General features: G+C 41.9%; 5 protein-coding genes and 1 long non-coding RNA gene across 8 annotated transcripts in view; 1 reads left to right on the top strand and 5 right to left on the bottom strand.

Moving 5' to 3' along the window:
• Positions 1-231: 231 nt before the first annotated feature.
• On the bottom strand, positions 232-6,888 carry MALSU1 (mitochondrial assembly of ribosomal large subunit 1). Its single transcript, XM_040087194.1, has 4 exons — positions 6,709-6,888; positions 5,017-5,195; positions 2,206-2,287; positions 232-1,028 (listed from the first exon to the last, which is right to left on the bottom strand). The coding sequence occupies exons 1-4, from the start codon at positions 6,884-6,886 to the stop codon at positions 850-852; spliced, it is 618 nt and encodes a 205-aa protein (XP_039943128.1). The 5' UTR covers positions 6,887-6,888; the 3' UTR covers positions 232-849.
• Positions 6,889-10,986: 4,098 nt separating this feature from the next.
• On the bottom strand, positions 10,987-26,816 carry GPNMB (glycoprotein nmb). The gene is made up of 11 exons (XM_040075624.2): positions 26,747-26,816; positions 21,670-21,816; positions 20,812-20,955; positions 19,346-19,525; positions 18,110-18,268; positions 17,333-17,641; positions 16,025-16,147; positions 15,257-15,359; positions 14,203-14,408; positions 12,614-12,701; positions 10,987-11,859 (listed from the first exon to the last, which is right to left on the bottom strand). The coding sequence occupies exons 1-11, from the start codon at positions 26,814-26,816 to the stop codon at positions 11,706-11,708; spliced, it is 1,683 nt and encodes a 560-aa protein (XP_039931558.1). The 3' UTR covers positions 10,987-11,705.
• A 10,909-nt stretch (positions 26,817-37,725) lies between these two features.
• On the top strand, positions 37,726-39,904 carry LOC120759696 (uncharacterized). The gene is made up of 3 exons (XR_005703220.2): positions 37,726-37,950; positions 38,503-38,640; positions 38,733-39,904. It is a non-coding gene; the product is annotated as an uncharacterized LOC120759696 (long non-coding RNA).
• Positions 39,905-46,061: 6,157 nt separating this feature from the next.
• LOC120760537 (nucleoporin NUP42-like) lies at positions 46,062-52,968 on the bottom strand. The gene is made up of 7 exons (XM_040080954.2): positions 52,845-52,968; positions 51,265-51,517; positions 50,510-50,604; positions 50,116-50,192; positions 48,149-48,235; positions 46,983-47,067; positions 46,062-46,831 (listed from the first exon to the last, which is right to left on the bottom strand). The coding sequence occupies exons 1-7, from the start codon at positions 52,951-52,953 to the stop codon at positions 46,221-46,223; spliced, it is 1,317 nt and encodes a 438-aa protein (XP_039936888.1). The 5' UTR covers positions 52,954-52,968; the 3' UTR covers positions 46,062-46,220.
• A 3,565-nt stretch (positions 52,969-56,533) lies between these two features.
• Positions 56,534-60,182, bottom strand: LOC120760539 (nucleoporin NUP42-like). 3 transcript variants are annotated; one of them, XM_058421810.1, is made up of 5 exons: positions 60,057-60,182; positions 59,097-59,168; positions 58,518-58,604; positions 57,352-57,436; positions 56,534-57,200 (listed from the first exon to the last, which is right to left on the bottom strand). In XM_058421810.1, the coding sequence occupies exons 2-5, from the start codon at positions 59,157-59,159 to the stop codon at positions 56,605-56,607; spliced, it is 831 nt and encodes a 276-aa protein (XP_058277793.1). In that variant the 5' UTR covers positions 59,160-59,168; positions 60,057-60,182; the 3' UTR covers positions 56,534-56,604. The 3 variants fall into 3 exon arrangements, with proteins under 3 accessions (XP_058277793.1, XP_058277812.1, XP_058277783.1); XM_058421829.1 differs by lacking the exon at positions 60,057-60,182 and adding an exon at positions 59,264-59,591; XM_058421800.1 differs by lacking the exon at positions 60,057-60,182 and having other exon boundaries at positions 58,518-58,600; positions 59,097-59,591.
• Positions 60,183-60,574: 392 nt separating this feature from the next.
• Positions 60,575-69,883, bottom strand: part of KLHL7 (kelch like family member 7) — a 24,043-nt gene continuing 14,734 nt past the window's right edge. The window contains exons 8-11 of the mRNA XM_040080940.2: positions 67,029-67,269; positions 63,786-63,987; positions 63,418-63,515; positions 60,575-61,839 (exon numbers count right to left, since the gene is read on the bottom strand). Coding sequence (XP_039936874.1) covers positions 61,556-61,839; positions 63,418-63,515; positions 63,786-63,987; positions 67,029-67,269 — 825 coding nt within the window. The 3' untranslated portion in view covers positions 60,575-61,555. The remainder of the gene's footprint in view (positions 61,840-63,417; positions 63,516-63,785; positions 63,988-67,028; positions 67,270-69,883) is intronic.

Below are 69,883 nucleotides of genomic sequence, written 5' to 3' on the forward strand. Positions count from 1 at the left end.
GTGACTTCTGAAAGTGCTGAACACTCCATCAGCAGCAAGTAATACCCAGTGACCAAGGGCTTCCAACAGAACTTTTTTCCTCACTTCAAAGGATTGAAGGTTTTCACTTCCATAGTGTGTTGCCTCAGTGTCCCTTTTCAGACAGTATGTGAGAGAAAAACTAGGAGAGGAGTCAACTGCACATGCAGAATGAGCTGAATCCTTTCACATGAAAACAAGTAATTGAAACACTTCAGTTTGGGACTTTTTTATTATTAAAACCAGGTTTGCCTTGGCTGGAAAACTGATTTACTGTTCTGATAACTCAAAGCACATTTATTTGTCACTGTTTGTCTTGGCTTTTATGTTCTCAGTAACACCAGTCTGTCTTCAGTCCCCCCATCAGACCATGACTTGCTTTATTGTGACCAGAAGCAAATGGCTGAACACAAGCGTCATCTCAGCTGTACTATTCCAGAGTTCTTCCTTGCAGCGCTCCAATCTGTTTTGCACTGCCACTACAGGGTGTCTTTCAAAGATATTAGAAAAACAATTACTCTAGAGGCTGAGCATGAGTTCCAGCTTAAGCAGCTGTCTTTGCCCAGCTCTTCTCACTGCAAACTCGACTAAGACAGTGGCTCCCCTGGGAAGCTCAGATAGGATTCCTTCTTTGACATTTCATGGTTGGACTCTTAAGGGGTTTTTCCAATCTTAATGATTCTATGACTCTGCTCATTTTAGTTTGTTTGGAACTCTATCTAGGCACATCCAATAAAACCACTGGTTTCTACTGATCAACTGTACTAATTACTCAGTTCTCAAGGCTGTATAACTCAGGCACACTCATTCTCTTTCCATGCAGTAGCTGCTTTATGTTCTTGTCTCAAGATGATCACTGCTGTTAGGAGTCAGTCCAAATATAAAGTCTTTTGGCAGGGACTGTGGAGTCATCTGTGCTAACTGGTCATCGTAGGGACCAAGAGTCCACAGCTTCTCCAATTCATAAACTTCTCGTGTCTCTGGCAGCATGAAATGCACCACTATGCTACCTGCACAGAACAGAAATTCACAGTGAATTATGGGAACAGTAAAGCACTACTACACCTTCAGCTGAGCGGAGTTCAAGTCTTCCACCCCCTTTCTGTCTAGATACAACATGTCAGCTGATAAAGGTCCCTTCCTAAGCAGCTGCTTCCAGTTCTCAAGCAGTGTTAGGAATCGTCAGTCCTTCTAAAAATTCCAAGACTACACTAACAATACAAAACACAACACTTTAAAATAAGAAACCGTCACAAAACTCCAAACCAAAGAAATTATGACTTCTATGGGACAGAAAAAAATACAAAAGTAATTTTACTTGAAAGAGACCCCCAAGGTGATAGATGGATTATCAATATTCTGCTAAAGCCAAGTAATTTTTCCTAGGTGTGTTGCTCACACTTCTCAGGTGGTTTTTACAATGAAATAGGTTCAAACTTTGATGGAGTAAGTTCTTCTGGTTTCATTAATTCTGTGCAAACAACAGCAGAGAATGTTAATTCCAGTGTTCATCTAATGCACTTTTCTGTAGTTATGCCCTTAAATTCCAATTGATTTTCACTTATTACTGTCAATAATTATTATAGTTAAGTAACCAAGGCTTAACACAATGGCTGCAGTGTTCCTTACTCATCCATAAGTGAAGTTTTAATCTTTTAGGTCAAAACACCAAGCCAGGAGGTGAGATTCTAAAAGTAGCACTGAAGGAGAACTGCTTTTTGAATGCAGTCATATATTTGTGTAGAGTTTCACACTTGTAGAATAAAGAACTAAACTCAATTTCTTAGGACTAAGGTTTTACCCCACGTGATGGTATGATCTGGACAGTGAAAAAGTCTGTTCAATAGTTCACTAGAAAGGCAGGGTACAATGAGCCCCCATTTACCCAAACACGGATTACAGAAACCTGAGGAAACCGACTGAAGTAGCGCTTTTTTCCCCACTATTGTTACCTTCAATTTATTAGGATCTGTTTTAGCCACTGAAGAGTAGTTACTGTTTTATCTCAGTGCCAAAGATACTTAATGGAAAATAATTTATTATCTCAATGAGTTCAAGCAACAATTGTAATTCCCAAACAGCAGAGTACCGTGAACTTTCTGCTGCAACCAGGGTTCATGGTGAGATGCTTCTGTCGACAAAGAGCTCATGCAGAACTTTATTTTTCTCAGATTCACAAATATTTACCAAAATCAATGCACAGCCAGTCATCTGTCTCTCTTCCTTCAATCCGAGTATGAGGACCACCTTCTTCTTTGAGATGCTTGTACTGAGAAAAAAAAGGAATGGCAGAAAACTAAGCCTTTTCCATTTATTTAAAAAGCACTCAAACTCAACAGAGAAGCTTGACTTTGCTGAGTTGTTTTAAAGCTTAAATGGGTTAGATTACTTCATGCTGGTCCTGGGGTCTGCACAAAAGGAAAAGGTTAATATATACTTGCAGTACTGGAAAATATGTACAGATTCCTCAAATCTGAAATCCTAATGCTCTGGCTTCCCATACCATTGTCCAAGAATTTTGCAGATACCCTTTATCAAGATGAATACTAAATACAACTGCTTACAGTAGTCTTTCAGTTACTGGGTCCCTATAGCTGCCACCATCACCAGGTTTTATTTCTGATACCTTTCCCTGGTGGTTTACACTGGCAGGTTGAGGATGCAGAAATGGAGATGCTGAGCTTATTGTCTTCTCAGATGGAAGGGAGTGTGGTGAAAACACGTTCTGTCCCCCACCATGGCAAAGGAATTCAAACCAGCCTCCTGCCTCTTGAGGGCACATGCCCATCACCCGCTGCAAACTGGGGGAAGCAGGACCAGCACAGACTTCCATCTGGGAGAGGGGAGGGGGCAGCTCATAGCAGGACAGCACAAGGTCAGCCAGGGAAAGTGGGTAGCTCCCCATGCAGCACATGGTGGCTTTTGTAGATGCCAGCTTGAGAGGCTCAGCTCTCCCCAGCTGAGAAGAACCCAAGCACCCACCAGAGCTGGAGAAATTTGACAGCTCAAGGCTGAAGTATGGTCACTTTCAGATCTGGCCATAACCTATTTGTTCCCCTACAAGGAATTTAGATAGAAATGGCTCCAACAGTCCATTCTGCCATGGAAGACAGAACATAAAAATCCAACATGTATTAGCATGGCAGGCTGGCAAATGAGACCCACTTCACTGGGAATGCAATTATCACAAAATGCAGCTTTTCCTGGTTGTTCCAAACAGTGTTAGCTGCTGGGTAATGACACTAGTTTGCAAACCAGCTTGGAAAACTTTAAAATATTAACTCAGAACCAGTTCTACCTTCCTTTCTTTAAGGTGGCTTGAGAAGTATCTTCAAAAGACTACAACAGTCTGCTCAAAATGCTAAAAAGCCCTGTGTGAACTGCCATCAGCTATCATCAGGTTGCAGAGGCTGATCCCTGCTACAAGTTTCCAAGTATCATCTTTAGAGGCTATCTAAGGTGAACAGATTACAATACAGCCAAGTGTTAGCTTCTTCCTCCAGCCTGAACCAGGTAGGGACGTGGGCCTTTGCCATTCACAAGCTCCTGGAAGCAGAACAGGAAGGTCTCACGCTACACCTGAGCACCTTTGTTTTACTGTGAGTAAATCATAAGGGTTTAGGAATGACAGAATTTAGGCTTGCCAACTGCCTGGTAGCACTCTGGAGCACCTGCTCCGCTTTACATCTTAAGCTTCAGCTACCTTTTACCTAGAAAAACTTTCAATGTTAGATGAACTCAGCCACTGCCAAGTATTTGACCAGGCTTCCCAGTCTCTCAGGATGCCCAGGAAGACAGCAGGTCTCCCAAGAGGCTCTGTCCTTGTAAAACTGCTGCTTTTAGAGCCACCAGAGGGTGCAGCATGGAGCCCAGACGTTTTTCTAGGGCAGGTGGTACTCACTGATCTCTCCTGGTCTGGGGAAATGAAAAACTGTTAAGACTAGCAAGTTGTATGAGCAATAGCGTTTAAGCATTTTGATTTAGCATACTCAAATCACATTAATGCAACTTCCAGCTTAAGGCAAAATTTTGTTTTGCGAAGATGCACCAGTTGCTGCAGAAAACACAAACTCCCCAAACCTGCTGAGAAAGGCCCTGAAAAGGTAAACCATCTCCCCCACTCTCCTTTCCTCCCATGAGTCTCACAGATGAAACCAATGGGACTGGAAGGAAGAAAGCAAAACCACGGAGTGAAAGGAAAAACAGGGTCAGGAAGGGAAAGAAAGTGAGTGGTGAGAAGCCAACTCTAGGCTGAGTACAGACAGCTGATTGAGATGGGGGCTGGTCATATTCCCCATGCTGTGCTTTTTAACAGTTGCATGGCTCTTCTCAGGCAAGAAAGTTTCTCCCTCCCTGAGTTTGGTTCTCATCTCTAAGCTCTGCCTGTAATTTTATTCTGACCTCCATTTCTGTACTGAAAAGTTCTCTTTCTCCCAAAGCTAAACAGCAGAGGATTTCCGTGCAAGGAGGGCTGCTGCTGCTTCTCCTCTCCTGTGGTACGTGCACAGCAGGGTGACAATTAACTACCAATGAGCTTAAAGCTCATGCTCCTGTGCCTCTTAAGAGGTCAACTTCTTTTCCAGCCTTACAATATACCTGAGAAAGTGGAAATTTTAAGGATCAGGGTTTGAGAACAGTCAGATAAAGCTATTTTGAATGTTTGGGAATAGCAATGGTGCTTGCTGGACAAAAATAAAGGTAGACACGGGTCGTCATCACCATCTCACATTATTCATGTTCTAGTCACCCAACTGTGATGTTCTCAGTGCTCTACACACAGAGAAGTCTGTTTTTAAAACATAATACCTATATTTTGTGTAGAACTGCTAAAGTAAAGAACCCACAGTTACTTCCTAGATGTATTCAGGACTAAATGACATAGTGTCATCAGTTTCATCTCACCTGCTACACCCCTACACATGCAATCCTGGGGAAATTCCTTTCACAACATTTAAAACCATTCCCAAAACTCAGAGAGAGCAGCAAGAACTGTCTTACCATCTTCAGCATGTAATTTGCCATTGCATGAAGATGCCGTGTTGAAAATCCGCTCACAATTATAAAATAATCACAGTATTTTATTTCTGGAGATAGCTGGATGACACAGATGTCTTTAGCATTTTCTTGTCTCAGCAGTGCTACAACCAAGTCAATGTTGAACTTTGGAAGAACAGTATCTAGAACACATGGAAAAAATAGTACAGTGGCAAATTTTATTTTTAATTGCAAAATAAATCATTCAAAGCCATAAAACAACAATTAACTGAATTATAGCCTAAGCTAGTCACTCACTGTGGAGTTTGGTTTGATACTGACAATGGAACATGAACTGCAGATTTTTCAAAATCATTTTTACAGCCACTCTTCCAGTAAACAGCACTATCACTAGATTTAACAGTTACCTAAATGAAATTGTGGTTTTCACTAACTTACTTATTTCTTGTTGCTGCCATTTAAAAGTCAGTAATATTATCACACTCGCCAACGTGAATGACTTAAACCTAAGTACTCCAACAGACATTACTAAAACAACAGACAAAATTGAAAATATTTCAGAACAGTGCTTTTCAACAATCTGTGATAATACACTGTGATGAAACTGCTCTAGAATCTTAAGCAGAAGCAACCAATATCTTGAAAATGGAGCTGACATGATGTAGAGTGAAGACATTTTTTTATCTGCAGGCTGAGTAACGCCACTTTTTTTTCTTTTTCCCTAGCCTGACCTGGTGCAGAGCACTATGATATTGTAGACAAAGCTTTGGTCCTTCAACCAAAGGAAGCCAGCTTGCAAAACAGTAAATCAGTGAAACTATGTTCTGTTCAAACCATGAAATCAGTTTATTTCTAATTTGTTCTAGTAAGGTAGGTGCAACTTGTATGCACATTTTAGGCATAATTTGAAGCTGACAGCAATGCAGGTCTGCCACTATAAAATGAACGTTAGTGCAGACTGAGCACCAGCACAAAGCCAAGCTTCACACTCCCCAATAAAAAGAAAAAGCCAAACAAGGGAACAAGAGCTACAATTATATGCATGAATGGGGATATGAAATTGGATCAGATATCTGTAAATGTAAGGCTTTCAGCTCAGGGGACTCTTTCAACTTTTTGCTGTGGTCACACATCTTGACAATTAGCAGCGGCCACAGCTCCTCCAGGCACAGCAGTTACAGAAGTCAAGTATTTGCCTGGTAGCCACGTGAGAAGCCTCCAGAGCCTGCTTGGAGAACGGACGGCGCAAACATAACCAGGCACTAATGGTCACGGTGAGATCCAGGCCGGAGGAGCTCTGCAGAACAGCCAGAGTCACAAAGCAGCCCTGCGCTCACAAGGCTTGTACCTGCAGGGAGCCCTCGTGTTTCCGAGGCTGTTACCTACGGGGGCCATTGCGAGCGCACGGCACCGCAGGCGCTCCGGTACGCACGGATCTCCACACGGGCCCCCTCACCACCGCCCCGACTCCTCACTTCCCAGCAGCTCTGCGGAGCCCGTGCCGGCCCAGCGCTGGCGCCGTGACCGCGGGGCCCGCGGGCTCGGCCGATCCCACCGCGCTGGGCACGGCGCGGATCCTCCGCCGCTGCAGGCGCCGTTCCACGCGTGCCGGGCGGCCCCTTCTCCGCGGGCGTCTCACTCCGCTCGAGGTCCCGCTGGGACATCCCGGCAGCGCGGCCCCGGGCCGGGCCCTACCTGCCGGCTGGCGCCGCTCCGCCGCCCCCAGCGCCCCGGGCCCGGCTCCGCCTCCCGCCGCCGCGCAGCCCCGACCCGGCGCGGCCCGGGGTGGCGGCGGCTCCGCCCGCGGGGCGCCCCCGGCCGCGGCCCCGATCGGCCGCAGGAGCCGCCGCGCCCCCGCCAGCGCCCGCCACATGCCGGCCCGCGCCTCGCCCCTCCCGGAACGCCGCTTCGCCATTGGCCGGCGGCGGGGCCGCCCCCTCATCTCATTGGCGCATCCGGCTGCCGGTCGGACCACTGCACCAATGGGACGCTGCCAGGGGCTGGCCCCCACCCGCCCCTGGGCCGGCCTCGCCCGGCGCGCGGCTCCGCGGCGGGGAGCGGCCTCTCGCTCCGGGGAGTGGGGCTCGGTAGGATCGCAGAGCCGTAGAAAGGCTTGGCTTGGAAAGGACCTTAACGATCACCCAGTTCCGACCTGCCTGGCCTGGGCAAGGACCTTCCGCTAGACGGTGGCTCAGAGCCCCATCCAACCTGGCCTTGAACACTTCTCAGGGATGAGGCATCCGCAACTTCTCTGTGCGACCTGTTTCATTGCCTCACCACCCTCACAGTAAAAAATTTTTTCCTAAAATCTAAACCTACTATCCTTCAGTTTTAAGCCATTTCCCCTTGTTCTGTTGCTCCTCAACCTTGCGGTCTCCCTTGTCCTCCCAGGCAGGTGCAACTCATCTGTTGGATCAGCTGCTTCTGTGCTGTGGGATTCTGGAGCTGGAAAACAGATGCTGGTTAACTTGGAGATACATCCTGAAGGTGGCTCTTTGGTACCATGGCTTGGTAACGTGGGCCAGAGGATAGCTGAAGAAGCATCCGTTTTAAAGATGGTTTGACTTTTCTGGATTTGAGAGGAAAGATCGCTCCTGCTCTGTAGACACCACCGTGTTGTGCTGGGTTGTTGGGCAGCTGGAAAGGGGCAGATAGAGTACATGGGCACTGCCATATAAACCCGAACCACGTATCCCAGCTCAAGCCTTTTGCCCCCTTATATAGGCTATAGTTTTGCCTAAAAAACCTGCACCTGGTTTGAAATTTAACATGTTTTTCTTGGGAAAAGTGTGTTTTCTGTTTGTGTAATTCCTGCATGGTGCTAATGAGCAAAGGTTAGTCGTCTTGCTATGCTTGGTTTGCTATGGAGAAAGTTGTCAAGGGTTGAGAAATTATGACCTCTAAGTATTTGTATTTAATGTGGGTGAAACATATTTCCCTCTAGCCCCTTCCCTTGGAAATCCTGGCATTTACAGGGACAGTAAAATAGGAGAATGGCCATTCAGAATGTTTATCCCACTCTCACCAAGTATGATCGTCAAACAATGATATTAAGGTTTGAAAGACATAGTTGTAGATGGTGCCAAACTGTTTCTGGTGGTGCACAGCAACAAGATGAGGACCAGTGGCCATAAACTAAAACCAAAAAGTTTCACCTAAACATGAGAAAGAACTTCATTACATTGAGAGTGGCAGAGGACTGGAACAGGCTGCACTGGGAGGTCGTGGAGTCTCCCTCTTTGGGCACATTCCAAGCCCACCTGGACACACTCTTGTGTAATTTGCTGTAGTTGGCCCTGCCTTGGCTGGGGATCTGGACTAGATTATCTCAAGAGGTCCCTTCCAGCCTAGCAAATCTGGTGTTATGGCATTCTGTGTGAATTATAGAGACCTGTAGTGATAAAAGCTTTATCGTTAAAGAAAATTCAACTGTGCTGCATGAGGCTGGAGGTGAGTGTATTAATAAACCACAGATGGCTCTTGCAAAGTTTTGTTTCATTCCTCTACAATTCCCTCAGGGACTGGTGATTTTTAGCCTTGGTTTCAGCTTAAAAATACTTTAGGTGAGAAGAAAATGCCACATCTGATGAGCCTTGATTGTGTGCTATAATAAAAAATATTCAAGAAAAAAAGGGGCGGGGGTGGGGGGGAGAACATATCAAGTGGTTTGAAATAACAGCTTAATTTTAAAAGTAATTCTTAACAAAATTACTACCCAGCTGATGTTTCTGTTCCTCTTGAAGACATGATTGAAAAGATGTTCTTTCTATGAAGACAATGCACATTTATGTTTGATGTCATTCTTGATGTTATTTCTCCAAAGGGAATGCCTGAAACCTGTCTTGTAACATTTGCTGACATTCACAAATCTGTTGTTTGTCAGTTATTCTTGCCTTTGAAGGACATGAAGTTCATTTGTATCCTGATCTGTTCTGAAATTGTGTCATCTGGGTGTTAAGAAAGTCTCCCTGCTTCTCAGGTTTGTGGTGCCATTGCTCTGAGTACACTTGAAGGGAGACTGCAAAATCAGCTTGATAACCCATGGTAGAGCCTGGTGTGAACTGAGGGTAAGGCAAATCCTGTGTTTTGTGGAGGTAGACACTCTTTTGATCAATAATTGGATAACTCATCATTGCTAATTTCGCAGTTTCTTGTTCTGAGACAAAGCAGCAAACTCTTTAAAATCATTACATGGTTTATTTGTCAGTGCAGCAGTTAAATTCCATTGTATAAAAAGTAAAGATGTATGAAATAGAAGTTACAGCTGAAAAGGCAAAATTGCAATATAAAAATGTAGTATTCTGACATGACACTTAAAGGAAGATAGTGCAAGATATTCCTAATACTTAGGTTAAAGTATAAAAAAGTTCGTAATGTATGCCTGAAAGCTGTTTTCTATGCAAAAGCTTAAGATGTCTCTGAGCATCTAAGATTCAACATTTTGCAGAAACAAGATGTTTTCTGCGTGTAGCCCAGGTGGTAGCCTGCATCTTCACTGATCCTAAGCTGCGACAGATTTTATATTTTCATGCTTCATTACAGGTCATCTTAAGCTTTCCCCTGAATCCCTGTCCTGACTCAAGCTAGAGCAACAAATACAAATTACAGTCCTGCCTGACTGATAACAGAGGACATAACACTTAGACAGTAATTTTTGCAGAAAACGTGTTTCTTGTTTAAGTCAGAAAATAATTTGAGATGCTAGTTCTTAGACAATAGGATGTTACGTATAAGGAAGACGAAACAATAGCAAATACACTGCTTTTAATAATATAACTGAAATAGCCACAGAAGAATTAAAAAATTGTGAGAACCTGGAAACAAAAGAAGAGGCTGTTGAATTTTAGAGCTAAAGAACTAATCTCACAGGTATGTTGGAATCTGCTATTTTTTAATATCCTTAAGTCATTGAAAGGTGCTTGTGCACACTGGGAAGGGACAGTGAAGACTAGATTCAGATTACAAATGATAAGCATTTGGAAGATCTGCTAAAATAGTAGGAAAGTGTGTTTATAATTATATATTGCCACAGGAACAGAAAACAGTGCGTATCAGAGATGTTTCAAGACATGGTAAATAAGCTAATTATATTGAAATACAGATCTTCAAAGAATTCGGTGTTTAGAAATGGATTGTATAAGGTCATTTTCCCAGCCTCCATTTTGGCTATAGCCTTTACTAACAGCAGGAGTTTTATGAAACATGAACTATAAAGAATTTTTGGTCTGTTTGCTCATCTCCGTGAACCTTTATGGCAACCTCTTCCCTTTCTGCAAATAAGATGCTCTCCTTTTCTCATCAACCAGTGAGCCAGCCTTCAGCGGTTTGCGCTGGTCTCACACTGTGAACTGCCCTGATGCTGAGTGATGAGCATGTGAGGCTATGAGGCCAGATCACTTGTGGAAGGCCTCAGAACGAGTTCTTTTAACAGAATTGCAGCTAGAGTGAACAAGTGAAGGCACACTGATTTTGTGTAAGTTTACATTTTCTAAGGTGTGTCATGTAAAAGCAGAAACTGGAGCAGAGTGTTTTATTTATCTTGGGGTTTTCATTTATTTTATTTAGTGGTCAGAGGGATGGAGGAGCAAGCAGAAATTAATGTCTCTTTACAGCAGGAAAGACTGAAATGAAGAGACAAGAGGAAAAAGCAGTTGAATGTTACCCCTTCCTGCTAGACCCCTTGTTCTGCTGACCCTTCATTGGACATGGACCATATCTGCTCTCTTGGGAGCAGTGGTGCCAGTCCGGTGTCTCAAGACCAATGGAAGCAAAGGCGGCAAAGGCAGCATCAGCAGTTGCAACTCAGAATTTTATATGGGACTCAAAGTTTGAACAGGGAGAGCCAAGCCGATGGGCCTCATCTTGTTGCTCGGGTGCTTGTGGTCTAGTTTATAGTGAGACTCATGCACTGGTGGCCATGTCCAGTGGGAAGCTAAGTGTGTCCAGCCCTGTTTTCTGGCCCTGAGGCCAGCTGGCATTTAATGAACTGCACCCATGCTATTGAACCCTGAAAAACAGGGTGGCTGCTGCCAAACTTCCCAGTGGGGAGCTGTGCCTCTGATGGTTCCCAGAATTTAGGGTTTGCTTGGTGGGGAGCTGGCCCGCCTGGGGCAAGTCTGTGCTAGGACCTCCTGAACAGTGTAACAGTGGCAGCAGTTCAATGCCAATGCCTGGGAATAGGCCATGGCACGTTTCATTCCACAGACATAACACGTGCCTGCCCCCCGTGTCTCTCTTTACAGTAAAGACATGAATCCTGCTAAAGCAGTAAGTAGCAATAAAAACTAAGTGTTTACAAGTTGGTTGGTTGTTGGGGATTTTTGTATTTTTTTTTTTTTAATTAACCTTTTTCCCCCCCTTTCAGATTATGGATGTGATTATTTTTGCAGGTTGTTAACCTAGAAATAAGAAAAGCCATATAAGGGTGTGGGGGTGGGGGGTATTAGTAATTCAGAAGAGTGTATCCTAGTCTTGAGCAAGAGCAGCAAGTGCTTAAAACTACCTCCTTGTTTTTCTACAAAGGACTACTTTAACGTTGCTAATTGCACCAAGCCCCCAAAGTTACCATCCCATCTATATGTGCTTTCACCTTACTCCCTGGGGTTTTTTAATAACAACAAGAAAGCCCCATTAAAGTACAGTTCAGATGCAACTCCTGTACTTAATCTAATAGTCAGTGTTACACTAAAAGTTTACACAATGCCTGGTTTACTCTTCAGCAGAGGATTTCTCTCAGTGCTATTAGGGAAGAAAATGGCTTTGAAAGTGCTGAAGTAAGCAGTAAATCCCTCCTGCTTCTCTGTTTGTTCTGCACTCTTCTCAATAGGCTTGTATTCCTTGTATCTCCTGCAAGGAATGTGCACAGTTAGTTGCTGAAAGACTTTTAAAGGAGGGTCCGCATTTAGCATGGGACCAGTGCATAAAAGCACTAATCGTGTGTTCATCATGCATTCTCTCTCCTCCTTCCCTGTTCAATCCCATCTGATGTCTGGCAGCAGTATAGGTGTAGGTCAGTAGTGGTGGCAGGGGCATGGTTAGGGAGAAGGAGTACTGCTGCTCCATGGAAGTGTGTGTTTCTCAACACTCACTGGGAAGGGTGAGCATGCACTTGACTCAGGAGTCTTCATGCAGTCTCAAAGTTTCATGAGAAACTTCCAAACTAATAATGCAGCAACATGTGCTTCTGTTAATTACTGGCCTGCATGTAGTTTTTTTCCAAAAACTTTTCCCCAAAGAATTTATTAATCAGTTATTTAATGAAGAATTTGTTTGGTTTCGCTGCATATATAAATCATATTATGCAGTTTGAGTTTCCTTTCTGTTTACATGAAATTCCCAGGCCTGCTAATATTATTGTTTGTGCTTATGGGCACAGAATGTAATTTTTTTCTGAAAGTCCTTAACATCTACATGTTTTTCAGTGGTTTTGTGGCCTAAACCAGTAATCTAATTTTCTTGAATATTTGCCAGAATATTTGTGAGCTGCAATAGTAAAGACAAAAATGTAGCTAAAGCAAATTTAAATTGTTTAGTTCATTAATTTAAAGAATATTTTGACAGTTCTTTGAATTATTTTTAATCATAGAAAGTAGCAACTTACTTGTAAAGGACAAATGCCCCGATGGTAGCAAACACTGCCAACAAGCCAAGGAAGATAAAGACACCTTCTGTTGTTCCAGATGATGCTCCTATAGTTCAAAAAGCAGATTGATTGAAAGTTAGCTACTATTTTACAGTGAGATAGACTTTCCAAAGAAAATGACATTTTTACTTATTGCTGTACGAATTGAAGCACAGTTAGTAATTCTTATATGCTAAGCATTGGAGGTCAGTGACGGGCAGGAGGTGATGCTTTCACATCCCAATCCACATAATTCTCAATTCCACCAGAGTGTGAATTGTGCTTTGCCAATTTTCTCATAGGAGCCCTGCTCCTCAGACACATGGCTACCTTTCCAGCATGGAGGGGAATGAAGGGCTCTGTTGGCATCCCACACGTGAAGCTAATTTGATCCTTGCCATTTCTTATGCTGGGGAAATGTTTACACTGACTATAGGATAACTGTTTGACAAAATTAGATAGACTCACCCAGAAGGTGACTTAAAGCAGCAGCCTCTCTTAGATCCTAATTCTGCTTTGATTACAGCAGAAGCTCCAAAGTACAACTCAGCTTTGCTCTCTGGAGGAAACCTAGACAGACCAGCCTTATTGGGCTAGAGCTAGTTTCTGTGAATACAAAGAAAAACCCTTCTGCATGCTTAGTTTCACCTTTAGGAGCCAGAATGCACTTACAGATCAGGCATTGTGCCTTATTCATAATGGACTGATTTCAGTAGACATAACCTTACACCTAGATTAAATAAAATCATCAAAAAATACTATGGAAAATGACTGCAAAGGGTCAGTTTCTTGGTTGATAGTAATAAAGAGTTTGGAAGAGTCACTAGGACGCTGTAATAGGAAGTCAGGAGGGCAATGAATTGGGAGCAGAGAGGCAGCACGATCTTTTAGACTTCTGACTGAGGCTGAATTTAATAGCTGGCTCTATCAAAGACTGCTTTGATAGCTATGAGATAGACACAGTGATACTTGTCCAACCAAAGGTAAAGCTCCTCTTCGGAAACAATTACCCTGGGCAGACTCTGTAGTCACTGGATGTTACACAGATCATTCCAGAACATGATTCATCTTATCCTCATGTAGAAATAGAAACCATGTCAAGGCCCATGGGCAGTTAAGAGAGCCCAGGGCAGCCAAATGTATTGCAAACTTTGATTCTGTCTCAAGTGAGCTGAATTCCCCTCTGTTTTTGCTATCTCTCCGTGTGTGGAGTGGGCTGGCTGGCATGTCCCCCACCTGCTTTTCTGCCGAACATTTTTCTGTGGAAAATTACATTATGGCTTAAGAACTGTTCATATTCTGTGATACTGAATAGTTTGTATAATTGCTGTACTCATTGGATCATAAAGAGAAGTCAAACCAAGGTCTAACAGCTAAAATTCCCCCAGGGAAATAATCATAATTTTATCTTTGCATGGACTCTTAGACAAGCTGGTGCAGTCTCAACTGAGGCTCCCAGGCATAATGAGAACCCCCCTGTGTATTCCTGTGCTCTTTCCCCCTGCAGGGAAATGACCACAGGGAGAAGCTTTTCACCAACGACCCACGTCTGCTCTTTGTGGACTCACCCCCATTTACAGAAATCAGGGCACTGGCAAGGGCTTGACTCGTGTCATCACCCAGGGTGATGTTTATACAGTATGTCCCAGGTTCCTCAAAAGCTCTCCTGATGGTGAGTAAACATTCATCCGTGACGACGATGGGGTCACACACCACGCTCTTGGACACCTGGCACGTGGGGTCAGAAACTACCGTGCAGACATCTGTGGGGAGACTGGCATGGGGAGAGAGAGCACATTGCATCTGTGGAGTCCTGCCAGCACAGTTAGCCCAGTTCATAGACACATCACACCGGTGCACCAGTTTTATGCTGGTGCCCGTTGAAATCAGTGGCACTATAGTTAAGTGTGTTTTATATGTGAATTCTACATAGAACACATGTGTACAATCTGTATAATTATCTGCTTGTTTTGCTTATCATTAAACAATCTATGGTTATCACAGGATTACCTGCTTCAAATCAACTTATAAAGTCCATTACCTTTAATTAACATCTTTAAGAAAGGAATGCTGATTCTTTTAAGTAGTATCATATGCTGGAAAAGAAAACACTCCCTTAAGAGAGGTTAATTGTATTCCAGTTGTATTACCACGGTGTTTCTTGTATTTCTTAGTCTTCTCAACTCTAACCTCCTAAGACCTAGAAATATTAGTCCAATGTTTTTGCATCCAAGAATTTGCTTGGACTCACCCATTTATTCCAAGTGTCAAAATCTCATGGCCAAAAAGAAAGGATTTCCTTACAATTTCAGTAACTTCTTCACATTTTACTGTAAGTCCTGAAATCCTGTCTTGGCCAGGAGACTGTAAATTGTTTCTTCCCACAATCAGTTCCTTATTTTTACTGAGGCTGGATGTTTGTTCTGAATCCTAAGTCCCTGGCAGTAGCCTCTGTTGGCATAGTTTAAAAATGAGACTTGCATTATCTTTAGTTCCCATCAAGAAATAGAAACACTGCAGTTCCCAAATTTTGTTCATACATCTGCATCTAAGTACATAGATCATTCCACCACCTAATTAGTTTTAAACAGGGAAGATTGACAGCTTCATTCACACACTTACCTCCCTTGGCAGGTAACAACAAAGTCAATCAGTGAGTTTTCAGCTTGACTTCCTGTCATCTGGATGCTTGTCATCTGAATAATATTTACCTCAAGGATTCCCTCTGGGAGATGAAACACATATCAACTGTAGGATACATGACAAGCTTTGAAGTCTATGTGTACTGAACCTCAAGTGTTTGGCTAATGTTCAGTTCAGGTCTTGTTTTCCATAACTTCCTCCCTCCCTTAGCACTCCTCTTGAAGGCTTTGAAAGCTGAGAAATTTTCCAGTGAGGCTGCTCCTTTCTGGTCTGCCTTTCCCCCCCTCATTATTGTTATTTACTTCCTTATTTTGCTAAATTACTTACCACTACATGAGATTTCTCTGCATTCAAAGGTCACTTCAGCCTTATGTAAACCTCCTCCCCAGCCCACGTGCTCCTGCTGTGGCATGTTCAGAAGCTGGTGGTATGGAAAGGAGTGACACAATGCACATCCCCACCAGCACGTGGGGTCAGCCATCGGCAGGCATCCAGACCAAGGTCCAGCCTCACGTGTCTGAAAGCAAGGGGCCATAACCTCTGCAACTAGCCCCTGGCAGAGTGCAGGCAGAAAACAAAGTCAGCCAATTAGATGTCTTAAAACTCTCAGCTATGGCCATGAGAAGGATCTTTTTGTGGATCTCATGTAATTGGTAAAAACATATCTAAATAAACATTATTTCTACCATACATTGTTGTTCATTGTTAACACCACTTCTCTGTTCAGGTATTGACCCACATCCTTACCTACAACACCAATACTACTTTCATAGTATCCATTTCTGTAAATATGGCAACCTCCATCAGGATTATCCTCCACTGACTCGACACTGGGAGAAGAGTCAGAATCAGAAGATGGCCCGGTTGTAACTGTTTGAGGGAGAAGAAACAGATAATGCAATTTTAGAACAAACTCTGCTTAGGGATATTCTGAACTCAGCCACATGTTCCAGCTGCCTTCATTCCATGGGCTGCCAGTGACTTTGGTTTGCAGCTGTGCAGTCACGTATGCATCTGTGTTATGAGCTCATGGCAATAATCCCTAAAGAAAACACATGTGCCCAGCTTTAGAACCCTGGAGTGGCCTGGGGAGCTTCACTCCAAAAGCCACAGGCCTAGCCACCCATCTCTGTGAAATAAAAGGGAGACTACGAAGTATAATACAATTAAATACTTCTTTCAAATCCCCAAATCAATTATATAAGAAATCCAAAGGCCAATAAAACATTTAAAATGCTTTTTTAAAAGCTGGTATTTTCCCACTGCTCTACATTACAGCTAGTGGAAAAATGAAGAGGGGAAGTGGTGAAAATTATATCTTTCCCTTCATTTTTCATTCTCACTCCATATTTTGGTAAGAGCACATATTAAAAATATGAAATTTAAAAAATATAGCCACATTTACAATTTTACAGTGGTAGTATTATAGCTGAAACTGCAGGCCTTTTGCAAACCTTAAAACCCTCTGAGATGATAAACCAATGCTGAACATAATGAAAGTTATTCTGAAATATGTTAGTCAATAAATTTAAAGCGGAAAAGCTCTTCTGAGTTAATGCCATGTGGAAATCCCATATTTTTGAATATGACTAGGTTTTTCTAGTTCAATCCAATCTCATGTAATTTTGTATGGAAGTTAATGCAATCCAGAAAGGAATTTGCTATAAGAGTGTTCTGAAATTCCTTTTTCTCACTTGAAATTTGCATCTTGCTTCAGAAGATGACCCTGAGTAGACAAGGCTAAAATCTCCTGACCAGGTGTGGCAGAGATAATGCAAACTTACATTTATGTTCACCTGAAGACCTTTGTATGCTGTAAATGTGGTGGTAGAACTGGATGTATAAGGAGTTAAATGTGTAACTGATCACTACCATAATATCCTAGAAAAGTTTATGCTTCTTGATTCTGTCTCTAAGCCAATTTTATAGAGGGTTTTCAGAGGCTTGCAGCTCTTTCATGATGACAGTAAAACTACTAAAGATATTAACTTTAAACGTCAGAATACAGAGTTTTAGCACAGCTCCTAATGCCAGAGCTGTTTGATGAATGCTTACCTGCTGAGGTGGGCGGTGGTGCGGTGGGTGTTACTGGCCTACAAGGTACAGGTATAATGGCTTGGACAGTTAAATTCAGAGTGAAGTTTCCTTGCAGAGTGAAGGTGTGAGATGTACTAGAACCGCTGGCTACAAATACGCCACTTCCATCTCCGAAGTTCCACTTGTAGGAGATGGCGGAATTATTCAGGTAGTGGCTGGGATCATGGATCTTGACATCAAATGTAATTGGTGAGTCTTTGATGAAAATAGAGTCTGAGATGTTGCGGTCATGTTTTTGGAACATACTCACAAATAATGGAATTTTGTCTGGAGAGGGGAAAAAAAGAAGTAAATATATAAAGCAGAGATACCTGGCTGCAAACAATAAACAGTTCCAAAGCCCCTGAACAGCAACAGCCAGAACGTGAGGTGTAAACATGGTATCTTTAACACAGGTTTCTACTTTAATTTGATTTATGACCTGAGGAGTGAATGTCAGTAGGGAATAGCCAGGACAATATGGGAACAAATGAGGAGTCACAGACATCTGTGGAAGATTGCATTATCTCTCATAAATCGTTTTCCATTACAAAGTAGAGGGATCACTACTGAGCTAGACAAAAAGGTTACTTAAGCTACTCAAGGCAATTTACCAGAGATTCCACTTCCATGCTAAAAACCTTTCTCAAGCCAATGTCTTCTTTTCATGCCAGATGATATTTGTGCTGATTTTTTTTCACAGCTAAGCACCAAACCGCCCCAGTGTTTCATTACAGTAGGTTCCAGCACACTCACCTGTTACAGAGTAGGCGGTTTTTGCTCTTGCAATCGGAACGAATCCCGAGTGCCCTCTCCTGTAAATGGACACTGCCATCCCGTGTTCGCCAAGAGTGATATTTGTTGTGTTGACTGAAAACTTTGCTGAAGATCGTCCCGTTGTTTGGTAATACTGACCTGAAACAGAACATGAACTTAACATTTCCCCCCTCAGCCTCATTACAAGCTGGTTTAGCAGAAGCAAAGTCTCTGAGAATCTTAGATTGTCAAAATCAAAATTAATTGTTTAGAAATGTCTTCCAATAATCTGACAGAAGTTTTCAAAGGACTGGATACTTTTACAATGTGTTTACTCACATAAATTCTGGTTTTTCAAATTTTTCAAAAAGATGTCCCAAATTTCCAAGAACAGTACAAGAAAAAATTTCCATGACATCTACATCTTTCCAAAGCAGTTGCATTAAGTCATTAGGATTATGTAGTGGATGGTGTGAGGCATTTTAAGTGATCTTGTGTTTGCTTTCAGCTTAGCCAGAAGATACACTACCTCTTGCTTCATACTCTAGAACCATTTTTATCTATTCAATTATTTGTCTTTTTAACAGCTGAGGTAGGTAAATAGTATCATCTCTGCATAAAATTTGGAATATTATTATTATTATTACTCATACTGACACTGACAATAATACTGATTTAGCCAGACAAACTGAAGGCACTAAGATTTAGTATGTAGCCAATGGCAGGAATAGCCCAACCCTTACATAATCAGGAGCAGGAAACACTGAAAATCAGTTATCTGTGACCAGAGCTGCAGCACAGCCAGTGGCAGTTCTCACCTCCCTAGAGACAAGAAGTGCTGCACTGTTAAACTGGTGATACACAGCACTGTGTTCTCTCTTGAATCTAAAAGTCTTAAGTGTCAGTGAGCTGTCAATAAATCGTCTCACTGACTTGCTCAGACTCTGTTTTTCCTACAAAAAGGTCTTGAGTACTACGGAAAGGAAATTAATTTTCTTCGGGGGTAGTATTGTGAATGCAGGTTTAAAGAGAATCTTCTGGTAATCCATGATTTCTAGGCCAAACACCTGATGACCTCACTGGAAAAGTGGGGAATTAATTCAGTATTTCCACTCAAGAGTGTGGAATCATTTTTAAAGCACTTTTAGTAAAACATACTTGACGAATGAGTTGTGTACAAAGAGAATATAAGGTTTGCAGCATCACCCCAACCAAGGCATGCGTTGCAGTACTAACCAAAAGTGTGAAACACGTAGACAAAGTTCCTTCTCCTCCAGCCAGGGTAATGAGGGAAAGGACGGCCATCTGGGAATACATTATGGCTGTGGTTGCTTGTGCAGTTTTCCCAGCCACAGTTGTCAGTCCATTCAGTCCAGTTGTAGACGTAGACTTGCTGATCCAGGGGAGCTGGAGGATCTAAGGATAGAAATAGGACATGTTCTGGTCAACTGAGAAATGTGCAGAGTCAGGAAACAGGAGGCAAGCACTGCAGGTTTTAGCAGTTACTGCATTTAAACAACAGGTGAAGCGGGGTGTTTTTACACTACATTAATTCTTTTCTTCTGAAGTTGTGCTTTGTTTGGTTTTAATGTAGACTCAAAATGGTTCTGTCTTGGTGCTATTTTATTAAGAAGTTAAAAAAAAACCCTTTACTTTCTCATGGGCCGGACACAATTTAGAAGCGCTTGCCCCAAAACTACACAGAATGCTGCTGTTTCACCAAGGATAACGGGGCTACCTAAATATTTGGTGGGCAGAATCTAATATTTTAAGTACAAAGAGCAGCTGTGAAAGCACTGTAAGGAAGTTGACTTTGTTTGTTTTGTCAGAAAAGTTTTCAACGGCACCTTTAAATAACTTTGACATGAATTTCTGTCATTTTCCAAATAGTAAATAGGAAGTTTCCTCCCGCAAACCCCACGGCAGATATTAAGTAGAATATGGATATAAGTGCTAACAAAAGGTTAGAGTGGAACTTAGGCTGACAAGAAACTTGCTGATATGCCTTGAAATGAAAATTACTTTGATCAGTAAAAAAATTTGTTGAACATTTATGCATTCAGAGGATGAAAGGTACAACAGCATGTGTCGTTCTAGATCCAGCAGCTTAAAACACTGGAATTATGATAGGCTTTTTTCTCCATGTTGTAGTAAATAAGATGAAAAAGGGTGATTTTTCTGAGGAAAATATTGCTTGATTTTTAAATATTTGTTGTTGTTGTTTTTAATTTGTAAAATGTGGAAGTGCAGATATGGTTACTGAATTCTACAATTCGTACTTGAAAGAAACACACCAATTTTATAAATTGACCGCTTTATAAGTTTGAAAGAAAACAGTGTGACTGTGCAACATTGTGCCTGAGCTGAAAAGCAGTAACAGTTCTGCTGGGAAGTCAGATTATGTGTTTTGGGAAGCCAAGTTTATAACGATGATCAATCTCAAATTACCTGGTCAGGGTATATACAGTGGGGCAGAGCACTAAAATACCACAGCTATCTTCTTAGGAAAGAAACTGGTGTGGCAGAGGCTGGGTATGCACAGGTAAGTGTTATCAGCTATCAGTTATCAGTTATCAGTTATCAGTTAAGTCCAGCATGGCTAGTGTTCATTGGGCATGCCTGTGATGCTTTCAAAGCTCAGTGACATTCACAGCAGCACCAGGCAGGCGTGAGCGTGGCGCAGGGAAATTGCCATTACCTACCTTGGCTGCAGTTTCTCCTGTAAACTATGTTGCCATCAATATCTTCTGTCTGGCACTTGGGAAACTGGAGAGCCACGACAAAGGTCACGTTGGATCCTACCAGTGCTGGGCTGTCACTGTCCAATTTGGCTGTCACCCTTCCGCCTGTAGAAAAGAAAATTGATCTTCACTGCAGTAGAGGGTGCATTGGAGCAGAAGCTGCCATCAACGGTGCACTGTTTACATTAGAAATGCTTTATTGGTTACTCTGTTTCTAAGGGCTTTGGTGCTCCTCAGTCACTTGTGCTCTTATCAAAACCCCAGCTTCAAACAACGAGAGGGACTCAGCGTATCCCCCCAGATCACTTACTGGTCTGCTGTTAATTTTCTACCTAGAGCTAAGAATATAGTTTTCTACCTGTGGGGGTCAATACATTTCAAAGGAGAAAATGGTTGTTTCTCCCCAGGGACATTCATTGACCCCTCAGCTCAGACCGGGTGACAACAAACATGGTCTTTGCTGAAGCTGTCAATCTGAAGCCCACGTGCCCAACTGAGGTAGCAGTTGAAGCTGCCTGTCCTCCCTGGGCATGTTTCACATAGTGGATTTTGCTGGAGCCCTGACCATCAATACTTCTTGATAAGTATTAATGTCTGCGATTAGTCATAATGGGAAAGCATTTTATGTAATAACTTCCTGTTCTGCTTCCTCAGACAACCCACTGGGAATGGTCTCAAACCCAATCATCTCTAACTTGCCATTCTGTGCAGCAGCGGATATTGCCCCTAAGAAAATGCACTATAGCACTTGCACTCTGCACTGTGGTGGATTTTCTGGCCAGTTTTTCAAGTGTCTTTGAAATGTGTACGTGCTATCACCTTTCCAGCAGTCCTCCCATCTGGGGTCTCCTTCTTCCCAGAAAGGATAAAGCTTTTCATTCCATTTATTTTGATCACTAGACCATCCTTGTATCTTCTTGTAGGATGTGACAGAAGTGCTTCCATGGCTCAACACATCTTGAAACCCTAGAGAGAAAACCAAACATCAGTGTCAATGTAATGCAATTTTCCCTACTACTCTATAAAAACATTACTCTTGTGCTGAACTTTAATCATGTACTGGTAGAAAACTTTCCACCAGTAGGAAATTATGAAATTTTATCCTTTCAGCTATAAACACTTACATCAACTATTATCAACATAAAGACAATTCCACCACTGTCAGACTGACTTTTTTTTTTTTCCCCTACTTGCAGTATTGCAAACTTCCCAGACAAAGAATAAAAAAATGTTTATAATGTTTTGACCATATCAGAGCAATGGTTTGCAAGAATTTACATAACCCTGCAACAGCCAGGCTCTCTGCACAGAGGTTTCTTGATTTCTGACTGCTTTGCCTGGCAATAAATCTATGAGTAAAAGGCTAACAGGATAGATTAATTCTGTGTCTGAGTTGTGTTCTAGTGGAAGTTGTGCCAGGAATTAGTTTTGACCCAGTGCAGCTCCTTTGGTGAGTTGGCTGATTGTTTGGGTGGGAGGGGTGGAACCAATTATAACAGAAGCTGGTATTTCCAGAAAAGGAAATTTAGAGCTGAATAGTAAATTCAATGTGTTTATAATATAACAACAATAACATATTAGCTTCATGCCTTTTATTTTAAAATGGCTCAGATATTAAATAACTTCAATAACCTCTTTCTTCTCATATTACTGCAAATGATGGGCTCAAACTTTTCCCAGGCTTCTAGGATCCCTCTTCCTGTCACAAAGGACGCATAGTGGGAAGCAACATAAATATCCAAGTAACCTGTAGGAACACGTTGGCCACTGTAGGATGCCATAAAAATATGTTAATAAGAGGGCTAATGGGCATAGTTCCATGAAAGCCTGGAGGCTTTAGAGAGCTCTGCCATGTTAATCAGGTGAGGTAACTGCTGGGTGTGCCATTCTCTGACAACATTAAGGGAGTTAGGATTTCTGCTTTCCATGGCATTGTTGTGAAGGTCCAGCTGATGCAGAATGCTACTGAGATTTATACCCAAATGCGACAAAGTTCTGGATGACTTCAAGGAAAATGCAGAGACCTGTGAGAAGGGGAAGAATTGCCTTGTGTGCTGTAACCTAACCGGTTGTGTTGGAATTTCTCCAAGCTTTGGAAAAGACTCAGAGCAGGTGTAGCCAGTTTAAGCATAGTCTTTAGAGGTGGGTGGCTCCTAATTTTCCTTCAAGAGAGAATCAGAGAAGCAGCTCAGAAGGAGAGGCAGGAGCTGCTTTCCCTTGGTGTTATATTGTGCAGTGAGATTTCTGCTGGGCAGGAATCCCTTGGCCAGTCCCATCTCAAGTCTGAGCTGATGGTGGTGGTAGCTCTCTCCCCCAGTTCTGAGGACTGAATGGTTTGAAGAAAAGAACAGATTTTGCACTCAGAGACACAATCTCCCACAGCCTTTTGCCCTACAGGAACTCCCTGCAGTCTTACTTAAATCACTTGAATCAAGTCTTTCCTGCAGATTTAATATATTTTGATGTGAACAAGCATAACATTATGACTAGTATTTACTTAATGATCTGTATCACACGCTGTATTGTTTTGAGTCTTGGTCAGAAGGAGAGTTTGGTAATGTTGTTGTTCAGAAACTTTGCTCAGGAAAAAAACAAATTAGCAACTATAAAAGTACTTCACAAAGGCTTAGCAAGTTCAATTACACTTTAGGTATCATTAAATTAATGCCTCATTCAAAAGTAAATGGCTACATAATTTTTGTAATTTATTTTCCCCATTCTCCTTGATTTTATCTAAAAATTATTTAATGAATAAAAATGTTTTGATTTTGTCAGATCAAAACTTTTCAATCATCGTTTTTTCCCCAAATGTTCAATTTATCAAAAATAGCTGGAGCGCATTTAATTTTATAAGTGCTTTTAATTTTGAATTTTCATTAAAAATCCTTCAATTTAGAATTATTTTTCTAGTCCAGTAATAGCTGTTGTCACTGCTTCTAAATCACAAGCTGCTTAGGTATTTCTTTGCCTCTCTGATGTGCTTTATTTATTTCAGTCAAATATAAAACATTTCACAAGCTTCAAGACAAGACAAAGATGTTTTTTTCAGGTGAGGAAGGACTTCTGCACTAGTTTCACTAACACATGGAACTGAAGGTTTTCACTTGGTGAATTTAAAGGAACAAAAAGCTTGAATGTATTTATTTTTTAACAATGAAAACCACTCAATAGTAGATGTTGCTCATAACCAAAATTAGAGCAATTCAGTTTGAAATAGACAGAGTAATGTTATGCTCCAAGGAACAGATTCCTGTAATAGTTTTGGTGAGGTGATCATAGGGGGAAAAAAGATCCAATACTTTGATTGACTTTCTTCTTTTGCATTCTAGCTTTCATTTTGCTGAAAAATGTAGCAAAGACAAGTTCAGTATTTCCTGTGAAAGTGTATTAGCCATGAAAGAGCGAATGAGAGCCAATATTAGGACAGCAGAAATAGAAAGATGACCCAGCTAAAGAAGATAAAAGTGTATTAGAAGTAAAAAGGCCGATTGAATGGTACTAGACTGTAACATAAACTTTCTAAAGTTATGTATAGAAACTTAATAAGGACAAAAAAGAATTTGAGGAACAACTTGCAAAGGCATAAAATTACTTCATCTACACCCCCCCCCCCGCCCCAGCCCCAAATATAAACTATGTTGGAAAGCTTGCCAGGAAGTATAGGGCTAAGATGATGTAGATGCAAAAGAAGCATTCAGAAAAGGTAAAGCACAAAATTCAAACAGGTCAATTGGTTTATATTTTCATTCACAAAGGAAGAACATAGGGGGTTTCTGTTATTGTGGTGGTTTTTTTTTTTTTTTTTTTTTTACAGTGACATAGAATATCTCTCAAAATGAACTGCTGGCACAAAAACCCCAATTATAGAACAAATCAACAAAATGACAAAGTTGTCTAGATAGGATGGCCCAAGTATGGAAGTTATTCAAGAGTGAAATAAATGAGCTATTAGCCATAGCATGTAACATCTTGCTTAACACTGCTTCAGTGACTGAGAAACAAAAATTGGCAAATGTGATGACAGTTTTTAAAAACAGTTCCAGGGAAGATTTAGAGGATTAAAAAAACCCTTTGGGGCTCAAGTTGGAGAAGCTGGTAGGAACAGCAGTGAAGAACAGAGTAAGTAGGTACAGGACATTAATATGATTTGCCATAAAAGGAGTGCGTTGCTCACAAACATATTCTGAGTTTTGCAAGGGAGACAGAGAGCATGGGAACAAGGCTGACCTGCTTGTGACAGTCTGCTTGAGTTCCAGACAGCACTTGATGAGGTCCCTTGCTAAAGGAACATAAAGCAATTAAGTTACCGTGGGATAAGAATGATTTCACATGAATAAATGATGGAATATTAAAAAGGATTGGAAGGATATTAAAAAAAAAGTTATGAATAAGTGCCCAGTTTTCTCCATTGTTAAAATAATTTAAAATGTTCATAATCTAAAGAACAGGTAAACAGCAAAGTTTTTTAATCTGCTGAAGACTATGCATTAAAGTAATAGGGGGGAGGACTGTAGGAAAGTAGACTCAAGAATAAAACTATGAAATTCAGCAGAGTTAAATTCACCTTACTTTGAGAATGAGGGGCTCTAAACTAGCTCTAAACTCAGAAACTAGATCTGGCAGCTTTACAGTTTTGGATGCGGTACTCACTGGTAGTTGAAAACCTAGGAAAAGGCTGGATAGAGAACAAAGATGGGAACATCGTTACAGCATTTTATAATGCTGTGTCTTGAGTACTGCATACTCTGTTCTCTGCAGCTCAATCACTACAAAAGAACTGAAAAAACCACAGAGAAAGGTGCAAGGATGCTACAAAGGGATAGAATTGTTTCCGTATGAGGAGCAGCTAAACAGACTTCTCTTGAAGCCTGGAGAAGAGGTGACAGAGGAGAATATAAAAACAGAATCATGAACAGCGTGGAGGAAGAGGCTGGAAGTAAAAAAGTTGAGGAAAATCAAATGAAACCAGCAGGTTACAGGTTCTAAGCCCATGAAAGGTACTTCTTCACATAAGGTACAATCAAGGTGTGAAATTTTTTTGCGTCCCAAAAATTTACACGTGTTCCAATGAAAACCTAAATGCATGAACAGATGGAAGAAGTCTAGTAAAAACTGTAAAACATAATGACTCTGCATCTGACACAGGCAATCTATGAATGCTATAAATCATCAAAAGCTGGGAAAGTATCCTGACCTGCCCAGTTACACATCCAATACTATTCTCCATTGGAGGCAGGTACAAGGCTAGATGAATGCTAAGATGGACTTCAGCTTTTAAGGTTTTCAGTTTCCATACTCTACATCCTGGAAACTGAGCTTAAAATCCCATTTTTACATTCCCAGCCCCGAGCTCAGGGAGTCATCCTGGGACTTGAGTCAAATTGGGAGCCCGGAAAGAAGCAGATCAGCCCACTCCTTGCCCGCTGTGGCTTACAGATCTAATTCCTTGACTGGGCTCCTTGAGGCTGGGGCTCCACAGGTCCAAGTGTCCCAGTGGGGAGCACGGTTTCTGACCTGGCCTCTCTCAGCCGCAGCCGAGCCAAGGCAGCTGTGCAAAGTCCATTCTGCATCAACCGTTTTAGCCGGGCTTGAACTGGGGAAGTATTGCTAAGAATTTGCTGCCAAGAGCCAAGGTTTAGCTCCAGTCAGCTCCATGTACCTGTGGAGCACAGGGAAGAGATTACTGAGCAGTTCTCAGCACACTCCTCCAGCTCAGGCAGCTTTTCTGCCCAGAGCCAGGCAACCCCGGGGCGGAACCGGCGGTCGCCTACTGGGTCGCAGGCTCGGCTGCAGCAACCACCCCAGGTGCTCGGAGCAGCCGCTTTTCCCGCGCTGGCTGGGGACACGGAACGCGCCGAGGCAGGAGGCAGGGATGCCGGGCGAGGGAAGCACTCACGTGTGGCGGCGGCGCCCAGCACGGCTTCGGCCAGGAGCAGCAGTCCGAGGTGGTGGCGAACGCCGCTCATGGTTCCGGAGACCCAGGGCCGGCTCAGCACCTGCCGAGGAGCAGCGTGGCCGCAGCCCGAGCACGGAAACTCCGGCGGTCCCCACCGGGAGGTGAGAATGAAGTTTCTCCGCCGCTCTGCTCTCCGATTAAATGAAGGGCCCCGGGACTCATCATGTGATGGAATTAAGCAGAGATGCATGATTTTGTCTTCGGCTTCTTTCAGCTCATGTGCTTATGACTCACTCCCTGTGCTTTCAGCATTGCCTGGGATTTCTGAGAGACCTGTTTGGAGCCACACCATTCACCCCGCAGGCATTTTTATACTAGTTTTGCGCTGTGATCAATTTTTGTACTTAATTTGTTTTTAAATTAGGAAGGAATACTTACTTCCAGAAATCCAAATTAAGTCTTGCCCCAGCCTGATTTGCAAGTGTTACTGCAACAGCTCGCTGAATTTGATGAACCCATCGCTGCTTAACCACATGGCTCACCCCATATGCTGGGCAGCGACTCTAAACTAAATGGAAAACGGCCAATTCAAACGCATCTCTTGACTTGGCTCCTGATCAGAGTTGATTGTTAAGGAAAATGTTATTTAAACATTTAGTGGGTACATGCCTATCCAATCCAACCATGGCTAGAGGTGCCATCACAGCCCCTGTGTGGTCATGGCCACTCAATATCTAGCTCCCAAATTGCCGTGACCCACACACAGACAACTGATTGTATAAACTTCATGGATTGTAGCGATAAACAAAAAATAGACTTTGCTGCCCAGTCTAAAAATAAGGCATAACCAGTGGCTGCAGAGGAGCAGTGTGGATTGGCAAACACTGCACTTAGTAGTTCAAATTCAGGTTCAATGTGCTTCCCTGGCCCAGGTGTTCTTCTACAGGCAGCGCAGCAGCTGATTTTGACTGAAGCCCTTTGTCTGCAGCAAAGAACAAGCTCTGGTAAGATGGCAAGGCATAGAGCCAAGTACAGTCCTCAAGGGAGAATTGAGTAGTAGTTTCAGTGGTCCCAAAGAATAGTGCTCGTAAGTGTGACGCTGGCTAGACAGAAACCAGTGGACTGGGCAACAGCAAACCATTTTTATTTTGGGCAGGGCAGGTGGAAGTCCATAATTCCAAGGTACTCTCAACAGAATGAAGACACTGCCCAATGGAAAGGGATTTTAGAACTCTGACTACATTTTTTTTTTGGTAGTTTCTTCTATTTCTAGTGTTTTCTATTAACTGTGTAAGTTGTTACCATTACCCAGAGCACCTCAGCCAGCAGTTCTCTCAGTAATGCAGGTTCTGATGTCCAGTCCTGTGGATTTTGCCTAAGTAGAATCCATGCTTCAGCATCCTCCTGGCTGGAGCTAACCCTCCTTCCTACTGCCAGCCAAGGAGCAGGGTGAGAGCAATAGCCTTAGGGGTACAGGCTTGTTTAAACTAAGCCCTCATTATCTGACAGAAACAAGGGGGAGCATAAATCGAAGTCAAAGCTGTGACTGACTGTGCAAAAAAATCATATGACTGCAGCGTCCTCATGTGATTGTTGCTTTTTTTGTTGTTGTTATTCAATCAGCTACATTCCCAGTTGAAATGTCAGGTTTTGAAGGCATTCACAATTATTTTTTAAACCATGTGGGATATTAACTTTAATTTCATTCCTTTGTTTCCAGGTTGTTGATCCTAGAAGTGAAAAGTGACCTTCAAACACTGTGGTTCAGCCCTGGGAGCCTGATCCAAAGTCTGCTGGGGAAAAGGAAGTTTGAATGCTCATTCCCAAGACGGTTTTGAGAACCTCCAGAGGAAAACTGCTGACAACAAATGCCTGTTAATTAAAACCAAAAATTTATCAGCCTAAAAACAATAAGGTTGGTCACGATGGAGTTTTTTGCCATGTTATTTGATACATGAAATTGTTACATAAATTTTGAGTGACAGTCTCAATAAGAACCAGCTGGTAGAAATTATTAAACATGTTGTAAATAGACTTCAGAGGCACTGAGGATCAGGCCTGTGGTTAGAGGAATCCAAACCCACCAGAGTTGGGGTAATAACTAAAAGGTGGCTTTACTGTGACACTCCAGTCCTTCACATTCTTCCTCCTCTGCTCTTGGGCCTTGGATTACACATTCCTGCAGGGCTGACACAGAAAATTTTTGGGTCCACTTGTGCTGTGGCTGCAGCCAACATTCACCAGAGGAGAGGAGAAGGAAAGAAAGAGCTACGGGGAACAGGAGTGTAAAGGAAATGAAAAGAATAATAAGCTAAGAAAAGCAGTAGTCAAGACTGAAGGGACCATTTGAAAACTGAACTGACTTCTCTAAGTGTCCCAGCCATAGCTGACTGTCTGAAAATGAGTGTCTGAAACACTGAAGGGTTGCTGAAACCTGTGGATCGTCATCAGATCTTAAATTACCTGTATTGTTTCGACATTATTATTCTTGGTCTCTGAGAAACAGCTTTGCAATTTAAACAAGTGAATTGAACGGGCAGCTATAAAGGAGAAAAGGTTTGAAATATATCCTAAACATTCTCCCAGCAAAGAAACACACATTCAGGGAGATTTAGGGCTTCATCTGACAAAGAACTGCGTGGGCAGGAAGTGCTTGGTACTTCACAGCTTTAGCAGCTCAGTTATTAAATCTCATTGAGGAGATACACATCTCTGCTACCTGAAGGGCTGTCAGATGACAGGGTGTGAACACATCATGTGTACCTACCTGCATGTCTAGACTGACAGAGCTGGCATGCTCACACTGCTATCTCACTGCCGTCAATGCAACACGAATACAGGAATTGTTTATCACTGCTCACAGGAACTGTAAAAAGAAAAAAAGAAAAAAGAAATAAAGAAAAAAAGGAAAAAAAAAGGGAAAGTGCAGAGGGAAAAAAAAATGGAAAAGAAAGGGGCAAAAAAGGGGATTTGAAGTACGAACTTGGCTTTTGGCCAAGAAAGTAAAGGAAAACAAGACAATCTTGGTTTGGCAACCAGGTACATTTAGGTAAATGTTGTCTGCCATTACCAGTGATCTCTCAAGGGAACTCTGCTTAGGGCTTGACAAATTCCCTTTCTGGGAAGAAATCATCTGTGCCTTACTTCACACGGGACACTGAGCATCAGCTGATTGAACCAAACATGTAAACAAAGATGCCTTTGCAGTCTGCAGTTCTTCTTGTACCGGGAAGGAAAAAAGCTCCTCATGAGTTTCTAGTATCATCTATCGCAATTTATCACTGAAAAAATGAATTAACCCTTGCAACTGATCAAACAGGCTTTTAGTAATTCAGGATTTTAGTAATTCCACTGCCTTTATTTTTTGCCTTTGTAGTAGCTGAATCTACGCATTTTACAATTTTTTTTTAATGGGAAGGTGTTTCCCAGCAGTCATACAATTCTCAAATTCCTGTGTTGGGGTTGGTCATAGAATCGTAGAGTGGTTTAGGTTGGAGAAGACTTTTAAGATCATTGAGTCCAACGGTTAACCCAGCACTGCCAAGTCCACCACTAAACCATGTCCCTAAGAAACACATCCACACATCTGTTAAATGCCTCCAGGGATGGTGACTCCACCACTTCTTGGGCAGCCTGTTCCAATGCTTGACAAGCCATTCTGTGGAGAAATTCTTCCTAATATCCAATCTAAAATTATCTCCAATTTTAAAGATCTTTTCCAAACTTGGCATTTGATCACAGCATAGAAACAAGGAATGACCACAGCATAAAATAAGGCCCAGGGGTGACCTTATCTCTCTCTACATCTACCTGAAAGGAGGCTGTAGCAGGGGCTGATCAGTCTCTTCTTCCAGGTGATGGCCAACAGGATAATAAGGAATGGCCTCAAGTTGCACCATGAAAGATACAGAATTTTTTTGGTGATACAAATAATTTTTGGCCAGATTTGCTCTTGAGGGAAGGCTCGAATGAGCCTGCCATCTCTCTGCTATTTTTGGCCCTCCCTACAAATCCTAAACTCCCTGCTCAGTCATAGCCGTGTTTGTGACAGTGCCCCAAAATGCCTCACGAAAGCAGCTTGTGGGGAAGGTGGAGGAAGCCAAGAAAACATCTGCAGCACTTTGACATCAGCAAATCCTCACAAGAGCTCAGCCTCAAGATACAGAGTGCCCTGGCCCACTCATCCTCACAGGTGGACTCATCCTCCCTGCCCATGGTAGGGCTGATCCATGCAGATGACCGGCAGCTGAAGACAAAGCACAGTAACAGATACTGACTGTCCAGATTGCACCACACACCTTTTTTAAAGCTGTGTAAAGGAAGTAAGTTTATTTATTGTCTCTGGATAGGTTTGTTTTAGGTTTTTTTTAACTATGATGACAGTGCAAGGAGGAGGTGTAGCTGTCCTGGCAGTCCCAGTGCTCTGCTGTGGTAGCCCATGTTCTTCCAAAGTCTCTATAAGCTTCTGGCCTGTTCCATGTGCACCTCAGCTGACCCAATTTCAGTTTGGCAGCTGCCAGAGTTAATTTACAATCCGGACATTGGTTTTACTCTGCTACTTTTCTCATATTGACTTAATGAATTGTTAATGATGTATTTTGTAGTCACCATGATTCATTGAGGCACAGACCTCTTCCAATCAGGAGAGTAGATAATTGCAGTGAAAGCACATGATTATGGCTGGACGAGACCCATATTTTTCATCATATTTTAATGAAATTGATTCAGGCTTTCCCGTTGCTCAGAGACGTGTTAAAAGATCGATTTTGTATCATTCAGCTTAAAAGAGCAATCAAATTTTTGCTGAAAAGTTCTGGTTTTTTTTCTAAAAAATACTAATTGATGTTTTGGCTAGGAAGAAGATAAAAATTTCTTTAAAAAAAAAAAAAAAAAAAGTTAGCCAGAAACAACCAAACCAGCAAAACCCAACCAAAAAAGTAACCTACCAAAGAGCGTACACTTAACAAGAGCATTTGCTATGTAGTCTCTTTGGTGAGAGGACACAGAAGGAGTAGTCTCACAGCCAAAGCTCCTTTAAAGCTTTTCTAGGAAATAAGGTAAATTGAACATACTCAATTGTACCTTACTCCCTGTATAGGCTATGTTTCGTTTATTATGGGTGAGGGATAAGAGTGTCGCCACAGAAGCTTGGTTGTTTTATGGTCCAGTGAAATTGCCTTGACTGCTTAAGAAATAACCTCAGCACTTCCCTGAAACAAGAGTCAGAATTAATGAAAATGCTGGCAGCTGAACTTTAGTGTAACATACTCTTTAGTGTGTTAACATCAAAAAAAGGGGCAAAATGCTGCATTTTTGGACTGTATTCCCACTGAGCAATAATTCAGAGAGTAACCTCTTCCTTAGAGGCTAGAACCAGTAGTGAATATACAGGCAATAGAGAGGGGAGAAAAAAAGATAAATATATTACAAAGCAATCAGCCTTTTATCTAAATGCCCCATTTAGATACTAATATTTATGGTATTAAAAGGAGGCAAACTGAGCAAGTGGAGCTGTTGTGCTCCTAGTGAGGTGTTGCCGTCACCTCAGAACTTAAAACTGCCTGGATCCACCTTCTGTAGCTGACAGCATTGAGGAGGACTCACTGGGGGGTCTGGAGGGAAACAGGAGGAAATAGTTCATACAGGGTTTGGGTTGGGTTTTTGCAAGTTCGCCTGCTGCCATTTGCACAGAGTGGTCACGGCTTGCCGGGGCCGTGGGTTAACCAGTGAGGCACAGGAGGAGCAGCCTGGCTGTGCCAGAACTTGCCCATTCCCACTCATCCATCAGCACCTCGACTCATCCTCAGCTGCTGCAGCTGGCAGGATCAGGCTCTGATGTTCTGCTGACACTCAGGCTGGTAATGCAGCTGTGCAGCCCCCAAATCAGCATGGGTTACCGCCCTGCCCCACAGCTGGAGGGATTCCTCTTTGCAGAACCTTCAACAGGAACTGCTGCTTGACTGGGACAGACGTGTATTTTTAATGCGCTGCTCCCACATGCTTTACATAGTAATCTTTAATAGTTCTGATCACATGTGAGCAGGGAAATATATTAAATGTATAGGAGTTAGTCTTCTGGGTTCATCTTAAATGAACACCCATATCCTTTATTTGTATTCTCTGTGATAGGAGCAGTAAATTTACACTGATTCTGTTTTAAATCTGCATTGGAATATGGTTATTTTATTTCAGCTTTCTTTGCCAATACTGGAAAATCTAACATGGCTTTACTGTGTTACCGTGTGAGAACCAAAAAATTGATTTAATACAGCAGCCTACTTGCAATCCCTGGCTTAAGTGAAGCACTGAGGGTAAAATCTGTCTAGCATGTGGACTGCCCTGATCACCAGAGCTATGAACCCAGCATGGGAAATACTATATAACATGGTTAGAATCATTACAGAAAATGTGTGTGCTTCATGTAATAGAAAAATCTGCTTCTTAGATCTGTAATTTAAATTGTCTCCCCAAAAAGGGGAAAACAGCTTAACAAATCTTTCCTCAGCCACACTGCTTAATTGCAGCTGGTTTCTTGGAGCATTGCTGTACCCAGTGGTCTGGGAGGAAGGAAAATCTCTTTGGTGCCCAGCATAAGAGGCTTCACTGCAGATGGATCACATTGCAAATGGTTCAGTTCTGCTGCTCATGGAAAGAAGGTGAACAGTTATTAAAAAAATTCATGTCCGATGTGTGGTCGTTGCCGTTCCTTTCAGTCAAGGTTATTATATCCAATGTGAAAAGTGTGAATCTATTCCTGTACTGTGTCTGGCATCAAAGTGTAAAAAATGGAGTAGACCCGAAGAAAAGAAAGCAAAGGAAAAAGAAGCATTAGTGAAGAGGGGGAAAATGGATTGTACATTCAAACCTCTATAAAGTCACATTGACTTTTCATGCTGCTGTTGTAGTGAGTGGTATTTGGATGAAGGCAAAAAAAAAAAGTTTTTGTGAATTAAAAACAAAGTGATGAAATGAAAATAGTTGTTTGATCTCTTAGTTACTAATTGTGTGTTCTGTTACATTTCAGATACTTCTTCTATTATTACATAATACAAAATAACTTTGGGCAAATTATCAACGGTGTGTTGTAGAATGAAAAATAAAAACGAGAAAAATCAGTTTTTGCTAAGATATAGAGGCCAAGGAAACTCAAGTTATAATAATTCTTCACTGAGCAATTTTTTTATCAGATCAACTTTTGTGGACGTTCTGGTGACAAATAAAAACTACATCACATGGCTACTGAGACAACACTAATTAATTACTAATACCTTTCCATGTGTTTGAGTTTTATTCAGATCAAGAAGAAATCAAGGAATTTAATTGAGACATTGACAGAAGTAAAGAAATGTAGTATATAACCCAAATGGCTATTTTTGTTTTATTTAGAATATAATGGGAAGTCAGAGCTTCTTTACCTTTTCATGCTGTTTATTTGTCTAGGATGAAATTCAAAAGTCTGAAACCGGGAGCAAATGATGAAGCTGTTTACCTGTTTTGGCAGCCAAATTACTGGATTTCACCCAGATACACATTTATATTCTCTTCTTCTTCTGTGACCCTCTACTTTTGAACATACAGATGTTTATATTTTTAGGCATAAATAATCTTCCAAGTAGAAAAACTCAGCTGAAGGTCACTGATGGGTGAAAATGAGGATATGAACCCCACAGTGAGAATGCCATTGGATGTCATTGCTGGGGTGGTGTTGTCACCTGACGGTGGGGTGAGAAGTGGCCTTGGCAGTGCTGGGTTAACACTCGACACGACGACCGTAAAGGTCTTTTCCAACTGAATCCATGGTTCTCTGAGGCTCCACATCACCAGGCTGGAGCACTGTCAGCCACAGCCACGTTGGATCAGTGTTTTGCATGGGTGTGGTTTCCACCAATACCTCTGAAGAAATCCAGCTCTGGGTTCTGGTAGATGTCTTTACCCGACAAAGCATCTCAAAATGTTCTCGTTAAACTGCAGAACTATCAGAACAGTGAGATCAGTTTGTTTGCTGTAATATTTTGCTTGTGTCTTAACACTTAGCGCAAAAGTGAGTTATACCGCAAATCTCCTTTTCTAATTGGAGCATGGTGGAAAGCTTCAGAGTAAATGCTCAGGACCTTGTGACTGAGGACAGAAGGGAGAGAGAATTTTCAGAAAAAATGTTAAAAACAACAGTTCTGTCTGAGGCTGCTTTGCACAACATCTGCAGAACAAGGGCTCTTCATCGTCTTCTTCATCTCAGCCGTGCAAACTGAGAGGAAAAGCACAATGAAGTGGAGTGTTCCAAATGTCTTCTGCAGCTGTGAAAAAAGATGCATGAATATGAAGGAGACTCCTTTACCACTCTAGTCTTTGAGTAAAAAAATTATGAATAATTCTACAAGGGAGGAAAATCAAGTGAAGGAAGGGTTATTTTTTAAGCAAAATGGGCTCTGCAAGCATAACAACACGTAAAATACCATACAGCTGTATCTGTAGTTAGCAATAACCTCCCTCAAGGCTCTGCCCATTGTGCTGAGGAATGGCAGTGTATTTCTGCCCCCCCACATTCCCCCAGCACCCCTAAGGCTATAAAGGACATGTGCTTGCAGTGATTGAACACATTTGAAGGCAACTTTGATTTATTTCTTCAGTTCACATCAAATGGGAAGATTCTGAAAGAAAGGGACTGAAAGTGACACTATGTTTAGCAGCCCACCAAATCATCATAAACCAGCTCCCCTTCCCTCTGGATAAGCCAGCATGGCCTTCCCAGGAGCTAATATAATCTCTGTCTGGGATTGATACAATACTGACACCTTCTCCTTAGTTTAAGCATCTAAAATGTTTCTGGCTAGACAAATTATGTTGAAAACTGTATGAAAATTACAAAGTATTTAATAAAGAATTTTGCGTCAGGTCCTCAAGGCTTTTAGAACAACAGCAACTTTAAATAAAAATTAAGGAGTAATCTGCATTATGAAATTTTTAAAGTCAAACATAATAGGGCTTAAGGACATTATTTGAGTGTACTGAAAGGCACAAGGAGGACATTTAAGCTGTTCCATAGTGACACGCTTTGGACTTTATGTGACATTTGTTGGAAAGCTTCAACACGGTCTGCTCATACAGATAGAAGTCCAAAGCTCCAGAAAAGATAATCTCCTTGAAATTTCTGCTCCCATTACAGAACCTAAATTTTCATCACAACTCTGCACTGAAAGCAGAGGGATGTGCAAACTCTGTCTTTTATTGATCTACAACATGTTTTATAGTTTTCATTCCTATGGTATTTGAATGCTTTCCATGTGTTTTCAATTACGCAGAACTCTCCCCTAAAATGTATTTGTAATGGATACCATTTTTAAATTGAAAAGAAAAGCTTTCAGGTTATTTACAAAAGAGAAAAGGTGTTTTCCTGTTGGGTGGGGACCACCAAGTCATCCAGAGCTTTGAGATGACTTTAGTTGAAACAAGCATCCATGATAAGAAAGGCTTTGGCTCTTAAGAGACAATTACGGTTAGAATGTAAATGAGAACCATTCATTATTTAAAGAAGAGCAAATATAAACTAAAACAAAGCAGGCAGTTTAAAAGACACTCCTTACTCATTGCATTCTCGTTGGATGGGTTCTTTTGCTTGGCCTCAGTTTAGAGCGTTTCAGAGCCTATAAGGGCCACTGTAATGGCTGTAAGGGGCTGTAAGGGGCTGTAAGGGGCTGTTTCCCAATCGTGACCTTGGGTTAAGGTCCTTTCTGAATCCCAGCTCCTTTGGTGTTTAAGTCAGTCCTTTAATGTTTTTTTGCAGAAGATTGTGTAGAGTAAGTTGATGGACACAGTTTTTCTGCTAATAATAATTTGCAGATATAGGGCTGAGAGCAGGCAGATACATCTTCAAGGTACATCACAATCTTTAGTGAGATCATTTAAATTCAGTTTAAAAATTACTGGCCACAGGGATTATAATGGACAATTTGGGCAACCAGAAGGCTCTTTAATTCTATTTCTTATGTACCTGCATACCATTAAAAAGAAGCAATTTTATCCAGTATATGTAACCTTTCATTTACCTTTAAAGTTTCCAAATAAGCATATATATTAATTTAAATTCTAACAGCCTACAGCAGGTTTTCAAATTGAATTGGGTGAGAAATTTTAAAAGGTCATAGGAATAAAGACAAGACTTATCTGGTTAGCTAAAAGGATTCCTTTGATGTTTTTATCTTCCCAGGTTTCACTGCAATTAAGAACTGGCAAAATGAACTTGCTAATAGAACCACTTAGTGTTGGAACCACAGCAGTATTTAGCAGGCATAATCAGCCATCACTGCTTTGTGCTTAGCATTTCATGACCATGTAATGACCATCCAGGCAGCCAAGCACCAGAATTGCAGGAGCATTTTCATGTGCTCTTGTGGCTCTCCAGTATGACCCTGGCTCAGCCATTCTTCCACCATGCCAGCTTTGGTGCCCTGGACAAATGCAACCCAACACAGTACTTTTCCTATAATTCCATAGAATAATCTATATAATTCATTAATTTTTAGCAAAGGGTGTTCTTGCATTAACCCAATCTCTTCTGGTAGCCATGGGGTCAGCAGGGGCTCTTTGGTGGTTTTCAATTGGGCCAATACAGATAACAACACTTGGGGGGCAGAGAGAATGTGGTAGCAGGGGATGAGAACAGGCAGCATAGTTACTCCTTTCTGTATGATTAGGGCAACACTTTGGTGATCCAGGACACAGACCTCAGAGGGGCCTGCATGCCCACAGAGAGGAGAAGGGGCATAGAGATGCAATCCCCTCCCTGCTGGGGACCCAAGCAAACTTCCAGAATCACCCTTTTCTCTTTATCATTATAAGGGACTTCTCAACCTGCTTCCTTTTTTTTACCCTCTCAGGCTATAATGGGCCACAGCTGAAGCAGTTGGGAAGAATGTTTTGTTCCCTGGCAGTGCAGGTATTCCAGGAGTGATGCAAGAGGGATGAAGGCTTGATCTGCTGTTTTTGTGCTCTTTGCTTTCTCTTACATTTGAATTGGTGAAGTCTTGCCTGACTGTTTCAAAAGGTTTGTCAAGCCTTGTATGATAACTAAGATGTCCTCACCTGGAGATGATGAGCGGGCAGAAACTACATCGAGTTAGAGGACTTGTGATTCCTGTTCAGTGGTGTTTCTTGTGAAAAGCCCATCAGAGCCATGCTCTGGAGTCTGCCCAAGCTCCAGTTTACTGGTGAGTCTAAATACCCTTGCTCAGACTTGGGTTGCCTTGAATGTTTTGGATCCTTTTCAGGAGGCCATGGATACCTTGTGGAATAGAGGAGGATCCATGGACAACTCTCTCCAGCTTGAACAGAGGCAATCTTAAGGGAAAAACATCTCTTATTGTCTGGATTTGTTTGGTCACAATTGCACTCTCCTGTACCTCAAGCCTTATGGAGTAAGTTACATTTAAGATCAGAAGATGAATGAATATGCAAATTTGTTCAGCTGAACTGAGCCAGAAGTTTCTTCAAAATAATCAGAATATGTAAAATGTGTTGAAAAATTTCACATGCTTTGGCAGAAACGGCATTCTCAGCCAGATGAAAGAGCAAGCAAATTAATATGCTGTGTCATATGAGAGGATAAAAGGCTAGTGATGGACTCCTGGGTTAGTGCACGATTATTTCTAGAAACTGATCAGAAGGCAAAAAATATAATACCAATTGATTTATTTTAATCAGATTGTTATTTCCAGTTTCATTTAAGTAAAAGACCATTCATGGTTTCTGTTTCATTGTAGAAGCTCTTCTGCAGTGATCCTGGTTTTCTCATAAGTTCTGGGAGACTGGAAGGTTCTACAATGGCAGGATCCGAGGAACCCTGAGAGAGGAGACTTGAAAGCTCTTGGATCATGGATAATTTCATTGATTTCCATAAAGTATGAAACTGGCAGCAAGTTGGCAGTTCCTAGGGTGAAGTTATGAGCTCTGGTTCTTTTACATCTGAACTTACATAGCTCCTTGTTCCTAGGTTAACTTCATGTTTGAACGTGGAAGAAACCTTGCTTTGATACTTGAAACAAGATGGTTTTGAGCCACAGAATGTGTGTATGAAACCTAAGTTCCTACAGTTTGATGCCCTTCGTCCTCTTTAACACCCCATTGAGGCAAAAGTCTGGTAAACTACTCTAGACACCGGATTTCCATGTGTGCTGATCAGCCAGCCAGTTGCTAGCAGCGTTCACAGCAGCTGAGTTTAGCCTGCTTTTCCTTCCTTGACAATAGCTATGAGGATAGGGTTGTCCGTGAAAATTAATTTCCTGAAAATTGGCTTTGGGGTTAAAAAAAATGGCTGGTGCAGAAGAAACCACAGACAGATGAACAGATTGTATAATCAAAACATGTAATTTTTTTTTAGGAAACCTGCTAAAATTGAGTAATTTGGATAGAAACCAGAAAGCACAATGAATTGGACCTCAGCAGTTTTCTGGCTCCTATGCTCTATGTCAGAGGCTAAAATTGGTATTTGGGAGTCCTGCTTTCCTGGGGAATTTTTCAGATGGATAACAGCCAGCACCACAACCCTGGGGCGTCTTCTCTGAAGATGAGTCCACGCTGAGGGCCTGTGAGAGCTGAGCAGGGCACGGCAGATGCACAGTGTGCACTGGGGCTTTGTGGCTTCTGAGTCCCCTGGCTGACCTCCAGGGCCGCATGAATCATCACAGGCCCAGCATCAGAGGTGGGATTGCTGTAAAATGCAATTTATTTCCTCCTCCTGTACACCAAGTACTGCAATATATACAAACTTCTAAGTAAATGATTTAGGATGCACAGCTATAAATTTCAGTCACACACACTCTAACAGATTTTTTAAAACAACAACAACAACAGAAAAAAATCACATATTGTTCTCATGTACTCTTGAGTTGCTTTATAGGACTCCCTCTGTTCGTGACTGTTTCTGTTATTGTTGGAAGAATAAACCTTCTCAAAATAGATCATCGTAAGGATGGAAGCTGTCCAGTGACCACTTAAATAGAAGTTTGCTGCCAGAACCAGTTTATTTCAGCCGTGATCACGAAGAGTCTTGTGTGCACTTATTTGTTCGTTCTTCAATCAATGCTGTCTGTAATACTGAGACACTCTGCTAGTGTCGTTAACGTTATCCGATGTTTTTCCAAAGCAAAGTAGATAAACACATAAGAAAAGGTCAGAGAGAGATCCTCGTCTTTTTTAACAGACAGGACAGCCTTGTATGTCATCAGGTGTCCAACCTACCTTGGTCACTTCAGTATGGACCTATTATTGGCAACCATAAGTATTTCCTTCTGCAAGAACTAACTTAGAGTGCCTGTGTTGCTCGAATGATGTGTGCTCCTTGATAGGTGCTGCTCTGAAGCTTTGCTATGAGAAGGAGGATGGGCTCGTGTTTCAGCCTTATAACCCAAAGGTAGGGTGTCTGGGTTTTTTCCCCTGGCAGTATTGTGAATTTCAGCAAACTTGCCTGAGTATTTTGTGCCCTTTATTCGGCATCTTTTCCTCTCTTTTGTACAGCAATGCACAGAAGGGAAAAAATAGGAGAAAGTTAATTTGATTGTTATCAGACACCGACATTCAAGCAACTGTTTGCAGACAGACTACAGTCATTCCCGCGTGGAGGCCCAGAGGCGTCTCCTCCTTTCCTGGGCTGTGCACCTGAGGGATGACAAAATGTGGTGCCCCCTCTGTTCCCAGTGCACTGAAGGGGTGGGGGACTAGAGCACAAGCCAGACAGGAAGGTACATCACCGTGCCAGTGTTCTTCAGGAGAAAAGAAACCTTTAGATGTGTTTCAGACAAGTGCCTGGAGAGGCAGAAGCACTCTCCTGTCAGGGTCAGGGAGGAGTTTTCGTACCCCTGGGTTTCTAGAGGCACTACTCCTGAGAAGTACAGGCAGAGGCAGCTGTCTGGGAAGAACAGGCAGGAGGAGTTGACCAGTGGTTATAGAGCATGATCAAAGGTTAAGTGAGAATCATTTTGCTAGAAATGCATGTGATATGGAGTTTGAATATGTGAGCAAAGGGCACTGATGGGACAGAACCTTGAAGCAGCACCAGCTGGAAAGACAGGTCACGCTGGAGCTGTATCAGCACCCACTGTGACGTGCAGCTCTCCTTGCGTGCTTGGGCTGGCTTGGGGGTGTCTCAAGTCATGAATGTTGTGCCCCGATACCATGGGAGTTCCCACGCAGGCTTCTGGTAGAGGCAGAGACTTCTGGAGAGGAGAGGTTCCTGGTGGCCATTTCCCTCTGCAAAACCTGCACAGGGAGGCTGAGGGAGTCACAACTCCATGGATGCAAATGCAGGGGACCTTGTATGCAAGAGCTTGGAGGAGTGGGAGGCACACAGGGCAGGGAGTAAAAAATCGGTCTCCAGCAAGTCAGGTAGGTTAGACAGAGACAGAGATGTCTGAAGCAAACCCCAGGCGGGAGGATCTGCAGTAAAATTTGAAAAGGCCTTATCTCAAGTCAGGCAGGTCTGCCTGCAGGCTGGGGCTTTCTTTTAGGCTGTGCCAAGCTCCTGGGGTGAAGTTCAAGCAGTGCTTCACTTTGCAGGGGCCAGTTGGCCCTGCAGCCCATGGGAGCTCCTGAGCAAAGCTATGGGAGAATGCTGAAGGCTCTCTTCTGCCCCAAAGAGTTCATGTATCCTGAATACAGAAGGTTCTGCTTTACCTCATCTATTGTCCATTTATCATACAGGAACAGTAAGTGATACCAGCCTTTTTTTTTTTTTTTTTTTTTTTTTTTTGTTAATACAACCTATGGTTATAAACTTTTATTTCAGTTTTATATTATTTTAGTTCTATTTCATCATTGCAGATACTTCAAGGGAAGCCCACACTTGCAGAAGTAAACTGCGGTAACAAAATTTCACGTGCCTATAAAGAGTGCTTTAATACTGAAGTGCATCACAAGCCAGAGATGCACAGATGCTTGTCAGAAAACCACCACAGCATTGGGTAGCCTTTTTTCTGATATAAAAGCTATCAGAGATCAAAATTGTGTACCCCAGTCTCCTCTTAAATGTGATGTAACGTGGTTTTACATGCACACATGCAAGTGTTGCTTGTTCGATTCACACAAGAGGGTTGGTTTATTTGGTATAATTAGAACTAATCTAGTTAGTTTGTAGGGCATATGCAATGGGAATATTTCATGTGACTTGCAAAGATAAGGCTCCATTGAAGAACAGAAGCCTTCCTTGATGTTGACCAGAATGCATTTAATTTGCTAAGAATCCACTGCCGCAACAAAACAGAAATTCAGGTGGAACAGGATATAATTGCTGCAGGTACTTTAAAACCACCAGATCGCATTTCTGATGACTACCATGCAATTAGCAATGTAACAGACTTGCTTGCTGGAAGGGGAAAGGCATAAAACTGGTTTCTGATGTCTCTCATGTGACATGGTAAGAACAAATCCTACTGGCTGTGGAGGAAAGACAAAGCAATCCATGTACCTGAACAAAAATGTTCATCATCCTACTGACATTTCATATCTTGTTCTTCCTGCTCTTCTTGACTCCATTTTAAGATCTGGCTTTGCTTTTTTGCAAGAGAGTAAGTCCCACCAAGGAGCCTGTTGCGTGATACTGAAAATTTACAAGAGTGTTGGAAATTAAATAAGCATATTGCCTAAGGCTGAGCTGCTAAGAACAACTCTGTTTTTTTACTTAGCTATTCTTAACAGGAGAACCAGACAATTGCAAGTGAAAGTTTCAAGGCAAGTGTAAGTTTCAAGACCAAGAGGCATATCCACTCCCAGGATTAGGGAGAAAATCTGCCTCTTCAAACTCAGCGGAGAGAGGTTCCCTCTTTGTGGCCAGCACCCTGAGCCATTCCCAGGAGAGGTGGCAGGCACATAGAGCTCCCTGCCCCAAATGCTCGGCGTCGCAATCCTGTCACTCTCTGTGAAAGTATCGGTGTATTTTGGTTCAAAGGGAAGGGATCAAATCTCCTGATGCTGACTGCTGCACCCCTGAGGACATGTACTGTTAGTCCTGACAAGCAGGGACTTGGTTCTCGTGTTTTAGTTTTGGCTTGGCCAGATCTTAACAGAGGTGTAGAACGGGACTTTTCCCGGTGGGAAACTTCTGTCTAAGACAAATCTGTGAGAATAGCACAATGTTCTGGTTACTAGAAAAGTCCTGTTTCCTCCTCCCTAGGTGGGTATCCTTTCAAAAAGACAGTCATTGCATATTGCAGCTTCTGCTTTCACCAAGCAGTAAATATTCAGCTCTTAAGTTCCCTCCTGAATTCTCATTTCCGATAGCTTTGTTTGTACTCTGAATCTCCTTCTACTCATCTTGCAGCTCTCTGGCAATTGCAGGCTCAGAACAAAGCACAGCATTGCTGTAGCTATAGGAGATTCCTACAGCTCAAACTATATTTTGCTGATCTGAATTTGCTGATCTGAACCACCATGGCTTCAGATCTCTTATTGTCAGCATCTTTCAGCTTTCCCCGCTCTGAACACTAGTAGTCCAGACTTTTCCTTCAGCTTACATTAGGCTTATGTTGGGTCAAATAAAATTACATACCTACTTAAAATGGTATTTAAGTAGATATCAGTTTACAATTTGTGGCATTTTTTCCTCCACTGTTGCCCAGGTAAATCCCTCTCTGTCTATCCTCTACATTAGGACATAGGAGGTAGACTAGAAACAAAAGCATTCACTCATAGATGTTTCTGATTAATCACTAACCCTAATCACGGTCACATAAACCTCTGAAACCTCCTAAATGCTTGTATCAAATGTCTTATTAAAAGCCAGTTGATCTGTCTTTACAGTCTCCTCAAATTATTTGTAACTGTCAACAAATGAAGTACCTTTGCTCCTATGTTTTTCCCTTGGTCTGCTAGCACATCCCTGGTGTTCTGCCACTTATCTGAGGGATATCACTTACCAGAACTGTAGCAAGTCCATTATCTGATTCCCTTACTGACCCGTACAGCAAATTATCTGGTCTCCCACTATGCAGCAGTAAGCTCACATTTCACAAATATTTTCTTAACTTGTTGTCATCAGTTACTGCATGACATCCTTATTGATTTTCAACCATCCCTGATTTCAAGTACTTTTTAAATAGATTTCCACCACTTCAGTCTTATCAATCTCAACTCAGTGTTCCTGTATTAATAGGCTTTTCACATTCCTTTCCCTCCCCAGGTGCATTTATGAAAGCTCTTCTTTCCTTAGCTTTGTTGTTAATTTATTGTTGTGGATACCCTCAGCTTGTTCTCTGCGGCATAAATCCAGTCAGCTGATTATTTGCAGTCCATCTTCCCTCATGCAGTGTAAGGCTACCGTGCCACTTGCTGCTGCACATTGTGAAACTACAGAGCATGGGGCTACTGTGGTGTTTAATTTTTAAGACCTAATTGTAATGCTTTCTGAGATTAACTTTTTTTTCTTTTTTTTCTTCTCAGGTGCTAAATCGCATTTTGAGATCTGCCAATGCTACTAGTACGCAAGGAAAAAGAGCAGAGAAAATTCCATTTGTTAGATGCTGGGTTGCTTCCTCAGCTGGGGCAGTGGAGAGTTTTTCTCCTGTGTACAGCCAGACTCAAATGCTGCTGTCTGGGGATTAATCCATGATCTCTTGAAAACCAAAACTTCATTCTTCAAATTAGTTGTTTGCACCACACTGCAGGAATCTCAATGACTCATAAATCCTGTTATTTCAAAGTAAGGGAAGTACTTGAAAATATCACATGGAGCTTGAATGTTCCAGCCTATTTCACAGGCAAAGATTTTCAGCTAATCATGACATGACACATCTTTGCTTGGACATTCACTTCATGTTTTCTGTTCTAAATCAAAATACAGTAAGTGACATCTGTGAGTTTGCTGCCACCCTATATATGTTTTTAATTGACAGATCACAATATTATGACTTTCTGGGGAGCAGCCATATACCAAACAAACAAAAAAACAGTTGCCAAAAGGAGAAGTTAAATAAATGAAATACTTGTAGTTAATACAAGGTATTATTTAGCCTCCTTTGTGCTTGCAACCAACTTCGATATCAAGCATACAAAAAGCAGAAAAGGACAAACAGAAACAAACCAAAAAAGAAATACAGAGCAAATACTGGGATAAACTGCTTTGGTCTAACAAATTGTTATCTATTTTCTGCAGTTTAGTGAGCCCCCTAGAGTAATACTATTTCCTTCTCCTCTATCCTATTCTTATCCCTGCTTCTGCAGCCAAACACACAGCTTGCCTTCTGCCAGGTAAGTCATATCACACTGCTCCCTGCCATCTTTTCATATGCTCAGAAGTCAGTTTGTGAAAATCCCAAATCCTAGTACCTCTGCAATAATAACTTTTAAGAAGTTTTAAGGGTGAGGAGATGATTTTTAAAACCACTTTTGATCAAATTTTTTCTTGTCATGGAAATTAGGAATACCTCACTTAATCATTATTAATGGCAATGTCACGTAACACTTAAAAATTTCCTTCTTCCTCTAGGTCTCCATGTGTTAGAAGGATGTTTGAGAACATCTAGCCAATATTGTTTGGGTGTGTGCAGGGGAATACCCAGATTTTTATGCCTTGCAATTTTTTTTTATTTTTAAAGCAAAATACTTCCATTTAAAACATTTATTACAAAAGCATTGATTTAGTTATGTGTATCCTGAAGTAAAATTTTGCTTTCCTCTTAAAGATGAGGTTTGGCAATTACAGACTACTAAGGGGAGAGCCTGGTCAACAGCAAATGTTCTCCTTCCCTGAGTCTAGGACGTGCTCTGGAAGATTCCCGACTCCTGCTTTAGAGTGTCTTGGCAACAAAATTGATCCCTTAATATCATGACTTTAGGAGAGGTAACATTAGCATATGCATCCATCAAGTTTTAAGAACCTGCCAACAAAATGCCATAGTTCGCAGAAAGGCAGTTTTGCTATTGCTTGTGAAGTTTCACCTAAGAGGCATCAAAACAACAACGCACAAGCTGCTTCTGCAGGATAATGCTTTCAGGGCTGTCCTCTCCCAAGGATATGGCATTCCTGCAGGCTTGGTGACCTCAAACAAAACTACTTACAGCAGCTGAACTGTGTCAACTGGCTCCCAGGGGACAGAAGGGTGTAGAGTGGCACGGACCACACAGGAGCCATCCCTCTCTCTCAACACACAATCCTCCAACGCTGCACAACGAAGTGGCAGAAGACAAGGCTGCTCAACAAGCACTGGCACTGCATGCGTCTTTCTAGGGATCCATTCACAGTAGGCTGTGAATACTTGACTGAAGCAGTGGCTTTTTCAACATAAAGTGTTTCCTAAGAATTGCACAAGACAACAAAAATAAGGAAATGTTCCATTTTATTTTCAACACTTCATTTCTCAGATATAAAATTCTGTCCCAAAATAACCAAGAAATTATAAAATACATTGACCACATGTTTATACTTGTAAATTTATTCCTGCAGGAGACTTGGGAGAAGAAACAAAAGTCAACAGTAGCATTTTATTTCATTTCAAAACATGTTACTTCTGAATAAACTTAAAAGATCGAAAGCATTTAAAAGTTCTAAGGGTGGTGGCTTAAGAGGAATCTTTCCAATTGTGAACTCCTTTGCTTCAAACTGTTGCCACTCTTCAGCTGATAATTCACTCTTGGGTGTGAATAACTTCTCTGAGGCAGGGCTGGAGTTGGTGGCTGCAGCAGAGGCTGGGGTGACGGGATGTCCAGAGGCACTGGCGCTCTGTCCAAATAAAGCACCGCTCAAAGGCGAGGCAGAAGTGGCCACAGTGGCACCAAAGGCTCCAAAGGCTGGGAGCGGAGTGGTGCTTGCAGAGTTCACAGCAGAAGCACTGCCAAAGCCTGAAAAGCCAGAAGTCCCAAAGCCACCAGCTGTGGCAGCTGCTTTAAAGGAGAAGGAGGCTGCGGATGGAGCGGCCGGGCTGCCAAAGCCAACGGGTTGGGCTGCGCTAGGAGAGGATGCTGTCCCAAATGCAGGAGGATTTGCAGCAGCAGAAGAGCTCCCAGCAGCAGGGTTGCTCCCAGATGGTGAGCTGATGAGGCTGGAACTGGTTTTAAAGGAGAAACTGCTGGCACTGCTACTGCTGCTGCTGCTCACGGGAAAGCCTGCAAGTAGAGAATTTACAAAAAATATTAGAATGGGTACCCCAGGGAGTACCCAAGGGATACCAAACCACTGCTGTTTGTCAAAGATGCAGCAGCAGCAGCAAACAACAGAAAAGGTTTAAATGTTTTGGTTCGTAGAACAGAAACTTACTTGACAGCCCAAAGCTTGAGGTTTGCTGTCCTCCCATTCCAAAGGCAGGTGCTCCTTGAGTGCCCGTGGTCTTGAAAGCAGAGAGCTGAAAAAAATCCAGAGACATACATGAAAACTAGATTCCAAAACAGGGAACTCTCTTGGAGTAACTATTTGAAACAAAAATAGAGCTGCCCAGTCCTACTGAATCCAACTCAGAGTATGCTGGACAGTGATCGCTCCTCACAACTGCCTGTTCTTGAAGTGCTTCAAGAGCTTGAAGGCCATACACACTCTTCTGTGTAAAACCTTCCAGAAATGCAAAACTGTTACAAGTGATTGATTTTTGCCTGTCAGTCAATGACCTGATGCCCTCTGGCAGCTCTGACTATTCCAGGTTGTGCTCTGTGACTGTATTTAGGGCACAGCTTTGACTCACTCTGTCTGTCCTCGGCACATCCCGTCTCCGGTGGTAAAGCCCAAATCCTGCTTGTCCACCTTCAGCACTGAACAGGCCAAGGGCTGGGATTGTAGTATTCAACCATTACTGCACTCAAATAGAGCCACTTCCTCTGTCTTCCTGATTATTTATTTCATATGGGCTTTAACTCAAGCATTTCCTTCTGAAAAACCATCTCTGTTCACAAGTGTTTGTCACCTTTGCAGGACCAATGACTCTTTCTATCTTCACATGTTATCCAAAGTGCTTCCCTCCCACCTGTCTCTCAACTCTGGCATTGGCCAAATGCTCCATTTATCCTAAGGTGTCCTGGAGAGCCATTCTGGTGCAGTCTGCTGATCCCCTCTTGGAAGAGTCAATATCAGCACATGGGGAAAAAAGGTGTGGTGGGGATTGGCCTCTTCCTGGTCACGTACACAACCAGATGCCAAACTTAACCTCTGGTTGCTTTCAAGCGCCTTGCAATGAGAGCATTCCAAAGCTGGGATCCAGCTGCTGCCTTGCTTACATGGAACCATCCCTGTGCACCTTTTCCCCCAGTTAACTGAAGGGGTTTATTCTATCACCTGGAGATCACTGATTTCAGGAGTCCAGAGAATATGCCCAGCTGGCACATCACAACTGCCACATCTCAGAAGTCTTTGTAACCATAATTAACATCTGTGTAAATGACTTCATTAAAAATGACATCAGGCACAGAGACATGCTGCCATTCATGAACACTTACCAAAGCTGCTTTTGTTGATGCATTTAAAGCTTTCAACTGAAGTAGCCTATTTTTCCACTGTAGTGCTAACTTTTGGACAGCATCTATCTGAAAAGAGGTAAATAAAAGCATGTTTTTGTTACTGAAGGCTTAAAACCAAAAGTCATCTGACAACTGAATGGAAAAAAGACATCTAGAATTAGAAAAGAAATTCCATTAACCCAATAAGGTATTTTCTTTCCTGAAACTTCGACATGAGGAGCTGAAGTCTGTTTTTAACAGAGAATTCCTTTAAACTCTCTTACTACTGTCCTTAAATCACCCTTTTACTTTACATAGAAGTAATATTCAAATATGTTCTGGTACTTTTCAAATCCAAGTTCTATTTTTTCCTGAATTAGATGCTTGGGGAAAAAATGACACAAGACAAGATATGTAAGCTTTATATATATGAGAACAAACTCTTCAATCTTTCCTCTTATGTACTCACTCACTAAGCTGAAGTCCCCAGATTTACGTTAGCTTCTTCCACATTTTCAGAAAAAAAATACCCACCTTCAAAACACTGTAATTCAGAACAGTTCAATAGTATCATCGTAAAATAGTTCATTTTGATGGAATTAACTTTCTTAATTTCAATCAATCCCTTTAGTGTGATCCATCAGATAACTACACAGAACAATGCAGCAATAAATGCTATGTATGTCTTGATAACTGTGATTTAGTATTGAGCAAAAACCTGAGAAGTCTTCAAACAACCTTTCAGGAATTTCAAACCTGACTCTCCTACATTTATACTTAGAGTTTTGCAGCACATCTATCTAATTTGATGCCTGGCCTAACTGAATTTTCCTTAAAACCTAAACAAGTAAAACACATAAAACGAGTGTCACAAATGCCTGCAGAAATGGAATGAGTAATCTTTTTGTAGACAAATTCCTTAATTTTTCAAAAGAGTCTTTCATCAAAAACTTTCATCAAAAACAGTAATTCTTTTGTGTTGTCACATGTTGCTTGGTATCTGCTCCTACACAACAAACTGGAAAATTCAGATTTTGACCCAGTTTAAGAATAGAAATATGGAAAAGATATGCTGTATTTAAACATTTTGTAAGAGAACTGTTATCATCTATACACTGAGACTTAAGAAAACTTGCATTTACTGCTCTCAAACTTGCATTTACTGCTTTGATGAGATCACAATTTATTTATTTGTTTGTTTAAATAACCATGTATAACATATTGGTTTTTATTTGTTATTTATTATTATTTTGGTTTATTATTTTAATTGATGTTTTAAAGTGTCCCCTGTCTCTAAAAATGCAATTCTGGTAAATCTAAACATATGAAGCAAGAGTGGTGACGAGCAATTCCTTCTGTAACACAGAACCAAGAAGAAGAAAGAGTGCAAAATAGTTTGAATTAATTTGTACTTGCATCTATCCAACAGCCTAATTTGTTTCCTAGCACAACATTAAACTCTGCTAGCTCCCTTGGAATTGACAGGACTACAAAGAAGGAATATATATATACACTGAGAGATGTTTTATATAAAAACATATGCCTTACTTCCAAATGAGTATATACATATCTGTTTCTAGAAAAGAAATAAAATCTGCTATTTTCATCATTAATTCCCTGCAACAAAGGTATGTAAAAGAACAATGTCAAATGAACTTCTATTTAAAGCAACAAATAACCACCTATAACAATCAAACTGACTAATAGCAAATAAGGTATTAAACTTCTGAGACAGGATTCAAGTAACTTCTACAAAAAACACACAGGAGCAGAGGCAAGATTAACTCAAGGAGTGTCTAACAGCTATTTTTGCATTCTCTTTGATGTACAGGAATTGAAAAATATTTTGGCATTTTGATCATCTCCTCAGGCTGGGAGATAAATGAATCAAGAGTTGCCTCCTGAAAAACAGTAACAAGTCCTGTCCCAAGAGTGTCCACAACAGCCAACATTTTTTAAATACTTACATAATTCCCAATGATATTGTTTGCTCTGCTTTCGTAATACTCCAGACGCAGCTCTTCTGGGGAGACATCTGAAAAGCCTGCAACGACAGGCATAGGCAAAAAACCTCCAAGAAAAGAGATTCATACTTCTAACTGCACTCTACAGTTACAAAGACGTGGGCATTGATACATTGATTGTCTTAAGAGAGTTATAGTCAGAGACAAAAAAAGGATTCATAAGAGTGTCAGAGGTGTGAAAGTCCAAAATGAATTTGCCATCAACTAATATTCCTTTCTATTGTATCACAAGGCAAATCATCACCTTTTAAATGGTTGCACAGAGGTAAAACAGTGTGGAGAAGTCACAGAAACATCCTAAAAAGCAGCAATACACAACACTGAAAACATTACCTACCTGAGACATTCTGCTTTTCTTTCATTGGTGAGTAACATGAAAATATCCATTGTCCAGAAGATTCCCAAATTTCCATGTCTTTTACTACACATTCACTAACAAACGAAACAAAATCACAGATTAAGGTGAAATTGCATGATCAAACCGTGCACTGTCAAAAATGCCATTAACAAGCAATTCAAACAATTGGTTTGAAGCCAAATTCAGAGTCAAAAACCTCTTACCATGAAAACCAAGCGTTTTATTAATGTAATCTTAAAAAAGTAATGGAAAATGTCTCCAAAACCTTGCTTCTTTGGGAAATCAAACTGTCTGCTGCTTCTCAGTACCTGCCCTGCAGCTGCAAGGTGGTGGTCACTTGTAACTGACTGTAACATACACCTCTGTGAAACCAGGTTTCAGTAGTTTTGCTGTTGGCAGATTTGTTGTCTTAGGTGTCAAAAACCCAAGCTCTCATTTCTTATTTTCAAGCACTAAAATGTTTCCTTCCTTATCCTCCTGATCACAAGGTAAATACCCTGCCATCTTACTAACATCACAGCTGACTATTTGCCCGGCCCAGGTCCCAAACAGGGATCACTTCCTCCCCATGCCAGCATCATTCCAGAGAACCAAATGAAATTAAGCTCTCTATGTTTCTTCCCGTGTCCCAGCTTTCTCCTCACAATCCTGTCCTCTGCATTATCTCTAGGAAGTCAGTAAGCTTTCAACCTGCTCATTCTAAACGCTTTCAGTAAGATAGTAGTATAACTTACAGAAGTCTCTCCTCTTCATCTTTAGAGCCATCAGCAACACTTTGACTGTTGGCTAAGGCAGAGAACCTGTTCTGTGAAAAGTCTGCATTTCTGCTGCTGCCGCCTGACGATCCGAAGTCAGAGGAGCCAAAGAATCCTCTTCCATGATCTCTGCTGCCACCCCACGTATCAGACTTGAACGAAGATGGCTGGATAACATTACTGTATCTCTGGTTAGAGGTACCCCATCCTCCTCCTCCTCTTCCGCTAGTAACTGCCAATTAAAAAAAAAAACCAACAAAAAAGCAAACAACAGGAATCTTTAATCATTAGGATATGAATCAACAGCAACAAAAACTGTAAGTATAACTAGTCTTACAGTGGCAATAAAAAGTTTGAAATTAAAACACAGTTTTTTCCTAACGAGTTAACCTCATTATTTAGTCAGCTTAGCTACTGGGGAGTTCTCAAGTCCTACTTCTCAAACAGAACAGTTTGGGTTGGAAGGCACCTTTAAAAGTCTGAAGTTCGATTACCCCTGAGCCTTAATGAGCAGAGACACCTTCAACTAGATCACCATGCCAACAACTTGTGGCACTGCAGAAAGACACTGGCTCAGTTTTGTTTAGATTGTTCCTTGAAGTAACTACGCCAGCAGAAAAAAAGTAAATTTAACGCACCATAAGTTTATGTTAGAGGCTCCTGCCTCTGTAGCTACAGCAGGGGCTTTGCTGCAGCACTCCGGAGTTTTGTTTTGAGACCAGGGACACACCTGTGCGTGTTGTTACAGGCAAACCCAGACCCTCCTTCCAGCAGGAATAAGGACAAGTGGCTGCAGTGAGTTCCTGCCGTGCCACCACTGCTGCCTTCAGCTCTCTGTTGTGCTCCTTTCCTTCCCAAACACCCAGAGCTGATGAGAATGGAAACAGCCTTCACTGTGTACAACACAGAGCTGCTGGAAACTTGCTCGCTCATGAGAACAGTCTTCCAAGCCGTCTTCCCACTGCCTTGTGGCACATCCCGCAGTCGCAGAATCATAAGATCAATTAAGTTGGAAAAGAGCTCTGAGACCAGTTCAACCTATGACCAAATAGCACCTTGACAACTAGACAATGGCACAAGTGCCACATCCACTCTTTTCTTAAACCCCTCCAGGGACAGTGCTCCCTGGGCAGTCCATTCCAATGTTTCGTCACTCTCACACCCTCACAATGCCCAAACCTCCCCTGATGCAGCTTAATGCCGTGTGTCCTCCTGTCGCTGGCTGTCTGGGAGAAGAGACCAAATCCCCTCGGCTGCAGCCTCCTTTCAGGCACTTGTAGAAAGCGATAAACCGCCCCCAAGTCTCCTTTTCTCCAGGCTAAACACCCCCAGCCGCTCCTCACAGGACCTGTGCTCCAGACCCTTCTCCAGAGCTCAACTCCGCGAGCGCCGAACCAGAGGCTGCCGCCGACAGCCCCGGCCGAGACGCGCCCGGCGCGCTGCGCTCCGGAGCTCCCGCCGGCAGCGGCCGCACGGAGCGCCTCGGGACGGGCAGCCCCGCGTCCAGCCCTCCCCCTCCCGGCCCGGTCCCCGTCCCCGTCCCGGCGCGGTGTGGGTACCGTGGGCCGGGGCGGCCCCGGAGCGGCCCGCGCCGCCGCGGGGGTGCTCGTTCCAGCAGCGCTCCCCGAAGCGGCAGTAGCCCCGCAGGAAGAACTGGCAGACGCCCATGGCCGCCCCGCCGTCGCGCGGCCGTGACGTGCGCGCGTGCGCCGGGCGGGCCCCGCGGGCAGGCCGCGCTGAGGGACGAGCGGGAGGGGCGGCCGCCGCCGAGAGGCGGGAATAGGCCGACAGATAAAACAGTCAGACCGAGGGGTAGCACTGTAACAAGCTGCTGATAAAGCCAAACACGGATTTGATTTGTGCTGTGCAGTGCTTCGGTCACTGGCACAGTAAAATACTCGCCCTCGGCTGTAACCGCCCCTCACGCACGTGAGCCCCTTCTCCGCAGCCTGCGCAGTAAAACGATTCTGTGCTGTATCTTTACGAGGAGACTAAGGAAGGTACGGCCCATGGCTACAGAATCATCAGGGTTGGGAGAGACCTTTAGGATCATCCAGTCTAAGTACCAGTCCGTCACTACCACTGTGATCCACTAAACTACATCACCCGGCAGATCCAGGTGCCTCTTCAATACCCCCAGGTATGGTGATGTCTGCAAAAATTGGATTCATTACCCAGTGACAAACCAGTAACTACGCATGTGAAAAACTTTATTTCATAGTTGCACAAGCCTGGGTGTTAGAAATCACAACAACTGTCCAAACTTTTTGCTATTTATACATTTTAGCAAACAAAGGAATTAGCGTTCATTGGCTGCAAGTTACATTGGTCTCTTATTAATTTGTGTTCTTTTATTGGTTAATTATTCTCTCACTTCTCATGCCAATTAATCTGCATGCTCAGTCTTTCTCTTCTTGTGGGCCCAGGGGGCCCCCATGGGTTTCTAGGGTTGGGGGCCATAAACCAGTTGTCGCAGATTCCCCTGCTGGAAATACCTTTTACCCAGTCAGAACTGGTTTCAGCACAGTCGCTGAGTTGTTTTTATTAGTTTCTTCCTTATCTTGGGGTTTCTAACAAATGTTCTTGTGGCCCGTGAATTCTGCATTCTTGGTGTCCAGTATCAGTGGTACATCCTTCTTCTCAAGCTTTGTTAACCTCACCCAGGCCTGAGATCACTGAAGCATGTCCAGCCCTGAACCTTAACAAGGCAATTCTACCTACAAGTAATTTGTTTTGCCAACACACAAGCATAATTTAGAGCTTGCCATCTGCTATCTGTTTCAGGGATTAAATATCCCTTCTTGTTGATTAGGCTTGAAAGTATATGAAGACCAAGCAATAAACAACATCCTTTCTTAAGAAAATTGTACCACATATTGCAACAGTGACTCCACCACCTCCCTGGGCAACCTATTCCAATGCCTGACAACCCTAACAGTGAAAAACCTTTTTTCTAATATCTAACCTGAATCTCCCCTGTCTCAAGTTAAGGCCATTTTCTCTAGTCCTCTCACTATAGGTACAGTATAGCTTCAGATTGTTGTGTCTGTATGGGAGATGCTGACCTGTTGCTGTTTGAAACAAGCAAAAGTGGGTGGCTGGCACACAGAGGTGTGCTGCATTTAGGGATTTACCACCCAGCACCAATGTGCACAGCCATGTAATAAAGGTCTCTGTGCATCTGGCACAGCATGACCTGCCAGGCAAGGGGGGCATTGTCCTGCTTGGCTCTGCACTGGGGCAGCTTCATCTCAAGTCCTGGGAGCAGTTCTGAGCACTGCGGTATAAGAAGGATATAACGCTGTTAGAGAGCATCCAAAGGAGGGCAGCATACGTCAAGAAGGGCCTTGAGGAGAAGCTGTATGAGGAGCAGCTGAGGGCACTTGGTCTGTTCAGCCTGGACAAGATTAGACTGAGTTGCAGTCTACAACCTCTTAGGAAGTAGAGGGGCAGGCACTGACCTCTTCTCACTGGTGACCAGTGACAGGCCCTGAGGGAATGGCCTGAAGTTGTGTTAGGGGAGGTTTAGATTGGATATTAGAAAAAGGTTCTTCATCCAGAGGGTGGCTGGGCGCTGGAGAAAGCTCCTCAAGGAAATGGCCACAGCACCAACCTGACAGAGCTCAGGCATATGGTATGGCTCTTGGGGAAGGTCCTTTGCAAGGCCAGGAATTGGATTTCAATGATCCTTGTGGGTCCCTTCCAACTCAGGATATTCTATGACCTCTACTCTGTGTGCGAATCTGCGTCTTGCACACAGTAGAATCCATATTTGGGAGTTGTGGCCATCCAGGTGGGATGGCCAAGAGCCTTGACTAGACCACCTTGCTTCCTCTGGCAATGGAGAATTGGATGAGACAGGATTGCAGCATATACTGACTGAGTGCAGACTCCATCAAATCCTCTCCAGTACCAAGGTGGTGAGCAACTCAAAGGTGCAGTGCTGCAGAGAGACTCACGTAAGTGCTAAACAGAAATAGAATTCTTGGATCGGTAGGTGCTAGTGTTCCTCTTTCAAATTGTGTATGTTTATCCGTGTAACCAGTCAGGGGGATTGGGCTCATGTCACTACTGAAGGTCTAGACCTAAGGGTAAAGGAATTGGATAACTTGAATGCTATTAAATTTAATGATGGGAACATGCCAATCCACAATTCCCTCCATAGCTGTCTAGGATGCACCTCAAAAAACTGGAATATGTTTAGGGGAGATCTAGTGACTGAAGATAAAATGAAGAGATCATCACTAGTGGCCACTTTATAAACTGGAATATAGGGAAAATGTGTCATTGCAGATCAGTATTAGCTTATAGTGGATGCTGGAAAAGGGGGTGAGGTTTTATGTGCAAATGTTAGTTCCCTTCATTCCACACCCCAATTATAACAGGGTGGAGATGGTTAAAGAGGAATACAGATCAAAATAAAGAGCACAAGGGAAGCGAGGATTTTAGTCCTGTTGTGGGCTGGACTCAGACACATACACAGCCAGTGGTAAGACAAACAGTGAGGGCAGAGCATCAGCCTTTTCCTCTGGACATGTTCCCTGTACTAATTTTGATTTTTTGAATTGTAAATGATGTCTTGGGTCATAAGAGAATCCAGAAGGAATGTATCAGCTTTTGGAAACTATGATACTGACTCTGATATGATAACCCTCATTGGTGGGATACGCAGGCTATATTGAACCCCGCTTTAATGTGGATGAAAAGAGAATGGTATTAGAGAAGGCAAAAGGATAAGCAGGGGTTGTGGGGTCAGAAGTGGCCCCTCCTTTTGACCTGAATTCACACGCCATTTGTGAACAGGAAGGGTCAGCTTAAAGATGTAGACATAAGGATGCTGGAGGATTTTGATAATGAGAGAAGGGGACAGGAAGAAAGTATGGAGGCAACTCTCACAAATCATCTAGTTTCAGTAAAGCTGGGGAATAAAACAACATATTTGATAAACAGCAAAGGGAAACATTCAGTAATAACTATCAGTAAGGACTCACCAATAAAGTTAAAATACCAATTGTTGGGGCAAGGGAGAAGAAAGCTTTTGTGGCCAGTATGACAACTCATGGAGTATACATTTGAAGATAATAAAATGATCCAATAATATCTTTTAAATACCTGACTGAAACAATCTTCCTTTTGACCCCGTATTTTTCATACAGTCTTTGCACAGAACACCATAGAGAAGGAAATGTTCCATCTTAGTTTCAACAGTTCACCTCTCAGACGTAAAAAGTCCATACCAAAATCACACTGAAAAGTTTATACTTGCACATTTATTTCTGCAGAAGAGAATTGACAGTGGAAACAAAAATTAACAACATTTCAGAATAAATTTAAAAGGTCAAAAGCATTTAAAAGTTCTAATGGTGGTGGCTTAAGAGGAATCTTTCCAATTGTGAACTCCTTTGCTTCAAACTGTTGCCACTCTTCAGCTGATAATTCACTCTTGGGTGTGAATAACTTCTCTGAGGCAGGGCTGGAGTTGGTGGCTGCAGCAGAGGCTGGGGTGACGGGATGTCCAGAGGCACTGGCGCTCTGTCCAAATAAAGCACCGCTCAAAGGCGAGGCAGAAGTGGCCACGGTGGCACCAAAGGCTCCAAAGGCTGGGAGCGGAGTGGTGCTTGCAGAGTTCACAGCAGAAGCACTGCCAAAGCCTGAAAAGCCAGAAGTCCCAAAGCCACCAGCTGTGGCAGCTGCTTTAAAGGAGAAGGAGGCTGCAGATGGAGCGGCCGAGCTGCCAAAGCCAACGGGTTGGGCTGCGCTAGGAGAGGATGCTGTCCCAAATGCAGGAGGATTTGCAGCAGCAGAAGATCTCCCAGCAGCAGGGTTGCTCCCAGATGGTGAGCTGATGAGGCTGGAACTGGTTTTAAAGGAGAAACTGCTGGCACTGCTACTGCTGCTGCTGCTCACGGGAAAGCCTGCAAGTAGAGAATTTACAAAAAATATTAGAATGGGTACCCCAGGGAGTACCCAAGGGATACCAAACCACTGCTGTTTGTCAAAGATGCAGCAGCAGCAGCAAACAACAGAAAAGGTTTAAATGTTTTGGTTCGTAGAACAGAAACTTACTTGACAGCCCAAAGCTTGAGGTTTGCTGTCCTCCCATTCCAAAGGCAGGTGCTCCTTGAGTGCCCGTGGTCTTGAAAGCAGAGAGCTGAAAAAATTCCAGAGACATACATGAAAACTAGATTCCAAAACAGGGAACTCTCTTGGAGTAACTATTTGAAACAAAAATAGAGCTGCCCAGTCCTACTGAATCCAACTCAGAGTATGCTGGACAGTGATCGCTCCTCACAACTGCCTGTTCTTGAAGTGCTTCAAGAGCTTGAAGGCCATACACACTCTTCTGTGTAAAACCCTCCAGAAATGCAAAACTGTTACAAGTGATTGATTTTTGCCTGTCAGTCAATGACCTGATGCCCTCTGGCAGCTCTGACTATTCCAGGTTGTGCTCTGTGACTGTATTTAGGGCACAGCTTTGACTCACTCTGTCTGTCCTCAGCACATCCCGTCTCCGGTGGTAAAGCCCAAATCCTGCTTGTCCACCTTCAGCACTGAACAGGCCAAGGGCTGGGATTGTAGTATTCAACCTTTACTGCACTCAAATAGAGCCACTTCCTCTGTCTTCCTGATTATTTATTTCATATGGGCTTTAACTCAAGCATTTCCTTCTGAAAAACCGTCTCTGTTCACAAGTGTTTGTCACCTTTGCAGGACCAATGACTCTTTCTATCTTCACATGTTATCCAAAGTGCTTCCCTCCCACCTCTCTCTCAACTCTGGCATTGGCCAAATGCTCCATTTATCCTAAGGTGTCCTGGAGAGCCATTCTGGTGCAGTCTGCTGATCCCCTCTTGGAAGAGTCAATATCAGCACATGGGGAAAAAAGGTGTGGTGGGGATTGGCCTCTTCCTGTTCACGTACACAACCAGATGCCAAACTTAACCTCTGGTTGCTTTCAAGCGCCTTGCAATGAGAGCATTCCAAAGCTGGGATCCAGCTGCTGCCTTGCTTACGTGGAACCATCCCTGTGCACCTTTTCCTCCAGTTAACTGAAGGGGTTTATTATATCACCTGGAGATCACTGATTTGAGGAGTCCAGAGAATATGCCCAGCTGGCACATCACAACTGCCACATCTCAGAAGTCTTTGTAACCATAATTAACATCTGTGTAAATGACTTCATTAAAAATGACATCAGGCACAGAGACATGCTGCCATTCATGAACACTTACCAAAGCTGCTTTTGTTGATGCATTTAAAGCTTTCAACTGAAGTAGCCTATTTTTCCACTGTAGTGCTAACTTTTGGACAGCATCTATCTGAAAATAGAGAGAGAAAAAAAGCAAGTTTTTATTATTGGGGAAGACTTTTAAAAAGAGGAATAAAGGTGATCTGTCAACTGAACCAAAGATATTTAGAATTAGAAAAGAAACCTCACTAATCCAACAGAGGAATTTTGCTTTCTTTCCAATTCAAGGTGAAAAGTTGAAATTTTTGTTATTAATAAAAGTTTCCTTTAAATACTCTCACTGTTACCCTTATATCAAATTTTTGTCTTTACATATAGAGCAATATCAGATTGGACAGTCTGAGCCAGAGATCTCAGGCAAAAAGATGATTTTAAGGTAGACCATATAGACCAGCTGCTATTTTGGCATTCTGTTTGGTGCACAGGAATTGAAGGATATTTTGGCATTCTTATCATCTCCTAGAGTTGGGAGATAAATATTTCAAGAGTTGCCACCTGAAGATTAGTATCAAGTTTTATACCAAAGACTGTTCCCATTAGTCATAATTTTTAAACTGCTTACACATTTCCCAGTTATATTGTTTGCTGCCATAGTACTCCAGATGCAGTTCTTCTGAAAAGACATCTGAAAAGCCTGCAAGGACAGGGAAAAACAAAACAAACCTTCCAAGAAAGCAGATTAATACTTCTAACCCCCCTCCGCAGTTACAAAGACATAGGCCTTGGTACATTGCCGGTCCTGAAAGTTACAGTCGGAGACACAAAGGCTTCATCAAAGAACTTCAGAGGTGTAATCACCCCAAACGAATTGGCAAACGCCGGCTCTCTCAGAGCAGGAATAAAGTCAAGAAACCGCAGCCTTCCGCTCTCCGTTTAGCCCCTCGCCTCCCAGAGCTCCCCAACACCGAAGCCGGTGAGAATGGAAACAACGCGCAGCTGCTGCACGCTCCTCCTGGCAGCAAAGATCCCCGAGCTGGTTTCCCACGGGCCCGTGGCCCGTCCCGCAGTCCCTTCGCCAGAGCACAACCCTGCGAGTGCCGAACCAGAGGCTGCCGCCGACAGCCCCGGCCGAGACGCGCCCGGCGCGCTGCGCTCCGGAGCTCCCGCCGGCAGCGGCCGCACGGAGCGGGCGCGGCAGGTCCGGGAGCGCCCGCAGCCCCCGCCTCCAGCCGCCCGCCCCGCCGCGCTCGGGGCGCCGTGGGTACCGCGGGGGATGCCCCTCCCGGCACCGGTCCCCGAGGCGGCCGCAGCCCCGCAGAGCCGAAGGACGAGCGCGTCCGACTCGCGCTGCCGCCGCCCAGGCGTGCCGGGGACTGTTCACGCCTCAGGACAAGGCGGGCCGCGAATTAGAAAGAGGATGCGAAACAGATAAAGAGCCTGTCCCGTCGAAAAAGCACACAGTTTCCTCCAGGATTCCAGTAGTTCGGAATCAAGGAGTAGAGACTCCAGGGACATGTTTCATAGCTAGGAGAAGTGAAAAGGCAAGGGAAAACAGAAAAAAAGTCGCACGCCCTTCACTTACTGCTGAAAAAAGAACGGAGTTGCAGGAACCACAATGAAGGCCGTGAGTCCTGTCTGTACAGGCAGAGTTGTCAGGATGAGGAAGGGAACGAGGAGCAAGTCTACAAAGAATCACTGATTTTGAAAAACTAGGATGTACTTAGGAGAAGCTGGAGGAACTTCAGAACTAAAAGAGACTAAATATCCACAGTACCAGCGATGCAGAGGTAGGCAAGGACCAACATTTGAAGTTAACTCACTAGTCTCATAGAAACAGACCTAAAAAAAATCAGCAAGTTAGAAGAGAGGTGACGGGATTACGATGCAGCTATGAATAAACTAGCATGGGAGCAGGACAGATATCATTTGTATAGTTTTCCAGAACTGGGAAGAGGCACACAATGTTGATGACACCCAGAGCTTGAGAAGCTGGACTTTTGAGGCTGCATGAAGAAATTTACCAGCATGTGGGCTGGAAGCATTTACAGAACTCTGTGCTTCTAAACCAAAGATGAATAACCATGCGCAACTTCTGAAGACTTCTGTAAAGTATCTTTAATGACTTGGTTCATGCCATTTTAAAAACAGTCTTTTTCAAGAAGAAAATCAATATATCTGTTGTATTGACTTTGCATTTCTCATTCCTGTTCCCATGTTTGCTAATGATTTGGCATTTACAGTATGTACAGTCTGATGCCTGGGAAGATAGATTGAAAATTCTTTCCAAGTTTCCAACTTGCTAATTATAGTGCACAATTCTTGTCGACTTGCCCCACCATTCTCTACCTCAGTGTAATTAAAAATAAAAATAAAAAAATCAAAGACTTTCTGTGAAAGCTCCATAAAATGCCAAAGAGGCCATCAAAGTGTTTCTCTAATTTCTATGTATGGCCTCTCTAACCTTAAAAAATTGATAAGCAGTCATGCAAATGATTGAAGAAACTCACTGGAAGAAGGCAGCTATCGTGATCTAGACAGCTGTTGAAACACTGGGAATCTTTATTAGACAGCAGTCCTTGGTCTTTCCTGAGAAAATATCTTCATCCCAGTAAGATTTCTGCAGGTAGGTATGAAGGAGAAAATAATTTTGCTCTTCTTTCTCATGAGCCAAGCTGTATTTATTCAACTTCATTAAAGGAAGCGTCTCTGCAACTGATCTTGGTAAAATGTCATTTAACCAGAAATATTTCCTTCATCAAATGCTTTAGAGGCATTCTAAGTATTTGGATTGGGTCTGTGTTTGACAAGGCCATACCCACAGTCCTTTTAAAGGAAGATGCCATGTGATATCACCTAGGTAAGTGGATTCTCAAACCACATCCCCATCTCTTAAAAACAGACAAGAAAATGGGCATGACAAAATCCACATTATACAATATGCTGTATATACAAATTGAAAGACTGCATCTCATTTTTTTCCTGTTACTAAATTTAACATGACTCAGTAAAACATGGAAGCAAAGCACCAATAACCGTCTTTTCCCAAGTCCTTGAAGAATGCCTTGGCATCTCCTACCGTCTTCAGATCTCTAGAGTTTCTTCATTTGCCCCACAAGTGTCTACAACACAGATTAAGCAATTCGTCACTGGGAAAGCACGGACTTTGGAGTTGGCTATCCACTTGTCTGTTTCAGTGTTATATTCAAGAATGTGCCCTAAGCGGCCAACACCCTGAAAACCAGCCAGGACATAGACTATAGATCCCACCGCAGCACACTTCACTGTTACACCTTTCCATGGCATCGGAGACACTGTCTTCCATTCATTCATCTTGATATCGTAATATTCTACATTATCAAGGCCACCTACAAAGCAATGAGATAGATAACTGCTTATTATGTTGCACTGTATGGACTGCACTAGAATAAGCAAACCTAAGTCTTTATTTCCAAGGTTTCAAAAACCCTACGCTTAAAAAGCAAGTCTGAAAGTATACCCTAGTTTCTTACAGCTTATCCTTATATAAATACAAAACCAAGAAAAGTGAAAAGGAGATAGAAAGTAAGATGTATTCTAAAAAATTCACACTAGATGCTTTCTAGAGATTCCAACATGTTACTTCATAAACAGAAGAACTTTCGATGCTGAATTTCTGGTGGATTTGAGGCTGGTGACTAAAACTCAGGAATTACCTGAAAGTTCTCTATAGCAATGGCATTTCATTCTAGACAGCTTATGGGTACTTTTACCAAAACTAGCCATTTACGGATAGAGGAGATCTCTTGTTACAATGATACTAAAATCATTGAAGTGTAAAAGCCTAAGTTCCTTTGAAAAGGGCCAAAGGAACCAATAGTTATTAGAGCAGATTTTGTGACTAAGATTTGCTTCTTCAGGAAATACGCTAGTAATTACACTTGACAATAGCTACAAACATCCTGGTTCCTATTTAACTCAGTTTTCGCTTCTAGCACTGAATTATTAGATCTGAGAGATTAAGAAATCTCTCTATCATATTAACAGATATGAGTTTTTCACCACAGACATAATGCTTCCTCATTTTATTCCAGTAAGAAAATTTTTTGACACTTCTAAGAGGAACGTTCAGTGAATGCACTTATATTTTGCAAGATGGTAGATTATGGATTGATAAAATGTTTGTGCAATAAATGTATCTATTATTTTTGCATTAGGAATCAATCACAATGGAACAGTTTCAGTAGCCAACTAAAATTCAAGTTAAATTCTAAAATAGCATTCATCTGAAATCAAGTATTCCACTTATACCATGAACAGTGATTAAAAAAACCTCATAAATGAGAATTTTCCATTTTGTAAAGCAGTTCAGAAACCCTCTGCAACTACAATTCAATTCTTCTTGTAAAGTATTATTCTTCTAGTTTTAAAGACTAGGAGACAGGCAGAGCATAATTGACTGTAAATCATATTTCAAAGCCAGAGCAGTCAAAAGAGATCTCATATTTTCACCATTTTACAATACCAGACTAGATTTAAGTCTTTAGACTGAAGTTCCTAAAATAGTGGCTACACATTTACCCGTCTCTCAAAAGGACACTAAAATCTCTGAAAACACATGAATAACTAAAAAACCCCAAACCTCAAGAAAACCGACCAAACCAAAAAAAAATATCTTTTCTCAGATACCTGGTTTAGCCATATTAACTGATTCAGAACTGAGCTACGGTAGGGGTGCATATCTGAACTTGACTGTCATTAGTACAAGAATTTGAAAAATAAGGTAGCAGTGAAGAGGAGAGGTGAAAGGAAGAAGGCAACACTGATGTGACAACAATAGGACACGTTTGATGATACTGCTCAAAGCTTTTCAGCTGAACAGAGTGGAATTAATTCATTCCAAAACAGAAAAAAAAAACCCACAAAACCTTGTGTGACCAGCTAGAGAATTAATAGAATTAAAGTACCTAAACTATTTTGTCCACCCACAGCAAATATTTTGTCCTTTACAAACACCAGCCCATGATTCTTTCTGGCTTCAATCATTGGACACAGTTCAGTCCACCTGGGGAAAATAAATCAAACAGAAAAGGACAAATCACCATCTGGTTCATAGAAAGTAAGTATAACTTATCATTAGAAAAATAAAATATAGAAAAAAGCTGCTTAAGAAAAATCATCTTTCAAGTAGAATGACAAATAACTGATTTCTTAATGCTGACTCAGGAAAAATTCCTTACCGAAGTTTTTCCTGTAGTCATCTATACTTCAGTCATTTACAGAGCTAGCAAAGGCACAAGTGACTAAAGCCAACCTGACTTAAAACAACACTTACGTTTCTGTGGCTGGATCATAAACTTCACAGGAATTCAGGACTCTTCCGGAAACATTGTTTCCCAGGCTCCCTCCGCATACATAAATGAGCCCATTCGCCTCTACCATTCCATGGCTGCATCGCTGAGTCAGCATGCTGGGCTTTGTGTGCCAGCTCTCTGTTCTCGTGTCATAGCATTCAAATAAATACAGTGCAGAATTGCCTTAAAAAAAATAGAAACCCACCAAAGTGGCATTAATCTTTATGGTTGTCTTTCAAGAGTTTAATAGCAATTATCAAATTGGTGCTTTGTTTGTTAATGAAAAGGGGAGAGCTGCTTTCCTGCCTTCAAAAGTAGAACTAACCAGCTTTAAACTTGGGATTATTCAGAAACCACATACTTGCAATTATTTTGACTCTTTTCTTCCAAAATATGCAAGTAAGTTTATAAAATTGCTATTTGTGTTTAAAAACAAGAAGAAAAAAAGTGTTGTTTTCTTTTTCTTGGAGGGGAATAAATGTTAAATAGAGATGTATATAAATTACCCATCCCATGGTCATCAGCTCATGCTACTCTTACTACTTGGAAATATATTGAACTTTTAGATGTGAAGATGAAACCAGCTTTGTAAACTGTCTACAGGTTCATGAGTCTTCCTCTAACCAATGTGACTTGCCCAATCCCTGGAATACTAGTTGCCTTTGGAATTTGATAGCTTATGTCATAACATACTCCTGGAATTATTAGCAACCACAAAACAGTTACCCTGTCCAATTTACTTTCTTCCTGAGGACTGGTACTTATTGTCTGGAAGTGCAGGGTCTGTGTACTCTTCCCTCAAAAGCCAAGAAAAGCATTACTGAAATCAAAGCGATTTTTCTAATAAAGATACATAGAGGCTCAAAACTCATTAGTGAGACAGGGCAGAGAAGGCTGAGTACAACTTCCTCAGAAAGGAACCACATCTTTCTTCCCTTTGTTTCAAAAGATATATTCTCCTAGAACAGTTAAAGGTGCCTTTTCTTCTTTTCTTGCCTGTTTTACCTTGGCTTTCTACTTCTAAAAATTAAGCATGTCACAGTAGCAGCACTTACTACCAGCTGAGGATTTGAACCTTCAAAAGGATGCTATGTTTCCAGACCCAAAATGACTCCTATAAACACACTCCTGTGAGGCGTGCATTTGTTCACTCCTACCCTGCCATTCTCAATATCACCAAAAACTGCATTGAGTGGGACATTTTTTTCTTTGATGTAAACAGATGTTTTCTTTGAGGTAAATAGATGTTTTTATTGCTTTGAAGTGTAGAAATTCCCATCCATGGAAAATCCAGCAGACCTGTTTTTTTTTTTTTTTTTTTTTTTTAAACAGGTAGAAGCTTCCATTTTCAATATAATGTTAAATATTTCTCCTGCACTGAAACAAGAGCGGAAGATTCTGGTATGTTCAGCTTCCAAACTCTGCTAGCTATTGCAAATAGAACAGAACTCCCATCAATTCAAGAAGGGCAAATGAGCCATGTTGTCTGCAATGGACTGGCACAGTAATCCAACCTCTTCAGTTGATGGAAAAAAACATGCAATTTTTAGATTTCTTTACAGCTAAACACACTGCGCATTTTATCAGATTAATGCTTTCAACATAATTGCCAGCTTCAAATTAGAAAATACTAGATTCAGGAGAGACAGACCTTTCCAAACTTTCAGTATTCACTGAATTCTGAAGAAAAAGTACAGGCAAAATAAACTCCGTTATCAATGTTTAGCTTTTACTATTTGGTCTTGATTAATGTTTATGGAAAGCAAAGTGAAATTGTGCAGTAATGTGGGGGTGTATTAATATGAAAATGGCTACATTAAATTTTCACCTGTAGTTGTATTAACTATTAACATTTATGTTAATGCATTAACATTTACCATGCATTAGAAAAAATATACTATACTATCAAAAGTTTCTATTGTTATTTATTCCCCATGAACTGAAACACGGGAAACTGCGAAGATTTATGAGATGTTGCAGTGTTCCAAGTTTCCCAATGTGGCCTTAATTAAGCCTATTTCAAGTAATGGGAAAGGTGCTATTTCACATTCACCACACGAGGTGGCAGCTGGAAACTGATTATTCTGCTGCTGCATTAGACCTCTTAAAATATTTTAGAGGTCAGATAACATGGCCCAAATGTTACAACCTCCACTGAGTGACCTATCAATGTTAAGTACCAATCATGACAATTTTTTCTTCTGTTCACCTCCCTCTGCAGCAAGGTAGACCTCAAAGGATCTTTCTTCAAACAATTTCTTCCCACTTGTTTTTATTCCCCAGAACATAGCTTTATTAGCATAGCTATATTTATGGCTATACCATGGCATTTTATGGCATTTCAACCTTTGGGTCATTGATGATGTATCGTGTTTGGACAAAATAAAATGTTCCTGTAACCCCAGAGCCCAAGTCCCCTTCTAGGCTTTTTGGAGAGCAAAAAAATCCCAATGGTCCTTTATTTTTTTCTTTACTATGCTGAATAACATCTAAAGGAAGTATTCTCCATTTGTGGAAGCAAACCAACAGAATAGCAAAATAACAGAAGATAACTTCTGTCATTTGACAGAACAATTGGACAAATTCCTTTACAGGACCAAGTACAATTTCACCACCAAAAGTCGTAGTTGTAAAAGATTTCTTTTCCACTTTTTCCCCCTTTAAAAAACCTAATTAGGCCCGACATATGCTGAATAAAAGGAAGGCTTTTGTCAAAATGCAGCTATTCTGGTCACACATTCCAGAAAATTTTAAACTACACTGAATTCTGTGTATTTATAGAAGAAAGAGAAGAGTGGGACTTCCAAAATATATTTCATTGAATCCCACCATCATAGAATGGTTTGGGTTGGAAGGGACATTAAAGATCATCTATTTCCAACCCCTCTGCCATGGACAGGGACACTTTCCACTAGATCAGGTCGCTCAGAGCTCCATCCAATCTTGTCCCTATTTAACTCTTTAAAAGCTGCAGTGCACTTTTTACTCCAGGTAATGTAAACATTACTCATTTCAATCAGTGAAACCATTTTCAAAACACAACAGAAATAGCTTGTTGGACTGGGCAAAGGGGAATAAAATCCTAAATATGGGAAAATAAACTCATTAGGCTAACATGGCAACGTGCAGTTTCCTGTCAACAAAATCATGCAAAAAACCAGAAAAATTTCCAGCTATCTTTCTTTGTGCTTTTTTGTTTGTTTTAAAGATTTTTAGTGTCTTACCCACTTCTGAACCACCAGATGTATAAATTTTGCCCTCAGCAGCACAGGCTGCAAGGCTATCTCGAGGTGTTGGAGGTCCTAGCTTGGAATACCAGCTATCCTTCACCACATTGTAGCAGTCCATTCGCTTTATAGGGAAGAGCTGGGAACCACCCAAAATATAAACTACGTTGTCCCAGAAGACACAAGCTGCATCCCTGCGCTTTTCAAAGGGACATCGGATGTCTGTCCAGCTGTAATCCTGCATTACAAAGAACAAGTAATGTCTAATAGATTATAACACTTACCTGCACAGTGAGTGTTTTTCAAACAGAGAGCTTTTCATAGAGATTTAGATATGGTCAGTTTTAAGTTCCTTTTCAAAACAAACATGAACACTGTTTATTGAAGAATACTCCTCAGGCGTACTCTTGAAAAATTCTCTTAGACACAGACATAGTTAGCTGCAATGAACCATGACATTATGAATTTCTATTTCCTCATTCCCAGTGTGCACCCAGTACAGCTTTCCTGAAAAACAGTTTTGGTGGTTTTTTCCAACACTATTGACCTCCTGCTGCTATCATGTTAGAAACAATGCATATAATCAATAAAGTAGGATTGCATTTTCTTTTATAGCAATGGAAAAAGACATCTTACATATAGTAACAGATTCTTTCTAAAAAATAATAAAATACAGAATGTATCAAACAAAGACAATGGAAAAAGGAGAAGATAATATCCAAATTGACAAGCAACTCAGTAAAAAAGCTCTGATACATACTTTATTACCATGACAACTAGAAGCTTATTTACAGAATTTACAAAACACAGATATTCTATAGCTATCCACAGTTGATAGCATGAGAAATAGGGTAATGCTCCATCACAAATACTGGCAGTCATGATGCCTAGAAACTGATTTTGCATAGATTGACAAAATCAGCAAGTATCAAATATGAGCAGTAATGCCCAAAGCCTTAAAAACACCAAACTCAACAACTGATGGCAGACCAGGATAGCATACAGCACAAGAAACACTTCTTGAGTAACAGCATCTCACACATTCCATGAGCATAGCTTGAATCCTATACTGAACATGAGAGTATGGGACCTTAACTGTTGTCTGTGCCACCTCAAGAAGGTCTATCTCAACCTGCTGAATGACCTTCACTGCAATGGTTCACACAAGACGTTACATCATTACATTTTCTTAGCAAGGACATACTTCAAACACCTTGGTCAATGAGGAAGAACAGCGACTCCTACATGGGGGTTCAAAGAAAGAGAGGCAGAGCATGTTATAGTCCAGAACATCTTACAATCTTTTCTTGTAGCATCCCCCATATCAAGAAGAGCTGTCAGCTGCATGTGGCCCTTTATGGTGAGAAACAGGTCCTGGGGCATCCTAGAAAGGAAAGCCATACTACAGCATGGCAAAATAAATAGCTACATAAATCTTAAGAAAATGTCTCAGTGCATTGTGTAAGAGCAACATACTTTCTAGCTCAAACTTCTGGCAATTTTACAAAAAACCCTGTTCTTTCCTTTACTGTTATAAAGGGCTGTGACCTGACCCACTTTTATGGCTTCTGTTCTGTATCCATTTCATCCATACCTTTATCAAATGAAAAGCCATAACTTGAGTATACTCAGCAGTACCTCCTCTTTCAGCAGGAGGCAATTTAGGTCATCCTCTTGCAATGCTCTTCGATGTTAGTCTGTATCACATAGAACTGATTTCAATTTTTCAATTTAACACATTTAGGAATTATGCAGAAGTGTTGCTTTACACCACAGTCAAGATCCACATGGCCCTGGGCAGTGCAAGTCTCAGTTCTGGGGGACTGAGTAGGGAAAGACGGACCAAGATAAATATATGGTGACTCTTTCCCTGCTGATCCCTGTTTTCATCAAATTGCAATGCAGGACACCAGAGGCAAAAGCTATACCTTTTTCTCCTTCATTAATTTATTGAATCACTTATTTAAACTGCCTGAACTCCTGAGAGCCTTAAGACCCTGTGATAAGAATGGCAGACACAGTTATGGGCCCTGTGAAAAAGTACCTTTTTTCATTTGAGACTTTTCCTCATTTTGAGTCGATTCCTCTTCTAAGTTTGTCATAAAAACCAGCAGACATGCCCATTGTGGACAACCTCCCCACTAACAGCTTACTGATTACAGCTCTAGCTTCTCATAAAAGGTATGCTGGTTCCCTTAATCATCAAGAAATAGCATTGCCAGGCATGTGTTACTTTTTATTTGTCATTGTTGAATTTTGCACTGCTGAGCATTTAAAAATTCCAACCATTTCTGGCCACCAGAGATAGTAATTTCAAAAGAAAAGCATATTGCTGACACAAAACCTCAATCATATATAAATTCTGTACTGAGAATTCATAAAACAAACCAAGTATTTTATTCCCAACCTGAGGATTTTTTTTTTTTTTTTTAGTATTCTGTGAAAAATTCAACAAGAAAATGCTTCCCACAACTGCTAACAGAATACCTAGGATTTCTAATAGTATTCTGAAATCATGTATGTCTACTCAAATTAGTGCCAGACTGTTCCTCAAGTGTTATGCCCATCTGCATCTGTCCCGTTGCATCATTTTGCTCTCCTGATGAAGTACATGCATCGATAGAAATACCAGTTACAGTGCAACAAAGATAGCAAATATAGTCTTAAAATAATACTGCTAACATCCTCAACAAATACAACACAGTATCTAATCCAGTCTTCTTTAAATAACCTTTCTGACAACAAGGAAATGAAGATCAGCATTAGAGACTAATATTGTGTGCAAAGAATCAGTGAAAATTAAAATTTTTGTACTAGTTTTATCATATAACAGCTATGGAAACTCATATTGC

The sequence above is a fragment of the Hirundo rustica genome, chromosome 1, assembly GCF_015227805.2.
Source record: "Hirundo rustica isolate bHirRus1 chromosome 1, bHirRus1.pri.v3, whole genome shotgun sequence".
In the NCBI taxonomy this organism is placed as follows: Eukaryota; Metazoa; Chordata; class Aves; order Passeriformes; family Hirundinidae; genus Hirundo; species Hirundo rustica.

Bases quoted from the DNA above. Each gene is read 5' to 3' on its own strand.
- LOC120760539 (XM_058421800.1), bottom strand. From the start codon at position 59,265: ATGTACCAAGGCCTATGTCTTTGTAACTGCGGAGGGGGGTTAGAAGTA. The intron at 58,601-59,096 runs GTAAGCAGTTTA...ATTTTCAGATAG, and splicing joins ACAATATAACTGGGAAATGT to ATGCTGTCCAAAAGTTAGCA. The intron at 57,201-57,351 runs GTAAGTTTCTGT...CTCTACTTGCAG, and splicing joins CTCAAGCTTTGGGCTGTCAA to GCTTTCCCGTGAGCAGCAGC.
- GPNMB (XM_040075624.2), bottom strand. From the start codon at position 26,816: ATGAGCGGCGTTCGCCACCACCTCGGACTGCTGCTCCTGGCCGAAGCC. The intron at 18,269-19,345 runs GTTAGTACTGCA...GTTCTGTTTCAG, and splicing joins CTACGTGTTTCACACTTTTG to GTCAGTATTACCAAACAACG. The intron at 11,860-12,613 runs GTAAGTTGCTAC...CATTCCTTGCAG, and splicing joins GGGGCATTTGTCCTTTACAA to GAGATACAAGGAATACAAGC.
- LOC120760537 (XM_040080954.2), bottom strand. From the start codon at position 52,953: ATGGGCGTCTGCCAGTTCTTCCTGCGGGGCTACTGCCGCTTCGGGGAG. The intron at 48,236-50,115 runs GTAAGTATTTAA...ACCTCTTTTCAG, and splicing joins ACAATATCATTGGGAATTAT to ATAGATGCTGTCCAAAAGTT. The intron at 46,832-46,982 runs GTAAGTTTCTGT...CTCTACTTGCAG, and splicing joins CTCAAGCTTTGGGCTGTCAA to GCTTTCCCGTGAGCAGCAGC.
- MALSU1 (XM_040087194.1), bottom strand. From the start codon at position 6,886: ATGTGGCGGGCGCTGGCGGGGGCGCGGCGGCTCCTGCGGCCGATCGGG. The intron at 2,288-5,016 runs GTAAGACAGTTC...TTTTTTTCTCAG, and splicing joins CAAATTACATGCTGAAGATG to TACAAGCATCTCAAAGAAGA. The intron at 1,029-2,205 runs GTAAATATTTGT...TGTTCTGTGCAG, and splicing joins CTGGCTGTGCATTGATTTTG to GTAGCATAGTGGTGCATTTC.